Source organism: Rosa rugosa, chromosome 3 (assembly GCF_958449725.1).
Source record: "Rosa rugosa chromosome 3, drRosRugo1.1, whole genome shotgun sequence".
NCBI lineage: Eukaryota > Viridiplantae > Streptophyta > Magnoliopsida > Rosales > Rosaceae > Rosa > Rosa rugosa.
In genome coordinates this window covers 11945610-12017698 of record NC_084822.1, presented here as the reverse complement: position 1 = coordinate 12017698, position 72089 = coordinate 11945610, and the positions used below count along the sequence as shown (strand labels likewise).

Sequence of the window (72089 nt, the reverse complement as noted above, 5' to 3'; positions counted from 1 at the left end):
GTACTTGGCTCAATGCCCTAGACAGGACATCCCATTTGATGTGAACTTGTTAGCTAGATATAGCTCTGCGCCAACACGCCGCCACCGGAATGGCATAAAAGACATTTTTCGCTACCTTAGAGGGAAGGCGGATATGGGTTTACTATCCCTACGCATCAAGGAATGGATCAAACCCCCTTGATCCTCTGAATGATGCTCGCCTTGTTGGATATGCTGATATAGACTATCTATCAGACCCGCACAAGGCACGTTCCCAAACTGGTTATGTGATGGAATTCCTGCAAGTATACAGGGTGGATGTAGTATAGTAATGGAAGAAAATGGGTTGTCGTTCCCACGAGGATATTAAGTCAATTCACAATATGAAAACCTACGTTAATTAAACGAAAAACACACAAAACAATAAGCACAAATCGACTAAGACACACAATGACTCAAACTAAGACTTATGATTTTCACGGTTTTGAAAGAGTTTATGATAATGGGAAAATAACTTGAAAATAAAAACTTAAAAAGTGAATCTAAAGAAATTGAAAAGAGTTTATAATGATTAAAAGTAAGAATATGATGATGATGAGCCTAGGGTGTCGAAATCAACCACAAGCAATCTTATCTACGTTTTGAACCAACCAATGGATTCTTTCGTTTCTCCAGATGATAATTCCCGTATCTAAGTCCTTCTCAGGTACTCTAGACCATAGTTTTCCTTAAGTGCATGATTCTCTCCCTCTCGGGTAAAGGTCGTATATCCTAACTATGCAGTTTATCCTTCTCAGGTATAAATTTAACATGCAGGATTCATTACGTTTTAGAAAACAAGGAAATCAAGCAAATCATTATTCTTTCTCAGGTAATAATGTAATTTACAATTCTTAATCACATGAAGCTAATATGAATTATATTGGAGCTATGCCTCAAATTCATCTTCGGATAACTAAATGCAAAGCCCTAAAGGTCGCGAATCAATAGAACTTTAACATAAGCACAATTCAAGCAGAGATTAAGAATTCATCTAAAAAGAAACTAATAATCCATCAATTGAATATCAAAACATGTAAACAATCATGCTAGGGCCTCATCCTAGCCCTAGGAAAGGAGTTTAGCTACTCATGTTCAAAGAAAACATAATAGAAAATCTTAAAAACATAAAAGAACTTGTTAAACGGAGATGGAAGGTGAACAGGGCGATGGCAGCAGCTTCCTTTGATGAAAATCTGATATTGAATGGTACTTCTCCATCTTGACACATTCTCCTTTTATAAGATGCAACTTTTCCTTCTTGCTTTAGGCCTCTGGAACTCCTTAATAACTTAGCACAAAAGAAAGGTGATGTGGCACCCTAAAATTCCAAGGAAACATATGTTTGGACTCTCAGACGGTCCATAATGCTATGTCAATTTTTCCAGAATTTTGCTAAGTCATTCAGGCCTTGAAAACTCGAGCTCTTAGAAACACATCACAGATTCGCGTATCGACTGGACTGTCTGTACTTAAACTGCCATATCTCCCTCTAGGGATATCGAAATCACAAACCGTAAAATTCTCCAGAAACTAGACATTCGGGGCTTTCCGTGCATATAAGGCTCGTTTTCTGGTTGTCTCTGGATCAGTACAGTTTAATCCTCAAAGTTAGCTGTTCTGCAGAGGCTGCTTCAGTTGTTAGGATTGCAAACCACCGTTCAATCCTTTTCCTCTCGTTTTGCTTCTTTTTCTCATCCTTTCTCTTCATACCTATAAAAATACTAAAATAAGTAAATGAACCATAAACAAGGAGAACTAGACATAAAAATCAAGATTAAGAGGCATAACAAATTAGGAAAATATGAGCACATCATTATGTCTTTACCATTGGGAATACTGCAATTTCTTGGAGGTCTATGAAATAGACACTTGCTGCTACCTCTTCGAATCATGCTGAGATACTAGCTCTTCACGAAGCAGTATGTGAATGTACATGGCTAAGAGCCGTTACAAAGCATGTTCGAAGCACATGTGGACTGCATTCCACCACTGATGAATCAACCATTATCTACGAGGATAATGCTGCTTACATAGAGCAGATAAAGAAGAGTTTCATCAAAGGAGACAACACCAAACATATTGCACCGAAGTTCTTCTTCAATTAGCAATAACAAGAGCATCAGAAGATTGAAGTTAAGCAGATTTGATCTGAAGACAATCATGCAGACCTCTTCACCAAGTCACTATCAAAGTATACATTCCAGAAGCATGTTCAAGATATTGGTCTACGTAAACTATTTGAATTACCTAACTTGTAATTTTCAAGGGGAGTTGAAATCAGGGGGAGTATCCTGAAGCATACCCACTTGACCACGTGTACTCTTTTTGTCCTTCGTCCAGGGTTATTTTGTCCCACTGGGTTTTGTTACCTGGCAAGGTTTTAACGAGGCACATCTTTAGCATGGTCACCCCAATTATAGTACATCCTGAAGATGCTTTGATTTGACATATATGCATTTGCTCATCTTTTCCGTTCGACCACGGGTTTCTCCCACTGGGTTTACCGGGCAAGGTTTTGGTGTAGCAACTCTAATGCATCCCCCTCGTAGACATACTATCTACTTATGATGCTGATAAGAAGACTTCGCCTATCTCTATTGTGATACGACTACTCCACATTCACGCGCATTGTGCTCTTTTTCTCATTCGACCAAGGTTGTTTTTCTCCCACAGGGTTTTTATTACTTGGCAAGGTTTTTGACGAGGCAACTTAGAAGCGCTCAGCCTAGGCAACACTATTGACATGAAATATCCAAGGGGGAGTGTTGTAAATAATTATGGCTAATATCATGTAAATAGATGGAGAGTCATATATGCCTTTCACTATAGATTAGTGATTGATAGGATTGTGAATATGAGTAATTGACGTTGCTATTAAACGTTGTCTATTTGTATACATCATGTACTCCTATATAAACCCCCTCATGGTGAGATGAATACACACAATCTGATTCTCTGTGTCCAAACTCTCTCTCTCTCTCTCAAAAATTTTTCTGTTTTACAACAGTAATCTTTATTTTCAAATACTTTAGAAGGGAGGATTAAAATGAAGTGTTAGACAAAAACAAATATATGGATCCCTGATCTGCCCAATAGCCAAAGAATCCTCGTATAGACAAATGGTAGCTGATTCGACTGAGACTACTTGGTACTTGCACATTTTAGAACTCACCGGAAAAAAAAAAAACACCCTTTTTCTCTTGGTCATAGGAGTTTTATCGGACATTTACTGGGGAAATTCAAACTTTAGTCTTCAAACTTGCATGTTACCGAAGAGTCTAAGCCATCATTAAATTCCTCTAGTGAAAGAGTCCATATCAGTATTTGGAGCCAAGAATATATCCAAGAATCTAACATTTCCATGTCTTTGTTAAGGGATTCAAATTTGCTCACCACCAATACTTTGGTGGTGTTACCACCACTCAATAAAAAAACCACCATGTGTTATAAAACATAATTAAAGCGAATCATGATGATTTATTAAAAAAATATATTTTAAGTATAAAATCAATTATATATGACGTGACAAGTTTTAATAGGGTGGTGATATCACCAAAAAATAAAAGTGGTGAGCAAATTTGAATCCATTTGTTAAGACAAGAAAGGCCAACAAAGGCCATCATCCCCAAAAACGTGAGCTTTAAACCACCATTTTCTTTTTAGCTATATGGATTCATGGATTCTCTTATAACTCAAACAAGATCAAATTCATTAATCAAATAAAGGTCATCATCCCAAACAAACTAACAAAGTGAGATTGTAACTTGCTTGCTACTGTTACGGTAGCAAGTTACAAGCTTTTTTATTTTTTATTTTATTTTTTGTCATGTGGTATTACTTGCTGATAATACAATCTCACTTCTTGTTATAGGCTTATAGCCATGAAGTTGAAACTTAGAAAACCAATAGTTGTAAAGCGGGCTAGCTAATAGTTGATGATGAATAGTTGAAGTGTAATCGCTCTTTATGCACACAGAGATTAGTTATGAATTTGGCTAATACATGCATCTATGTAGTTATGCTAGGCTCATTGTCAGTCCAAAAGGGAAAAACAAAATGGTAGGCTGATTGATATCTTCCAATGGAGAAGTATATTTCATTTTGCAATAATTTTAAATGTCTAAATGTTGAAGGATGTCGACATCATGTGTGTCTCTTCAAACTAGGGTTTAGTCCTAGAGTTGTGGAGAAGGTTCTAGGTTTCCTAGTTATGTTCGGATTCTATTACATTTTATGTACTCTGTAATTCCTTATATAAATGGCTCCTATTATCAATAATAAACACACAATTCTCTCTGCAATTCCATTTTTACTACAACACTAAATTTTTTATTAATATGGTAAATATGTCATATGGACTGCCATGGCTGATGGCTCTGTGGTTTACAAATATAGCTGGTGGTATAAATCTCAAAGTTCAAAGCTCAAATCAAACCAGCTGATGATTGATCCTGACAAGAGCAGCACAGTTTGATTATGACTGCTCAGACTTGAGTCAAGGAGCCTCTGACCATCAGAAAGCACTTGAATTATTTACCAGGAAACGAATAACCAAACAAATTAAGTATCTGAAGCCATTTAATATTTTCCATTCTGTAAAAGAAAAGCCTTATATGGCCTTTTAATGCTTATATAAAATGGAAAATATAAGGCTTTTAAGGGTTTTCTTTTACACAATGAAAAATATTAAATGATCACAACTACTATTGGTTTACAGGGTAGTTAGTTATGAACTTATGATCATTTAAATGTATCATTTAATATTTTCCCGTGCCGTAGTTGATGTATAAAGATTTTTAATGCTGTCCGTCTGTCCTATAATAATAACTCTAAAGAAACAAACAAGTATCCACATTCTCAAAGGGCAGGTGAAACCTTAAGCCTCTGAGAAGCATCACATCTCATTTCTTTGTTGCTCATCCAGTTGTTCAGAGAAGCACCAGTTGGTAAAAATGGCAACAAGAACATTTGAGAATGGTGTTGAGGAGAAGAAGGGGCCAACCTTCTGCACATTTTTATCTCCTGGAATCAGCAACGAGATTTTGGTAACATCAACTGCGTTTTTTGCCTTAATTTCATGAATCTCTCTCTCTCTCTCACACACACACATTTGTTTGTATGTTTTTTTTTGTTTTCTTTTCTTTTGTACATATCTGTTGTATGTTACTCTGCAAAGTGGGAATGTGGAAATAACTGGCTGGAAATGAACCGAGTTAGCTCTGTCTCTGTTTAAGTGTGTTTCTTCAATTTAAAGGCATAATGAAGATTGAGTTGGTAACAACTCACTAAATCTATTTAGTTTTGCCTGAAATGCTTGGAACAATTAATTAAATTTATGGGATAGGAGCTATATCGTTAGAAGGGCTAGGCTATAAAGCACTGTAAATATTACTTTTTGCATAAATTCATTTTGAACCTTCATTTTCGATACTGTTGTTGACTGCTAGCGGGTTTTAGCTTATTAAAAGACTAACTTAACAGTAACTAATGTTGTTGGTCGAAGATTATCATCAATGGAATTATGGAATGGTCTGAAGTTTTAATTTTCCCTTACTTTTTTCTTGAAGAAATTCCCACAAAATTTCCAGAAGCATATATTGAATGACCTCTCAGAGCTGGCTCTTTTGAAGATAAAAGATTCCTCACATTGTTCATGGAACATTAGAGTACATCAAACTGGAAGCTGTATTTATCTGAAGGAAGGATGGAGAGAGTTTTTAGAAGATCACTCAATTGGTGACGGTGAGTTTTTGATAGTCAGATATGATGGACGTATGCAATTCAGTATACAGATATTTGACAAGAACCATGTTGAGAGGGTCGACTTTCCTGATACTGAAACACATGATAAAAATCGGACTTTTGCTAACAATTCAGGTATATAATGTGGTCAGATGTTGCTAATTGATACATACTAGTAGTCTAGTACTACTAATTACTGGAATAACTCATGATTATTTCATTTTTGTACGAATCCAATAACTCATAGAGCTCAATGGAGGGGAAGAAGATTACCAACACTATAGAGCTAGGGAAAATGCTAAGCAGTTCAAATCCAAGTTCCCAGCAGTGGCAATCACTATCGGAAACAGTATTTATTATGCGGTAAGCAGGTCAACCTTTATTATACTTTGTTTTCGTTTTCTGAAGTACAGACTTCTAATTTTGTTCAAACAAAAACAGCTGACATCTAGTCATCTTGTACTTGGACAATGAACTTAATTTGATGCCATCAACGCATATATGTCGCTCGTGCAGGGATTTCCCACAGAATGGTGTAGGAAGTATTTACCAGCAAACAACTACAAATTTTTGCTGAGAAATGCAGAAGATTTAGAGGGAAGAACATGGGAAGTGAATGGTGTTCCTACCAATGATAGGGTCATGTTATCTGCAGGGTGGGCTGCTTTTCTAAGGGGTAACCAAGTCAAGAAAGGAGATGTTTGCTGGCTTGAGCTCGAGAGTAAAAGCAAGATGGTGGCTCACATAATTCGGAAGTGATCATGTTCAAGCTGTTAGCAGTATGAAGTCATTTGAATTGTGAGCGTTAAGTATCTACTTTCATTGGCGAGATTATTATGCATTGTGTTACTTCTTATTATGGTATTATGGATTGCATTTGGGTATTATGGCTGTATGCCTAGCCTGCATTGTATTTATTATGAAGAAGTTGGGGATGCATTATGTAATTCATATTTTGAAGTTTAGAATCTGATTACCATAAGAAGCCTTGTGACTGAATGACCAACAATGTTTTTCTCCAGCCACCTGAAATTGGAGAAATTATCTTGTTTCCTTGGTCAACCAATTCAAAAGCTAATTCTTCGGTCATTAGCAATTAGAAGGACAAAAGCCTTCTTAATAATCACATAATTTTTTCATGTATTTTGTGAACACTGTGTTAATTAACTAAACCAGTGAAAGTATATGCCCAGGTGGCACATTCATCTGGCCTTTTTTCATTCTGTCAATGTAGAAAGGGTTGCCATGCTGATCTAGCTGCTTTATCTACGTACTGAGGCTGGATTTCAATATACATCAGAGGGAAGATGGGTGTAATTGACTTGGAAGTTGACACATAAGATGCTGAGATACTAGACTCAATGGGGGTTACAACGAGCACTTACAAACTTGTCTTGAACAAGCAACCTGTCTGCTCTTTGTGAAACGGTTGTTGAAGTGCCAATGTTACGTGGGATGCTATGGGAGGTCTCAAAGATGTTAAGAGAGACTGTGTTCTGTATCCTGTATGAGCATCCGGAAAAAAATTTAAGAAATTTGGAATGTCACCCTCAAAGGGAGTCCTTTTCTATGGCCCTCCTGGATGCGGTAAAACTCCTGGCCAAGGCCATTGCCAATGAATGTCAGGCTAACTTCATCACTATCAAGTGACTTGACTTGCTCACCAATGTACAGGAAATTTTTGACAAGGCTCGTGTCTCCTTTCCTTCCATGAGCTTGATTCACTTGCTAGTTAAAGAGGTAGCTAGTAGTGTAGGTGATTTGATCAGGAGCTGCTGAGAGCGTTATGAACCAACTCCTTACGGAAATTGATGGAGTGTATACCAAGAAATCTGTTTTCATTATTGGAGCTACCAGTTGCTTTACATCCCTCTCCCTGATGAGGAACCCTTTTATCAACTATTCAAGTCTCGTCACAGAAATCTGCCAGCATGCTTGCAAATAGGCCATTAGAGACAACACAGAAAGATATTGAAATGAAGTGGAGAAGTCAGAATCCTGAGGTTATGGAGGATGATGATACAGAGATCGCTGCAGCTCACATTGAGGAATCAATAAATGCGCTAGTAGGAATGTAAATGATTCTGATTTCTCGAGTACCCGGCATTTGCACATACTTTTCACCAGGCGAGAGGATTTGGAGCAGATAATCGAGTTGAAATTTGCAGAGTGCGCTTCTAGAGCAGCTGTTGGATCAAACCCTTTTGCAACTGCTATTGCTAGTGATGCTGATGAAGACATGAATGTGAGGATATATACTTGCATTTTCATATTTTATAACCTTAATCTAGTGATTCTGAACATAATTATCCTAATCTTATTATGGGCCTCACCACCAAACTGGTAGTTTCAACTCTGTTGTGTCTTTGATTTCTTTAATTGGTCAAGATGTCTTTAATTTCACACTGCTTGAAATTTGAAAAGAAAATTTTGTTTTTCTTGCAGCTGGTAATGTGATAAACTGGCTCAAAATTTTTATGCTCGAGTTTGAATTAAACATGCTTAAATTGTTGGGCAATTACTCCCCTTCTGAACTTACGCTCTAAGAAATTGATGAGAACAAAATATTTACATGTTATTCTATTCAAGTCTGTCATTCGAGTTAGAAACTCAACTGAAATCTGATGTTGAACCATTAGGAAAAACAATTTAATATATACGGCTTCATACATAAGAAGCATAATGTATATAACTTATGTTCCTGATAGCCGTTAAATAGTTACAAAAATTTGGTTGACATTCTTTTGCTTCTTAGGTTAGCTAGTCATGGTGTTTTCTCTTAGAGTGGGGAATAGCCTAATTCCTAAATCTTATCCCTTCATCTAATTTCAAATATCTATCTTGTTAATATGCAGAACAAGTAATTTGGTTCAAATATGGAGGAAGCTGTCTCTTAAGAAATGAAAGGAACCTCGTCTAAAAATCAAACAACTAGCCCACACTATTTCAGGTATCCCTTGTGCCATTGGTTCTTACACGAACTATATACAATTTTGATCAATAGAAAAATCAGATTCAGCCACATTGACGTTACCTACGTACTGATGTGAACTGAAAGGGATCTGAGACTGAGTGCTTAGACATAAAATGCCAACTATCCCAGAATTGGTACCCTAAAGGCCTAAACTAACTGGTTGTTGAATGTGCATCACTCTACTATTACTGGCTTTACTAGGTTCAATTGTGGAGTAATTACACAAACAGATTTCCACATTGTATCCAAAACAAAAAAATGTTCATAGTTATAAAAAATCACATGATTATGAGATTATCTGATTTTTCTTTTATTCTTTTTGGTAACTAGGAACAATATATTAATGTAAGCGGAATAAAATGACTGTCTACATCAATGCCTGTCAACCATGTATTACCAATTAACCATAACCATATGACTGATTTTCATCTGTTACCTGAACTAGGAACAATTTATTGTGGATGCACTCCTCAAATTTTTTAGAAGCCACTACAAGGTTGTGCACAAGGTGTTTGTGAAATGCACCAAAGAGTGGCATTGAGAAGAATGCATGCTGCCGCTATATTTTAAATGCAGCATGAAAGATATTGCCAACTTAGAATGAACGGCCTTCCTCTTCCTTGAGAAAGCCTTGAAGTTGTTCAAGCGCCTCGAAAGCAATAACACTAGGTGTGATATTGGATACATCTCTACACCCCATTTTGGCAGCAACATTTTCCAACGAAATCCTAGCATCGGCATTGGCATATGCATCCCCCCTCTCTTCAAAAAGACTTCTCAGACGCACGATGGTTTCTCTGTGATGCAAAAGGGGCCGCGAATCAGTTCCGGCACCTGCGAGTCTCTGAGCTAAGGCCTCCAAGGGTACATCTAACCACACACTAATCCCCTTCTGCATATATTTCCAGTTCACCGGCCGAACCACCACACCTCCACCAGTAGAGACAACCAGACGTTGACTCAAAGATAACTTATGCAGAACCTCGGTCTCCTTGTCTCTAAAGAATCCCTCCCCATACAGCTTGAAAATTTCAGCTACAGATTTTCCACCAACCTCATCCTCCCCCAATTTATCAATATCAACAAAAGAATAATCATGAAGTGTTTCTGATAAAATCTTGCCAACAGTTGTTTTCCCAGAGCCCATCATACCAACAAGAAATATACAGCGCCCATTTAGGGCTTCATCAAAGTGAGCATCATATTTTTTAGAGGGGAGTGCTAGGCTCACACTCACCTTCAGTGTGGATGAGCCACACTCACTTCTCAGATTACCACGTCAGATTACCACGTGTCTGTGGAGAAAAACTCATAAAAATTTGTTTTTCTAATTTCCTTCTTACCCTCTTTAAATTAAAAATTCACTCCTCAAAAGAGTCTGATATGGCTTCTCCGATCCCTACTACGACCACTCACCCCGCGGCGACCGAGTCTTCATCCAGTCTCCGGCCGACCGGACGAGGAACTGGATCTTTGCTGACGCAACCCACAAAATGCATCAAACCCACCTCCAACATCCTCTTCTCTTCCAACTCTGTCTTTAATTCCTCCGGTGATTGCTTTCACCTTGGTGGTAGTGGTGATTACAAGCTACATTAATGCAACAATTGCATTGGAGTGGCTTCGATCTGGGGAGAAAAACATCTTCATCCAAGTAGAGAGTGAAGAGTGTTTTACTACATGTTGAGAGTGTAGTTGTGGTTAGGTAGAAAAACAAGTGTGAGAGAGAGTTTCCTTCAAGTAGTTGTTCTTGAAGTTGTGTATCTCTTGTACCCACATTATCATAGTGGAAGTTCTTGTTGTTGCTGCCCCGTGGACGTAGGCATTTTGCTGAACCACGTTATTTCTGGTGTTCACTTTCTTTTACTCGTTTTATTTCTTTGCATATTATCCTTTTGTGGTTGGAGTTGTTATTTCCATTCTATTAATTTTCCCAACAGTGGTATCAAAGCTCTTGGTTCATGAGGAGTTAGAATGGAAAGTTCACGGAGTACCATGATCCGACTCAACCACTCTAATTGGATTACATGGAAGCCGAGAATGGAGGATATTCTCTATTGCAAAGATTTGCATGAGCCAATCGTAGGAGAGGAGGCCAAGCCGGAAGGAACTTCAGTTCCAAATTGGACGAAGATGAACCGCAAAGCCATCGGTCATATCCGCGAATGGGTGGATGACAGTGTATTCCACCATGTGTCTAATGAAACCAATGCACATGAATTATGGCTAAAGTTGACGTCCTTGTTCGAGAAGAAGACTGCTGCCAAGAAAGCATTTCTAATCAAGGAGCTCGTAAACATGAAGTACAAAGATGGTGTTAGAGTGACCGAGCACCTCAACAACTTTCAAAGTACAATCAATCAATTGGCCACGATGGACATGAAGATTGATGACGAGTTGCAAGCCTTGTTGCTATTGGGATCATTGCCGGACAATTGGGAGACCTTTAATTGTTGTAACTGTAAGTAATTCTGCTCCAGATGGTGTATTATCTATGGATAATGTTAAAAATAACATGTTGAATGAAGAAACTAGAAGAAAATCTTCAAGCTCGGACAATAGCCAAGTCTTTGTGACGGAGTATAGAGGAAGGAGCAAAAGCAGAGGACCCAAAGGCCATGGAAGGAGTATGAGCAGATCCAGAACAAGATTCAATGGAAAATGCCATCATTGTGGTATTTTTGGCCACATGAAGAAGAATTGCAACAAGTTGAAGAAGGATCCGAAGGAGGGTCGAGATGGCAATACTCATCGACCGAACGATGACACGAGAAACACTACAGCTTCCGTGTCTCATGATGAGTGTGAGTTCCTTTGTCTTGAAGGTGAATGCTTACATGTTGATGATTGTTCCGGTGTTGCATGGATTGTTGATTCCGGAGCCTCTTTCCATGCCACTCCACACTTGGAGTACTTCACTACATACCAAGGCGGTGACTTTGGGACTGTAAAGATGGGCAATGATGGTTACTCCAAGATTTCAGGAATTGGAGATATTTGTTTTGAGACCGATTTGGGCAACAAGCTTATGTTAAAAGATGTTAGACATGTTCCGGGTCTAAGTTTCAATTTGATGTCAACCGGTGTGCTTGACCGACAAGGGTTTCATCATCATGGAGGTGATCAAAAGTGGAGGCTTAACCAAGGGATCATTGGTGGTTGCTAGAGGGAAAATGTGTTGCACCCTCTATAAGACATATGGCAAAATATGCAAAGGAGAGTTGAATGTTGCAGACGATTCTTCTCCAAGTTTATGGCACAAGCGGCTAGGTCATATGAGTGAGAAGGGATTGCAAGTTTTGGCAAAGAAGTCTCTAATTCCCTTTGCCAAAGGTACCTCACTTGACTCTTGTGATTATTGTTTATTTGGTAAACAACATAAAGTTAGTTTCACAAGAACATTTACAAGAAAAGAAAATGTATTAGACCTAGTACACTCAGATGTATGTGGCCCTATGGAAGTTGAATCACTAGGTCATAATAAATATTTTGTCACTTATATTGATGATGCTTCACGAAAGGTTTGGGTTTATTTGTTGAAAACAAAAGACCAGATGTTTCAAACCTTTAAGGAATTTCATGCCATGGTGGAGAGGGAGACAGGAAGAACCCTCAAATGTATCCGTAGTGACAATGGCGGAGAATACACTTCGAACGAGTTCAGAGATTATTGTTCGAAGCATGGCATCAAACACATGAAGACAATTCCTGGCACCCCACAACATAATGGTGTAGCAGAAAGGATGAACCGCACCATTCTAGAAAAAGTGAGAAGCATGCTGAAGACGGCCAACCTAGCAAAGAAGTTTTGGGGCGAAGCAGTGACAACCGCATGTTACCTTATTAACCGAACACCATGTGTACCGTTGGGCTTGGAGACTCTCGAAGGCGTATGGACCGGTAGAAGCGCTTCATATTCCCACTTGAGGGTGTTTGGGTGCAAAGCATTTGCACATGTGCCAAAGGAGCAAAGATCAAAGCTGGATGACAAGGCCATGCCGTGTATCTTTCTTGGATATGACAATGAAGAGATGGGCTACCGGTTGTGGAATCCAAAGACCAAGAAATTGTTCAGAAGCAGAGATGTGGTGTTCCATGAAGGTCAAACCATTGCGGATTTTGACAAAAATGAAGTAGAACATGCAGACCAGCTCACCTACAATTCATCACCGCTTCAAGAAGAACCTAGTGACAAAGCTCAAGATATGGTAAATGAAGATGTTCCTGATATGGCGGAAGCAGAAGCAGCAGAACCTGAAGATAATGATCAGGGGGAGCCTAATCAGGGGGAGCAGCCAGAAAATGCCCAAGTACCAGTTCGAAGATCCAACAGAGAGCCAAAGCCAAATACCAAGTACCATTCTTCACAATATATTTTGGTTACTAGTGATGGAGATGATCCATATTCCAGATACATTCTGTTGACCAATGATGGAGAGCCTGAATGCTTTGAGGAGGCAAAGACTCATGCAGACTGTGATAAGTGGATGTTGGCAATGAAGTCTGAAATGGAGTCCTTATTGAAGAATGACACCTATGAATTGGTGGAGCTTCCTAAAGGCAGAAAAGCACTCAAAAATAAATGGGTGTTCAAGTTGAAGAGAGACGAGAATGAACAGTTGACAAAGTTCAAAGCTCGCTTGGTAGTGAAAGGTTTTGGGCAGAAGGAAGGAATAGATTTTGATGAGATCTTCTCACCAGTTGTCAAGATGACTTCTATCAGAGTCATTTTGGGCATGGCAGCTAGCATGGATCTTGAGGTGGAGCAGTTAGATGTGAAAACGGCATTTCTTCATGGTGACTTGGAAGAAGAAATATACATGGAGCAACCAGAAGGTTTCGAGGTCGAGGGAAAGGAGCACATGGTTTGTAAGTTGAAGAAAAGTTTATATGGGCTTAAGCAAGCGCCAAGGCAATGGTACAAGAAATTTGACTCATTCATGGTGGGTCATGGGTACAAGAGAACTGATGCAGATCCATGCATGTGTGTATCTCCAGTGGTTTACTGGAGGTAACTTCATTATTTTGTTGCTCTATGTTGATGATATGTTGATAGTGGGCAAAGATGTTTCTATGATTCGCAAGTTGAAAGCAGATTTATCAAAGTCATTTGATATGAAAGACTTAGGGCCAGCTAAGCAGATTTTGGGCATGGAGATTGCTCGTGACAGGAAAGCGAATAAATTATGGCTGTCACAGGAGAGGTATGTTGAACGGGTGCTTGAAAGGTTCAACATGAAAGAAGCTAAGTCAGTAAGCTCACCTCTAGGTAATCATTTCAAGTTAAGCAGATTATTATGTCCAACTACACAAGTAGAGAAAGACAAGATGGCAGGTATCCCTTACTCATCAGCTGTTGGTAGTCTTATGTATGCCATGGTATGCACTCGCCCTGATATTGCACATGCAGTTGGTGTTGTTAGTAGATATCTTTCTAATCCTGGCAGAGAGCATTGGGAAGCTGTCAAGTGGATACTCAAATATTTGAGGGGCACCTCAAAGTTGTGTTTATGTTTTGGTGGATCAGAACCAATCTTGGAAGGTTTTACAGATGCAGATTTGGCAGGAGACCTTGATAATCGAAAGTCCACTTCTGCATACCTATTTACATTTTCTGGGGGAGCTGTGTCATGGCAGTCCAAGTTACAGAAGTGTGTTGCATTATCCACCATAGAATCAGAGTACTTAGCAGCAAATGAAGCTGGCAAGGAAATGATATGGCTGCAAAGGTTCGTTCAAGAGTTGGGTGTGAAGCAAGGAAATTATGTGGTACATTGTGATAGTCAGAGTGCTATTCACTTGAGCAAAAATTCAATGTATCACCCTCGCACTAAGCACATTGATCATCGGTATCATTGGATCCGAGATGCAGTGTCAAAGAAGTTTTTCCAGTTGAGGAAAATCCACACCAACAAGAACATTTCAGATATGTTGACCAAAGTTGTTCAACAGCAAAAGTTTGAGTTTTGCAGAAGCGCGTCAGGACTGACGCATCCCTCCATCTAAGTCGGGAGGGGGAGATTGATGGGCCAGTCCCTGGGCCAGTCCTTCCTTAATTGGAGGAGACAAAGAAAGAAAGCAGGAGACAAAGAAAGATGAAAACATGCAATCAGACAGGGAAAAAGAAAAGTAGCAGAAGACAGGGAAAGGAAAAAAACCTGTAGCCGGCATTGGAGAGAGAGCTGGAGAGAGAGTGTGGGATATATAATCCCATATCGGCAGAAGAAGAAGAACAAGGGGGAGAGTGCAGAAACAAAAAGAGGCAGAGAGCCCAAACTACAAACGGTGTGAGAAAAACATCTTCATCCAAGTAGAGAGTGAAGAGTGTTTTACTACATGTTGAGAGTGTAGTTGTAGTTAGGTAGAAAAACAAGTGTGAGAGAGATTTTCCTTCAAGTAGTTGTTCTTGAAGTTGTGTATCTCTTGTACCCACATTATCATAGTGGAAGTTCTTGTTGTTGCTGCCCCGTGGACGTAGGCATTTTGCTGAACCACGTTATTTCTGGTGTTCACTTTCTTTTACTCGTTTTATTTCTTTGCATATTATCCTTTTGTGGTTGGAGTTGTTATTTCCATTCTATTAATTTTCCCAACATTTCCCACGTTGAGGTCCTCAGCTTTTGCCAGCATCGGCGCTGTCCATTTCTTTGATTGCACATTTACTGCTCTATTTCTTCAGAAGTTCAGATACATCCACCCATGCTGGCGGCGGACCAACAGTAAGTGCAGCCAAATTAAAGAATAAAACACACCGTCATACATCTACAACCAAAACACAAAAAATTGCATATTTGCACCATTGATTGCTATTATATATGCGCACAAAATTTAGGGGCACACTCTCAGAACTATCGACATAGCACTCCTTATTCAAAATAAATTATAAGGCTTTTCCATAGACTTCACAGAAAAGCAGGATCTTAAGCCATTTCAACATCTCATATTGCTAACTTGTAGAAACAGAAAGAAATTGACAAGAGAAAGACTTTGAAAAACAGAGAATATAAAGATAATAACTACTCTTGTATAATTGCTTGATGTGTTCATGTACAGTAGGATGCTTATTTATACAACAATTGATGAAGACCAAACTACTATTGGACAGTAGATCACATGTGCTATCTGAAGGAGTTGTCTGATGTACAATTGAAGTGTGTGGTTTGGGTGAAGTCTGGAGCTCACATATAACAACAAAGAACTTACTGGTTTCTTGTACTATAGATACAGTGCACAAGTTGTCTCCTCTTGTAGGGAAGAATTCCATATAGTTCCTTTGAGTAAGGATTGCATATGTGCATCCTCATTGCTGAGGCTACTGTGGTAATCATCTTGCTGTGAGATTATAGTGTTATTAGAAACGAACTCAAATCAATGACAACTTCCAACGTCAAATCCTAAAGTCTCTCGCTCGTTACAAATCACTTCTAACTTCATTTGTACCTTAAAGAAAATTCCTTGAACATTCAAACAACCAATGCCGAAATGTATGTTAACAACTCTGATCTAACAATCCAGCCTTCAATTCCTATCTAAATCTTATAATTCAACGTCACCTAATCTGCATTTAGTTCAGTTTGTTTAATTCAAATACAGAGATAGGGATAGAGACTTTGAATTACCGAGATCTTCAGTACTGAGCGGAGCATAGGATCGATTCTTATTCTTAAGCGAAGACAATTTGATGACGGGACCTCCGGTGCCGGAGCTGGTGGACGCCGAGGCGGAGGAGCTGACGGTCTTCAACGCATCCCGGTACTTTTTGTAAGCACGAAGTCCGAAACTCGATGAAGAGTGACTGAGAGATGATGGATTGCCAGTCATGGTCGAGTTTTTATTTTGACTTATTGGATACAAAGAGATTTTAATTCATTTATTTATTTTAATTCTTTTTTTTTAATGCAAGGAGGTCAGCCCTTTTAGTGATAAAAAAGTGATTACAAAGAAGAGAATTCAGCTGCTACAGCAGCCACAAGAAAACTAGGAGTAGAAAAGTAAAAAGTATCCTGCACTAAATCATTAAAAAGTATCTACATTAATTTTGCAAATACCTATCGGAGGAGCCACCCATGTTGCTACCCTGCCTCTACGAGTACTGTTACCCTGAGATTTGGAATTGTGAAACCTAAACTCCTCAAGTCGAGAAACCAACTTAACGATCACATCACAGGCCATGCTAGCCTTGTCCTCCCAAGCACAAGAGTTCCTCTCTCTCCAAACGCTCCACAATCGACAGAATAACTCACCCAAATCCTTTAGGGACAGTCTACTTGCACAATAGCTCAACCAAGGTAAGAGGCTCAAATTATTCGATTGTGGGTGAAAACAAACCTGTCGCAAAATACCATTTCACTTTCAGAACTTCCTGTGTGTAAGGGCAGTCCCTACAAATATGCTAGGTAAATTCATTCCCCTGACCACACAACAAACACATTTGGGACTCCAACTCAACTCTCTTTGAAGCTAGTCGTTCTAGAGATAGAGGGTAATATATTGTGACACACCCTCCAAATGTAAATCTTGGCTGCATTAGGAATCAAGACTTTCCAAAGTTTCTTCCAAAAACCACCATTTACCATTAGTTCAAAAGGCCTACGACATGGAGACGTAGAGAAAGAAAACCGATAGGCAGTTCTAACTGAAAATTGGCCATCTCGCTCAAGTTTTCATACTAACCTGTCAGAGACCATTCTCGAACTAAGAGGAATATGTAGAATTGCTTCTGCCTCCCCCATAGGAAATAATCTTCTGATCAGATTCTTATCCCAAACTCCCATAGCAGATATAAGATCACTGACCATATTAACTTCCTCCACCACCGGGCTGTTACTGGCAGGCTTCCCACCTAGCAACTCTGAGACCCAAGAAGCAGACCAAATGCTAATTTACTGAAGTACTACTACCCACTTGCCAATAAGAACCTTCTTTCAACAAATCCCGTGTTGAGAATATACTTCTCCAAGAGAAAGAGGGAGAAGAATGAAGAGCAACATTCCAGAAAGAGCCATTCAGGAAGTATTTTGCCTTATACATATGAGCAATAAGAGAAGATGGATTATTAACCACACGCCTAATAAACTCCTGAACCCTAGTCCACCCTCCTCCTTTAGATTACCTAATGCTTTTCAAGTCACCCCACCAAAACCTAGCGCACATTTGTTCTAAATCGTCACAAAAGTTCTTAGTCAATTAATTGGAACACACTCATAGCATAAGAAGGCAAAGCTTGAGCAACAACCTTAATGAGAATGTCATTACCCACACCACTCAACATCTTCCCTTGCCAAGCCTCAAGTTTCTTAGCCAAGTTATCCTTGATATACTGAAACATAGCTGTCTTCTTCCTCCCCACATATATAAGTTAACCAAATTATTTTTTGTTTAAGTAAAATAGATTCTAGAGAGAATTTATGAGAGAATTGTAATCATATTATTGAGAATAGGAGCCCTCTATATAGGGATTACAAAGTACTAGTTCTAATGTTACAAGGAATACCAATCCGTGTAGGATTGGGAATTAAATCTAGAACCTTCTCTCCTATTGCTACTCCTAGTTTGATAAGGCACACTAAATCGATATTCCTTCAACACTCCCCCTTGTGCTGTTCAAACTTGGTGGTGACGCTTCATCCGTTGCCTCGTTAAAAACCTTGCCAGGTAACAAAAACCCTGTGGGACAAAAATAATCCTGGTCGAAGGACAAAAAGAGCACAACACGTCCATCACTCTTCGAGATCGAACATGTAGACATCATAACTCCCCCTGATGTCGATATCTCCCCCTGATTGCTACAATCGTGGGAGTTCGGATAACTTTCTTAATCCGATGCTCTTCACATGTTTCTCGAATGTGGATTTAGGTAACGACTTAGTGAATAAGTCCGCTACATTATCCTCTGATCGGATTTGATTCACTTCAATCTTTAGAAGTGATTGTTGTTGCTGATTATAGAAGAACTTAGGCGATATATGCTTGGTGTTGTCGCCCTTGATGAACCCTAACTTCATTTGTTCAATACAAGCTGCATTATCCTCATAAATGCATGTAGGTTCATCCGTGGTAGACTTCAAACCACAACTTCCTTGAATATGTCTAATTACAGACCTTAGCCATATGCATTCACGCACAGCTTCATGTAGAGCAATAATCTCTGCATGATTTGAGGAAGTAGCAACAAGGGTCTGTTTTGTAGACCTCCAAGATATCGCAGTGCTTCCCATGGTAAAGACATAACCTGTTTGGGAGCGACCTTTATGAGGATCAGAGAGGTACCCTGCATCAGCAAAACCCATCAAAACATCATTGTCGTTTTGATGGAGGGGGATAGGGTGAGGCCGGCCACCCTTGGTGGTGGTGGCGGCGTTGGCGGCAATATGACTGGCCAAATTGTCATGGTGGACGGTGGCTCCATGCCTAATGGCGTCCGATCCCATTCTTCCGTCATTCATTTTCTCTCTGTAGGGATAAAATAGGCCCATATCAATCGTACCTCTTAGGTATCGAAAGATTGTCTTTACACCAATCAAATGGCGGCGTGTTGGCGCAGAGCTATGTCTAGCTAACAAGTTCACTGCGAATGAGATATCCGGTCTTGTGCATTGAGCTAAGTACAATAATGCGCCTATTGCACTTAAATAGGGCACTTCGGCCTCTAATGGTTCTTTGTCCTCATCCTTTGGACGAAACGGATCTTTTCTGGGCTCAAGACTACGACCAATCATGGGAGTACTCACAGGCTTTGCTTTATCTTCATTAAAGCGCCTTAGGATTTTCTGAGTGTATGCAGACTGATGGATCAAAATTCCATCACTACGGTGCTCGAGTTCTAAACCGAGACAAAACCGTGTCTTCCCAAGATCTTTCATCTCAAATTCGGATTTCAAATATTTAGCAGTTTCCTTTAACTCATCTAGAGTTCCAATTAGGTTCATGTCATCGACATAAACTACTACGATTGCAAATCCGGAACTTAATCTTTTAATGAACACGCATGGGCATATTTCATTATTAATGTATCCCTTCCCAATCAAGTAGTCACTTAGACGGTTATACCACATCCGTCCGGATTGTTTTAATCCATATAGTGAGCGTTTTAATCTTATTGAAAACGCGCTCCGTGGTTTAGAGCCACTTGATTTGGGTAATTGAAGTCCATCTGGAACCTTCATATATATCTCTGAATCTAGATCCCCATAGAGATATGCTGTAACCACATCCATAAGCTGCATGTCAAGTTTTTCGGAAACTACCAAACTGACAAGGTAGCGGAACGTTATAACGTCCATTACGGGAGAATATGTCTCCTCGTAGTCGATTCCAGGGCGTTGTGAGAAACCTTGCGCCACAAGGCGGGCTTTATATCTTACCACCTCATTTTTCTCATTACGCTTTCTAACAAAGACCCATTTATGGCCAACAGGCTTTACATTTGGGGGTGTCTGCGTTACAGGCCCAAATACCTGTCTCTTTGTTAGTGAATCCAATTCAACCTGGATCGCATCTTTCCATTTAGGCCAATCTGCTTTTCGTTGACATTCTTCAACAGAGCGAGGTTCAATATCATCATATTCTATGATTCCTTTTGCAATATGATATGCAAATGCATCATCAATCGCCATAGAATTTCTATCCATCATCTCATGTACACTAGTGTAATTTATGGAGATCACTCTATTCTCTGGAGTTGGTTCTGACATTGAAGCGTCCCCCAATCCGGAATATTCTCATGAGATGGATTATTCACATCGATGATTAATGGATTATTCTGTGCCAAACTCGCTTTCTTTCTTGGGCGAGAATCCATCGAACCTATGGGCCTCCCGCGCTTCCTGGCAGGAGCCGTAGGCCTAGCCACAACGTCACCAAAGGTGGGGACGTTGGCGCCATACTCATGTACTCTTAAGGTGGCGTCATGTCCTCTAATTTTATGGACATCAATCCTTGCAGGCACGTTTGCAGCAGGTATATGTGATCTCATCACTTTAGCGATATCCGAAAACGCATCAGGCATCGATTCTGCTACGTTCTGAAGATCGAGAATTCTCCGCACTTCAATTTCGGACTGTGCGGTTCGGGGATCTAGATGACACAGAGTGGGGACAGACCACGACAATTCCTGTCGTTCTTGTTGAACATTAATGTTCTTATCTCCCCCTAACGACGGGAAGACTGTCTCATCGAAGTGACAATCCGCAAATCTAGCGGTAAAGAGATCGCCTGTCAAGGGTTCTAAATAGCGGACAATCGTTGGAGAATCATATCCAACGTAAATGCCTAATCGTCATTGAGGACCCATTTTGGTGCGCTGTGGCGGCGCAATTGGCACATAAACTGCACATCCAAATATGCGTAAGTGTGAGACATTAGGCTCATACCCAGTCACCATCTGGGACGCAGAAAAGGGTTTAGTGGCAGTGGGCCTCAGATGAATAAGCACAGCTGCATGCAATATTGCATAGCCCCAAGCAGAAATAGGGAGATTGGTGCGCATTACCAATGCCCTAGCGACCATTTGTAGTCGTTTAATGGCGGCTTCTGCGAGACCATTTTGGGTGTGAACATGAGGAACTGGATGTTCAACTTCAATCCCAATGGACATGCAATAATCATCAAAAGTCTTTGATGTAAACTCTCCAGCATTGTCTAACCTTATAGACTTAATAGGATGATCAGGGTGGTGAGCCCTTAACTTAATAATCTGGGCTAGGAGTTTAGCAAATGCAACGTTCCTAGTGGACAATAGCATGACATGTGACCAGCGTGTCAATGCATCAACCAACACCATAAAATATCTAAATGGTCCGCAAGATGGTTGAATAGGTCCACAAATATCACCTTGGATTCTTTGTAAGAATGGTATATTTTCTTTAGTGTCCTTTGCATAGGATGGTCTCGATCCTAATTTTGCTAAAGAGCAAGCTTTGCAGAATGAATGATGGGCTTTAGAAATGACCAATGAGGATTCTGGTGTAGCCACGAAGTCACAATTGACTTTAGAAGTAGAAGGAGGAGTCAAACAATGATCCATGGCGTCAATGCCATGTTGTTGCCGTAGGGGGTAGACGGTGCCGGCCCTAAGTGGCCGGTCTTGCACAATCTTGGCGCCGTGAGGCGCAGGTGCATCTCCTCGAACCAATTTTTGGTTTATACTTCTCTTCGTTCTGAAGAATGGATGTCCGTGTGAAGTCTTTAATATACGGATCATCATATCACGACCTGGGTGTCCCAGACGGTCATGCCAAAGCCTATATGTGTCAGAATCCCATAAATCATCTCTCATAACATGATTGGATTCAATTACTCGAATAGTGGTTGCATACAACCCACTAGATCGACACATAAGTTTCTCTAATACTCGTTTATGTCCGTAGTCATTAGAGGTGATGCAAAGGAACTCTTGTCCATTCTCACAATGTGTTTCCAAATGAAAACCATTGGCTCTTATATCTTTGAAGCTCAATAGGGTTCTTCCTGCCCTAGGAGCGTAGAGAGCTTCAGTGACATTAATGATTGTGCCATGTGGCAACAAGAATTGAGCTGGTCCTTGACCATGAATCAATTTAGATGACCCTGTCATCGTAGTCACTGAAGATCGAGTAGGCATCATCTCAAGAAATAACTGCCTATTTCGAAGTATGGTGTGCGTAGTAGCACTATCCACGAGGCATTCTAGCTCTCCGGGAAACATACTTGAATGAATAAAGTTCGAATCAAAAACGACACTTTATTTCAATGAAAGCCAATGATTACGTCAAAGTTTCTAAATTTAATCCAAAAAGGATAATCAAGCTTTAGACAAGTAGTAGTTACTCAATCCGTTTGGTAATTCCAATTTGGTTGTGACCAGGTAAGGTAAGGCGAGATTTTGGTGGAGCGTTGCTCACTTTTAAAACCGTTCTCTCAGTTCAAACATTTCCTAGACATCACAATTACTCTTGAGTACGCCTAGTGAGAAAAATTTATAACCACTGTCTATGTTGATAGTTTCCAAATTTTTTGGATTTGGATTGAAACCAATGACGTTTATATGGTCAAATTTTTATGCTTACGAACGCTCTTAGTCCGTAGCCTACGAACACTCTTAGTTCGTAAAAATCGATGCTTTCAGACGCTCTTAGTCCGAAGATCACGAACGCTCTTAGTTCGTATATAGCGTGAATCCCCACGATTCCGCTTTTAGCAAATCGAACCCGCGTTACAGAAAAGTGGGATGTAGAAGAAGGGATTTTGTAAGTCCCCGGAGAAAAATAAAAATAAATTTAAATTTCAACAATGGGAACAACTTACTAGTGAAAACTTACTCATGAATTTCAGAATTTGAAATTCTCAATACACGCGCGTGTTGATGCAGGCGTGCTATCGATCCTGGTTCGGGGATTGCAAACAATCTTTCAATCTCTGCTGTGTGACCGATATAGGTCTGGCCGAGGTAAGCCGAGGAGCTGGCCGACAGATGAGTGCGCAGGGGCGCGTAGGCGCTGCAGGGGCAGGTACGCAGATGAGGCTAGCGTGGGGTAGGAGCTGCTGCAGTGATGCTTGAAGGTGGCAGCAGCGGTTTTCAAGGATTTTTTTTTGTTGAAATTCGGAGCAGATTTGCCTCTGAACAGCTTTCACTTCGATTGGTCTACAAGTCTCAAAACAAGTTCGATAAGGCTGAAATTCGGAGGTCAGATAGAAGAGACATAGACGAATAACTTTGATGAAGGAAGTATTTTGATCTGAGGTCCCTATCAAGACTTTTCGGGGCTTTCAAGCAGACTGATCTGCACAGGAACGAGCGTCCTGTTGTGCTGCAAGGGCAGCAGGCGTGCGGCGATGCTGCAGGGGCAGTAGGTGGCACACGGGTGCGTAAGGGCTGCAGGGCCAGCGTGCAGCGCAGGGTGGCTAGTCTAGCATGGGCTAGGTGCAACGGTGAAAAGGTGATGTTGAAGAATTTTCTGGTTTTGGATTTTTGATCTCAAGGTTAGGGCTCGTGCTGATAACGTGTTTAAGTAAAATAGATTCTAGAGAGAATTGATGAAAGAATTGTAATCATATTATTGAGAATAGGAGCCCTATATATAGGGATTACAAAGTACTAGTTCTAATGTTACAAGGAATACCAATCCGTGTAGGATTGGGAAATCTAGAACCTTCTCTCCTATTGCTACTCCTAGTTTGATAAGGCACACTAAATCGATAATATTCCTTCAACATTTTTTAATTTAAAGAGGGTCAGAAGGGAAATAGAAAAGCAAATTTCTATGAGTTTTTCTCCACAAACACGTGGCAAGCTGAGAAGTGAATGTAGCTCATCCACACTTAAGGTGAATGTGAGCCTAGCACTCCTCTTTTTTAGATGGAAAGTTGTTTTGAGAGCACCAAACCTCGAAACTAACATGTCGACGATGCCGGTTAGATTTTGGTGCTGCAAAAATTGTCTTGCTTTGCTCCAACTTTAGTCTACGAGAGAACCACGCTGAGCCGCTCGGTGGTCTCCTTTTAACCTTTTTGTGTGGATCAATCCATGTAGGGAACTGAAGTCTCTGAGACGCAACGCTGGCCTCCATAGGTTTTAACTAAAAACTCTTAGTACCAAACTCATCTCCTAGCTAAGAAGTCCTGATGTATATAAAGCACTGACAGATCGAGCCTTGGTTTCACTAAAATGGAAGCTGAGTATTTGTTCATTTTCCCTAGTCAACCCTAAGGCATTTAAGGAATAAAATTCATGGAAAAATTATTCATTTCCTCTTCACCGTGATGATGGAAAATGAACGTTCTCGTTTTTGTTAACATTGGGAAAGAAATCAGAATTTAAGAGAAGATTGGTATTTAGATTTTTCAGTGTATGTAATTAATGATGGGAAATGGCAAAGGAAACTACATATGAAAGAGAACGGAATAAATCATTTTCCACCATATTTTTATTTGCAACAGAAATTATTTTTCCTACCTTGCACCTATCTAACATGGGAAATGTAATGTTCCCATTAAAGTCCAATTCTGCGACAAACTTGCCTGAGTACTTAAGTAGTGGATAGGAGAATCACAAAATGGTGCTTCTGGGACTGGGTCTACTTTAGCATGTTTGGCTACCTAGGCCTATCTGGAACATAAAATTTAATTGGTGAACTTTCAAATGATTAAAATTATTTCAAGACTCTAGTACAACGTTAAAATTTATCCAAGTAATTACACTTTACATAAAATTCTAACAACTATGTGAAAATGTGGATAAATATTTATGATTGAACAAATCAAAGAGATACCAAAACTACTTTCTCTATACTATAAAATATTTATTTTAAGGGAAAAAAATGCAAACAGTACCCGACCTTTGGCCCATTAGTAACTTTAGTACCTGACAAAAAAAAAATATCACTTTGGTACCTGAAGTTTGGACCCTGACCCAATATTAGTACCTAAAACACTGTTGGCCGTTACAGCGTTAACCATGTGACAAACTTTGAGGGGTATTCTCGTCCCTTCACTCAATCTCTTCTTCTTCCTCTCGCTTTCTTCGTCTTCTTCTTCCTCCCAACTCTCCTTGTTTCTCTCAATCTCTTCTTCTCTTCCTCAAGCTCAGATTTCCAATCCAACCACCCACACCATGCCAATCAAATCTTGCCGCACAATCCACCATTCTCCGTCGCCGTCGCCGTCGCCATAACCCTCGCTCAAACTTCACCCAAAACAAGGCTGAGAGAGAAAGAAAGAGGTTCGTACTTGGCGGCCATAGAAGGAGTTCGGGTCTGAAATCGGACGAGCTTGGGTCTGTGGTAGAGCCAGGTACTACCCATTGCTTCACCTTCATTCCCCAATTTCATCGTCCCTTTTTCAACTCTTAATGCTCAATCTCCCATTGCAATTCGCAGTCCTTTGCCAGAAACATATGAGGAATTTGTGGTGGAAGAGAAGGAAGAAGAAGACTTTTCTTGCTATTTTGAACAAATAGCTTCCTCTCCTCATCGCCGACGTCTTTCTGGGGTCAGATCGTCCAGCTGGCAACTCAGGAAAAGGAATTGAAGTCGGAAAGCTTTGTGTTTTCGACGAATTCCGGTTGTTCTTTGACGAATTCCGGTGACTGATTGGGATGCACGAGGTATAGAAATCACTCTCCTCTTCCCACTTCACGCTCTACATGATGGGTATCACTGGTTTTTGAATTCGATCAAGTTTTGATTAACTGGGTTTTGGTTGGTTTCGGGGTCTGACACAAGTACCATCGCCGGTAGCTTTTCTGGCTTCGTCGCTTCACCGTTGACTGTGTGTGAGGTATAAAACTCGATCTTCTTTTGATACTCTATGTGTTGGTGTCCTTGGTTTTGATTTGTCATCGAGTTTTGATAAAGTTGTTGTTTGGGGTATTGTCGGCCGAGTTTCTAGTTTGTTTCTGACGTTGATTGGCATTCTGGAGGAAGAACTGCTTGGTGATGTTCATTTTAAGAATCTGTGTAGTGGAGTGCAAATCCGAGCGTGATTGGATGGTAGCAAGGTGTTGGCTTCGAAGTTAGAAAGCTTCCTGTTCAGTGATCGTGTTCGAAACTAGACATAGTAGCAATACCCATGATTAACACAGTGAAGGTAAATTTTGATTCTCACACTCCATGTGTATTGCGACTGTTCTTCTCAGTGCAGAAGTGGAATGGGTTTGTAGATATATGATTATTGTTGGCTCTATTGTATTTTGATTGATTATGCTGGAAAATGAGATTGACATGTTGATTAGCTGCTATACTGAGAACCGAAAAATATGGAAATTGGGTTGTTGTTATAATCTTGGATTAAGTGCGTTACTAGAAATGTGATATTAGTTGAGTTTGGTCATGAATTAGAAAAAGATAATGAAGGAAAAACATGAGTGGGTGCCCTTGTATTCTGCGTTTTGATATTCAACAGTTGGGAGGAAGAAGAAGACGAAGAAAGCGAGAGGAAGAAGAAGAGATTGAGTGAAGGGATGAGAATACCCCTCAAAGTTTGCCACATGGCTAACGCCGTAACGGCCAATAGTGTTTTAGGTACTAATATTGGGTCGGGGTCTGAACTTCAGGCACCAAAGTGATATTTTTTTTTGTCAGGTACTAAAGTTACTAATGGGCCAAAGGTCGGGTACTATTTGCATTTTTTTTCCCTTATTTTAACTAATTGAAGACGGTAATCTCGAATATCAAGACTTCAAATACCTTTAATTTTTTTATCATTTCGTAAGCGTAGTAGAAAGTAAATGAAAAAACAATGATAAGCTGATAACAAGGATGGAACATTACTTTCAACAACAAACTCATCCGCAAAACTGTTCCATTATTGTTTTCTTTGGTTATTTTTATCAAATAAGTAAGAGCATTAGTAGTGGAAACTCTTTTTTTTTTTTTTTTACTCAAATTGAGTCTAAATAAATTAAAATAGTGATTTGAATTCATCTAAATAGTCTACTAAAATACTTACTTTTATTGGGTGGTGCAATAGTGCATGACTTATTTATAGACCCATATTTTGGACTCATATTTGGGTCTAAAACACAAATTTTTCCTCTATTGGACAATTGGGTTCCCAGTGCTGATGCTCTAATAAAAAGTGCAACTACATGCTGAAGTTTAGCCATACTTTTCTCTTGCTTAACAAATATTTGTAATCACTAAATCATGACCATGTGAGGAGAAAAGGCATACTCCTCTACAAGAATTAGGAGAATGCTCTATCATGATTCAACATGTCCCAAATTAAGGATAATTTCCTTGAAAATTTATCCACATCGATCACTAGCATTAATAAGAAGTTATGCATCAGAAAACACACAGAACTAAGAATAATATAAACAAAATGTTGACAATAAAAACATCCACTACTAATGAGACATCAAAACTACTTTTTTTAGACATGTATATCTTTACAGATCCTATCCAGAGCGGAGCTCCGCTTTGAAAATTAACGTGTGAAGTTCGAGTTTTCGGTCACTTTTCGGTCGCATATCCACATCTCGACCGTTCAGTTTTTAGGTACTAGTGTATAGATCGTCTCTGCAAATTTTCAGCCAAAATGATGATCGTTAAGACATTGATAAGTGCCTTAAAGCTAGTACGGTTCAGGTTGACAGATTCAGTCTGTTCATTGGTTTAAACAAGTTAGATGCCTTAATGATCATCAATTTGGCTGAAAATTTGCAGAGATGATCTATACAGTAGTACCTAAAAACTGAACAGTCGAGATGTGGATATGCGACCGAAAAGTGACCGAAAACTCGAACTTCACGCGTTAATTTTAAAGCGGAGCTCCGCTCTGGATTGGATCTGTATATCTTTATTTATTTGAACGTTTTCTATCTCGAACAACAATTCATGACCATTTTGTGTCTAAATTAACTGGGTTAAAATAATCAGTATGCCCACTTCTTGGAGGTGGTCACTTTGGGGTTGGTAGGTATGAAAGTTCCTCGAACGCAATCAACTTGGCTCCTTTGCTTTTTGGGGTTCTTGAAGATGCCCAATTTTTTACATCTGCAGCTCCACTCACTTATGAATTATTTAAAGAACTCATCTTAACTAATTTGATAAAGAACAAATAAATTGAAGAGTGTTGAGAATAATTTGATGAGAATAACATGAGAAAGGACCTCTATATATAAGCCTTGCTTTTCCTTTCCAAAATACAAAGAGGAATTTTTAAGAGCCTAGGAGTAATTAACATAGTAGGAAATAATACTTTTTTTAATCCAAAAAAGGAAAGGGAATAGCTTCAATCCACATCATAATAGGAAAGTTAATTAAAACTACAAAAATTTAATAGTTATCACCTCGTCTTATTTGACCCTTTCCTTTCCACATCACAATGGAACTCATTTTGGATCACTAGATTTCCTATAATCCACATCAATATAAAAATTAATATGTTCAAGAGGAATGCTAGCAAACTTCCCCTCCAACCTTTCTCTTTCTACCTTCCCCATTCATTACATGTCATGTGTATTCCACTATCTAAAAAATTCAAATAATTAATACAATTAAAAGACAAGTTTTCGCTTCCCCTCTTTACCCTTATTTAATTTCACACGCATTTAATTAAGTAATTAATTTCAGTTTCTCAACTTTTTTTTTCTTTTGTGAATCCTTTTTATTTACAATTTATATTACTCTTGTGGACTTACATACGTAGTTACATTAGAAATACACATACATATATATTTAAGAACAAATTTCAAACTTTTTTTCAAAAAAAAAAAAAAAAAAAACAGAATTGAAACTAAAAAAATAGCCAAACTTTGCTTTTCTTATATACATATATCAAAGAGAATATAAAAAGAGAGAGAGAGAGAGAGAAAATTTATATAATCATCTAACCTAACATGTATTCTAACGAAAAGGAAAAAAAAAAAAAAAACGTTTGCAGCTGCCATGTCAGTAAGATTTACTATTTTTTTTTTGTGGGTTTTATATAAAAAAAGATGTCAAAAAAAAAAAACTTAGTATTATGGAACATGACCAAATAAATGAAAGAAAAATTTTGGTTGAAAAACTTAGGAAATATAAGAAATGAAAAAAAACGTTAGAAAAACAAAAGAGTCAAGAGTTTTTTTTTTTTTCATATTAATAGAGAGCATTTAATAAGGTCAAACAGAAAGTGAAACGGAGTCCTTGTGAAACCAAGGGTTCAAGGAGGCCTCCGACTTTCTTGGAGCGACCTTGGTTTACGAAATCTAGGTTTCGTGTTGCTGGCGGCAGTGAAGCTTTGCTCCCCAGACCAGGCAAGGCTACAGCACGCTCTCAGGTGCGACGACGGTGTGGCAGCAGTGTGGTGTTTGGCCTGGATCGTAGCTGGTTCGGCGGCGGTGGTTTGGTTCCGGGTTTGTTCCAATCGGGTTCTCTGGGTTGGTGTAGATCAGAATCTGAGCAGTTGATCGTGGTCGTATTTCCGGTGTAGGGCTTGACGGTGTCTGGGCTTAGCACGGCGGCGAAGCATTCCTAAGGTAGAGAGTCTTTGCTGCCTCTGTTGGATCTAGGCTTGGACGGGTCGGATCTTCAGAGAGGTGGGGATTTTTTTATTAAGGACAGATTCTCTGTTGAACGCGTAGAAGAGAGGCAACAGGTCCTGATGGTATTGCACTGTTGGAATGGTCGACCACCAAAGCTGTGGTCGGAGTGCTTGCCGCTGAAGGATAGGATAGCGGCGGGGGCAAAGGAGCAACATAAGGCTTTTCTTCTGTTGGCTTGGGTTTTGAGTCTGGGTCTCTAGGCCTGGGCTAAATCTTGGGCTGATGGGGCAGGGGCCTGGGCTAAATTTTGGGCTGATGGGCCTGTTTGATTTTGTTTCTGCTAGACAAGACTGGACTTGGGCTTGGGCTCGGGTCAAGGCAATCGGGGCCCTAATGTATTAGGGTATGAGCCTGTGCAAGGTTGGATAAACTTCTATGAGTCTTCTATGACGTTTCTAGTCTCTTGCTTGTACCACAATTGCGTGATTGGCAAGTGAGGGATAGTTGAATGATTTCATTTCCGTAGGTAGGGGTCATCATGGGCCGGGCTAGGGCCAGCCCTACCCTAAATTTTAGGGCTTAGGGTCGGGCCGGGCCAGGCCTAGTCAAAGTCAACAAAATTTAGGGCCGGGTAAGGTCGAGCCGGGGCTTAAATATGCTAACCCTTACCCGCCCGAAAAGCCCGATTAGCTAGGGCCGGCCTTCCCAATAGGGCCGAAAATGGCCTTATTTTGTATAACCAAAAAAAAAAATACATTATTTTTTTTTCCTCAAAATGTGGCTCAATGATTATATAGATAATACAAGACTCATTGTTTTTTGTTGATCATATTTAATACATATATACGCGCGCGCGCGCACACACACACATGTATATAGAAATTAACTTATAACATTCATTAATTTAGTTAAGGTGGTTATATTCAATTAACTATCTCTCTAAATCTATCAATATTAATTGTTGTGTAACAAGGAAAATAATAGTTAAAGAAAACAAAGCCTATGTAATAAAAAATAATAAAAATAATATATAAATTTTAGGGTTGGGCCGGGTAGGGCTTTTAGGGCTGGGCCGGGCCGTAGGGTAGGGCCGGGCTTCATTTGCATGACCCTTACCCTACCCTATTTGAGAAAGGGTAGGGCCGGCCCGCCCTAATGTAAGGGCTGGGTAGGGCTTCGGCCCTACGGGCCGGGCGGGTTTAGGGTGGGCTTAGGGTCGAAGGGCTAAATTATGAGGCCTATCCGTAGGAGGCGAAGTTTTTTCATTCTTGTATAGGCTCGCTCAAATGTGAGCGATCCAGTGATCTTTAAAGGTTTGCTTTAGCTTAGGTAGGTTACTCCGGATTTTCTTGCCGGATTTCTTATGTAAGTTTTGGTAGACTTCAGCCTTTTTGCTGTTGATCTAATGAATTCAACTTCTATTTCAAAAATTTAATAAGGTTAAACATAAATAAAGGGTAAAACATGGAATGAAATTAGTTGGTTTTTCAAGATAGTAAATATATAAATTGTAATCATAAATGAATCTACATGGCACAAGATAAGTGGGGAAGATAGAAAGTGAAAGGTTGGAGGAGAAGATTGCTAGCATTCCTCAATAAGACATCGAACATCTAGTGAAATCCGGTTATGACACAGTTTGTGTGATTCCGCAATAAAAGTTTTGAGAAATTTTGTAAAAATGACCTAATTTTAAGGGGGTGTATTGTATTTAGATTTGTGCAGACTTTTTTTAATTGATAGACTTTTTGAAAAGTCCACAGACTCTTTAAAAAATTGATAGACTGCTATTGATTTCGTAAAACCATTGATTTTAACAACAGACTTTTTATTGATTCTTGAAAATCTATATACTTTATTATGAATGACTTCTATAGATTTTCTAGTAAATAAAAAACAAAGAACATAACCAATGCAATCCAAATGCAAAGCATGATAATAACTCGTTGCCTCTTCAATAGTCAAATATCTTCTAATAGAACTTGACTAAAATGAATGATTATTACTCTGTCTAGCTAGTTTGTTCTCATATCTAATCTTCCAATCAACTTAAAGATACAATACAGATCACTTGTTGCTTATGGTTAATTATTCTCATCAATTTTGTTTTCACCTATTAACATATATCATAAAAATATTAATCAATGTCTTAATCTATAATCAATCAATCGAAATTCAATTGTTCAAGATTTCCTTGAACCATGATATAAATTCAAATCGATGAGAATAATTAATTAATAAGACAAAACCTAGTATTTCATAGCAACACTATTCAAGGTTTTACGGGTAGACCACAATATTTAGGTCTTAGGGTTTCATAAATCATTTTATTGCTATTAGGGTTCCAAGTATCACAATTGAACCAAAAAAAAAAAAAATCACATTCCACAACTACAATGAACATGTTGGGTATCAAAAAATATTGATATCATGAAAGATTAGAGAAAAGATAAGAAGAAACAAGAAAGAGAGATGATAGATAACCAACCTCTAGCACAGAGAGAAAACTTCGATAGATAAAAAAAAAAAAATCGTTGATAGACTTTTTCAAATCTTTTGTCTGGTGGCTAGAAAATTATTGAAATTTGGTATGTATAGTTAACACTACAAAGTCCATGATTATCCTTGATTTTCTAATTGCATAAGTATGAATGAAATTTTGAATACCTCTTAACTTTTATTCATTTTTAAAAGTCCTAATTGAATACCCCTAGATTTTGGTGGAATTCATAAAATCTTTAAAAATCCTAATAGAATACCCCAAGACTTTCATGGACTGCTGAAAGTCTATATTAACTACTGTTTGGACCCAAAATGAGCATTTTGGCCTGACAAGGCACGTCTTGGAGAAATTGAGCCAATGTCAGTGGCTCAAGCTATATATTGTCGACAAGTTCGAAATATATATTTAGAGGCTAAATAAAGCCTACTATGGAAGCATGGAAACATGAAAAGTCAACTTTAGCACATTTTCCTACTTCGGCTAGGAGAAACCGAGCTAAACAAGGAAGGAGGGGCGGCAGACTAACCAAATGAAATCGAAATGAGCTAAAACTGTCCAGATTAAATCTAGACATCCCAAGGATCATTTGTTATGAAGAGTGCCAGAGATATTTTTGAGTGGAAGGCCATCAAACAATCAGTCCAATCTTTTGCAGAAGCAAAACTGGAAAACTGGACCTGTAAGAGGTCCAACAGCGTTTCCGGCCCAACCACTATATCAAAAGCTCTGAAATTTTACCAGGGTGATCTACACTCATAGTGGAACATTTCTTATGAAGAGTTCCAGAGATATTTTTGAGTGGAAGGCCTTCAAACAATCAGTCCAATCTTTTGCAGAAGCAAAACTGGAAAACTGGACCTGTAAGAGGTCCAGCAGCGTTTCCGGCCCAACCACTATATGAAAAGCTCTGAAATTTGACCAGGGTTATCTACACTCATAGTGGAACATTTGTTATGAAGAGGTCACGGTCAAAATCGGAATGCTTGATGGAGATAAAATTGAAGGAATAAAGGAGCCGAAAGTGCTTCCTTATCTCCAAAATTCATCATTCCTTATCTCCAATTATGCCTCCTTATCTCCTTATCTCCGAAATTCATCATTCTTTATCTCCAATTATGCTTCCTTATCTCCAAAATTCATCATTTCTGATCTCCAATTAATGCTCCACTATCATTTGTTTAATGCTAAACACTTTGGCATGGTAGCCTATAAATAGAGGTTACAATGAAACACAATTCACTCATCAATACATCTCTAAGATGATCTAAATTTCTCTAGAGCAAACCTCTCTAAGAGCAACTCCTCTCCTTCTCTTTCTCTTATCGGTGATCACACTCCTAGTCCTAGTCTTCTCAGAAGCCGACTTTCAGTGCCACCAAACCCTCTGTCAACGTACTTCGGTCCTAGTCTCCTCGGGAGCCGATTGTAGTACCACGACCACAACGGTTACGGAACCAGCCAAGCAAGGGTAACGCCCTAGCAACCCAGCCAAGCTAAAGTCACGCTTTAGCAAGATCTCAACATTTCCCGGTGATGTCGCTCTGCTCGATCTACAATATTGAGTATCGATTGTGTTAACAAGAAGAAACTTCAGCAAAGTCCTCACCACGAGGCAGAAAGAATCCCCATGACGAGGTTGGTGCTCTCCTCGTCTACAATCGCTTGAAAAGAAGTCAGGTCAAGGGACACCCTCGACGACCGCACCCGAACGGTGCTGGTACGCCCGCGCAGAAAAGAGACTGTTGACCAGCTGCAGCAAAATTGGAGCCAAACAACTACACCCAGACTTTTAAATTCCATAGATTTCTTAAAAAGTTCCACTAATTCTATATATACACCCCCCTAAGACTTGAATTGACTTTTACTCCTAACTTTAGTTAAAATTAAGAATCTCTAGAGAACAAGAAGCTTTAGAGGATGAATTTTCTCACACTTTCATTCAATATGCAGAGGCATATTTATACAACCATATACAACCCTAATTCTAGACTAACAAGGAAAGTAATCAAATCACAATTACAATCCTGATTCTATACAATTAGTATAATTCTATTCCTAATAGTAATCCTAAAATATCTATGACTCACAACACTCCCCCTCAAGTTGGAGCATACACATCTCGAATGCCCAACTTGTCAAGTGAGTCATAAAATGCTTTGACTGATACACCCTTAGTCAGAACATTTGCTAACTGCTCCTCAGTTGGTACAAATGGGAAGGCAATCAGGTTTGCATCCAACTTCTCTTTGATAAAGTGTCTGTCAACTTCCACATGCTTCGTACGATCATGCTGTACTGGGTTATGTGAAATTTCAATAGCCGCTTTGTTATCACAAAACAACTCCATAGCCCTTTTTGGCTTGAACCCCAAATCACGCAATAAATTACGTAACCATAACAACTCACATACTCCATGTGCCATACCTCTATACTCGGCTTCTGCACTTGACCTTGCCACCACCTTTTGTTTTTTACTCTTCCAAGTGACAAGGTTCCCTCCAACAAATGTAAAGTAACCCGAGGTCGATCTCCTATCAGTAATACAACCAGCCCAATCAGCATCAGTATAACCACTCACCTCTAGGCAATGATGTTTTGAGAACATAAGACCCTTCCTAGGAGCTTTCTTTAGATACCGCAGGATCCGCACGACTGCATCCATATGATCTTCACTAGGATTATGCATGAACTGGCTCACCACACTCACTGCATATGTCAAATCAGGTCTAGTGTGACCCAAATAGATTAATCTGCCAACTAACCTTTGATATCTTGCCCTATCAGTCGGGACTTGATCAGGGTACTCTGCTAACCGGTGATTCTGTTCAATTGGTGTATTAGCTGGCCTGCAATCTAACATGCCCGTTTCTGAAAGCAAGTCTAGAACATATTTTCTTTGGCACAAGAAGATGCTGCTACTCCCCCTGGCTACCTCTATCCCAAGGAAATATCTCAAGTCACCAAGGTCTTTCATCTCAAACTCCGAAGCTAACTGCTGCTGCAACCTCCTAATTTCCTCCCGATCATCACCCGTGATCACCATATCATCAACGTAGATGATTAATGCTGTTACTTTACCCTTCTGATGCTTAAGGAAGAGGGTATGATCCGAATTGCTTTGTTTGTAACCAATTCGCTTCATTGCCTGAGTAAAACGCCCAAACCATGCACGGGGGGATTGTTTCAAACCATAGAGTGACTTCTTCAACCTACACACAACATCCGTCTTATCAGCGGTCTCATACCCGGGAGGTAGACTCATATATACTTCTTCAGCCAAATCTCCATGTAGAAAAGCATTTTTCACATCAAGTTGCTTGAGAGGCCAATCCAGATTAGCCGCCAAAGAGAGAAGCACTCTGATAGTATTAATCTTGGCTACAGGCGCAAACGTCTCATCATAGTCTACACCATACGTCTGTGTAAACCCTTTTGCTACCAATCTCGCCTTATACCTACTGACTGAGCCATCTGAATCATGTTTAATTGTGTAGACCCATTTACATCCAACTGGCCTTTTCCCTTTAGGTAACACCATCAATTCCCAAGTGTTATTCCTTTGTAGAGCTTCCATCTCTTCTTCCATCGCTTTTGACCACTTTGGATCTCTTAGAGCATCCTGCACTTTGTTAGGAATAGATACAGAGGAAATCTGATGCACAAACGACTCATATGACTTGGACAACCTATGTGTAGATACATAATTGGAAACCGGGTACCTAGACTTAGCTTTGAGACTAGGTTCATATTTCTTTGGTGGCTTACCACGAGTAGAGCGAGAAGGTAAAATAGACAAATTGGGTTCAGGTATTACCTCACATTGACCTTCAGGACTTTGGAGAGTTTGGCTCGAGGGAAGAGATGAGGAAGAGGGAGAAGGAGAAGTTTCTGGCAATTTTTCTGCTCTTTCTTTTTCGTCTGTTTCTTTTCCTTCTATTTCTTCTTTGTCTGTTTCTTCTCTTTCTTTTCCTCCAGTCACGTGCCTTTCTCTTTCTTCTTTTCCTTCTATTTCTTCTTTGTCTTTTTCTTCTCTTTCTTTTCCTTCAGTCACGTTTCTTTCTTCTCTTTCTTCTCTTTCTTCTTTGTCCTTTTCTACTTTTTCTTCTCTTTCTTTTTCTTCAATTACGTCCCTTTCTCCTTCTTCTCTTTCTTTTTCTTCTTTGTCTTCTCTTCTGTTCTCTTCTTTTTCGTCCGTTGCGTCACCTTCTTTGTTTTTTCTGTCTTTTGCTTCTTTTTCTTCAGCTGCGTCAACTTCTTTTTCTTCTGCCTCTTTTCCATCTTTGTTCCTTGTACCGCTGTCACTGCCACTTACCGTCTCTTCAAAATAACCATATTGCTCCCCCTGAAGAGAAGGGTGTGTGATAGAAAAATAGCAGGCGTCCTCGAAAAATGTGACATCCATCGTCACATAAAATTTTTGGTAGGAGGATGAAAACACTTATACCCTTTCTGATGGGTCCCAAACCCAACAAAAACACACTTCAAGGCATGAGGTTCTAACTTCGAGCGTTGGTTTTTAGGAATATGAATAAAGGCAACGCACCCAAAGACTCAAGCAGGAAGATTATGAAAAGAAGGAAGAGATACATGGGATGAGAGGACCTCAAGTGGAATCTGATTTTGGAGAACACTAGACGACATCCTATTGATAAGATGAGAGGCAGTGAGAACTGCTTCTCCCCATAAGTACTTGGGCATATTTGCGTTAAAGAGAATCGAACGAGCAACTTCAAGAAGGTGACGATTCTTACGCTCAGAAACACCATTCTGTTCTGGGGTTTGAGGACATGTGGTCTGATGTATGATACCCTGTGTACAAAGATACTCCTGGAACTCATTGCTCATATATTCCCCCCCCCATTGTCAGACCGAAAGAGTTTGATCTGACCATTGTACTGTGTATGAATCATATTTTGAAAATTTTTAAAAGCTGGAAACACAGCATCCTTGGACTTTAGCAAAGCAATCCAAGAAACACGAGTACAATCATCAATAAAAGACACAAAATAGCGCATACCAGAAGGAGTAGGATCCCGTGAGGGTCCCCATAAATCAGAATGAATCAATTCAAAAGGTACAAGACTTTTATTTGAAATACTCAAAGGGTAGCTAACTCGATGGCTTTTGGCCAGAATGCAAGTTTCACACTTAAAAGATGACTCTGAAATTCCCAAAAACAAAGAGGGCATAGACTTTCTCATATTACTAAAGGAAGGATGACCAAGACGACGATGCCACAACCAAACTTCATTCAATCGCTACTCAGAACTCGAAATCAAAGCTACTGGGGCCTTCTTCCCTGGTGTTATCCCCGCATACATCCGATCCAGATGAAATAACCTCCCCCTCAAATCTCCTCGGCCAATTATCTCCTTTGTCTGAAGATCCTGAAAAACCACATACATGGGAAAAAAGGTTACAGAGCACTGAGATTCAGTATTTAATTGAGGAACAGAGATTAAGTGATGTGACAAATCAGGAACATATAACACATTCCTAAGCTCTAAGTTTGGTGTGACTCTAACAGTTCCTATTCCTAAGACGGGAAAGGCTTCACCATTAGCATTAGTTACTTTGGACACTGGTGGGATTGAGAGAGAGGTAAAGAATAATTTATTGTAAGTCATATAAGTCATATGATCAGATGCACCAGAATCAATAATCCAAGTATCTTCCCCAACAAAGTCAGAGACAAATAAAGCCTTACCAAACTTACCTCTTCCAACAAAAGAGACTGAAGCATTACCAGTCTTCTGATCCGTTTCCTCCATACCCTGGTAGTCCGGGTTCTGAATTAAATTTGCAGCAGTGGTACGGCCCTGTTGGTTAGGTCCCGATTTATTCCAAATATTTTGTTGATTCGGATACCCATTCAATCGATGACACTTAGTCCTCCAATGCCCATAATTCTTGCAAAAAGTACAGTACGGCCGTGTTCCTCCTTGAGAACTTGGTTGGGGTCGAAGTTGTTGAGGCAGTGGTACATATTTTGACGGTGAAGGCTTGGTTTGGACAGTGAGACTTGATAACTCCGAATGGATTGCTTTGGTGCTATCAAGTTGAGTCTCATCTTTGCGTATATATGCAAAGGCATCCTCAAGGGTAGGTGGAGTTCCACGTCTGAGCAACTCACCCTTTGCACTAGCATGCTTGTCGTCGAGACCATGAAGGAAGATATGCAGCCTCATTAGATCCTTCTCTTCATTGTGTAGCTTGATGTCATCAGCATTCTTCATCTTGTTGGGACACCTTTGATCAATTTCCAGCCATAGACCTTTAAGGGCAGCATAGTATACTGCCACAGGCCGCCCATCCTGCCTCATCATGAACGCCTTGGTATGAAGCTCATGTATTTGAGCAAAATCTGAGTCATTCAGATACAATTGCTTCAGAGTACTCCAAATTTCTGCTGCAGTTTCACACCCAATAATTAATTGTACTACCTCATCCATCATGGCTTTGTAGAGCACAGACATCACGGCACCATTATGAGTTTCCCACTTTGCATAACCCACATCTTTTTCATCCGGTGTCTGAATCAATCCATTCACATATCCCATCTTGTCCAGACCACAAAGATGAGCAGTCATCATCTTCCTCCAAGTACGATAATTCGTGCCATTCAGCTTGGCACCCCCAAATCCCCCTCCTGAGGATTCTTGATTCACAGATACCTCTACCTTCTGCACATCAGAAGTCACAATCTGCTTGGAACTTTCTTCTCCACCCATGATACTTGAACTGCAACAATCTTCTCACTTTACACTGCGGAAGCAACGAACAATAAACCAAGACCAAAAATCCAAGATCGGATTCTTGGCTCTGATACCAAGTTAAAATTAAGAATCTCTAGAGAACAAGAAGCTTTAGAGGATGAATTTTCTCACACTTTCATTCAATATGCAGAGGCATATTTATACAACCATATACAACCCTAATTCTAGACTAACAAGGAAAGTAATCAAATCACAATTACAATCCTGATTCTATACAATTAGTATAATTCTATTCCTAATAGTAATCCTAAAATATCTATGACTCACAACAACTTTCACATGGATTGAAATCTAACCCAAATGATGCTTGAAAAGGCTAAAATATCCTCCAAAACAGTAAAATCTCTAAATTCCCAGAACACTATCTCTCACAGTGCTCTTCTTCAATTTTTGCATTGTCTTTTTCGTGGTTTTAAACTCTTCTGGTTTAGTGCCATTGTTAGTCATAAACTCATAATTGTTAGTCATCTTGTTCACGTTCACGTTGAGGGAAATATGAGAAGGAATATGCAATGAACGAAGGTTTCCTACGTAGATCGTTCTTCACTTAAGAATACTCGAGCCTTTTTAACATACTAAATGATTATATTTCTTATTTAACTACTTTCTACATATAAGTTAAAAATCAACTTGAAGGCTCAAAAATGGTCATTTAACAAAATTTCTCAAAATTTTTATAACAAAAATTATTTATGAATTTTGAGACATTGAACACCGATATGACCCATCACCTCAATACTTTTTCTAACCTTTCATAAGTTTAAATGTTTAATGTAGATAGAAGATGAACAAAATAATAATAGCAGAAATGAAGTATTACTTCTTCCACGGTCCAATCGTCCGCGATAGTATTCCATCACTTTTTTTTTTTTGGTAATTTAATTAGGTCCATGAATTTATAGAAGGTATAAGTACAAACCAGAGTTGAGTCATACCTTTAATGAAGTCTCGCTAGCTGAACTCATATATATTTGTAATGGAAATGAAGGATGATCGCTAAAGCATTACTGTATGTACATGTACGTATATATAGCTAGCTCTAAATTGGAACTATCATGCTTTTGGACAATGATGTAACAATAAAGATGATTGATCAAATTGCCTTTTCTTCCTTGTTTGAGTTTGCTCTTTTTAGACGCTATGCTCACTGGGGCATTAGGATACATAGTTAACTAAATATCTCCATTTCTTGTTGCTTTTGCCAATCAATCATTCAATTAATCAACCATTCCCCGATTTGTATCTCCCATCATGCAAATTTGTTTCTTTTGAATGTTTTATATCAAATTATTGTCACCATTTCTTGTTGCTTTTGCCAATCAACCTATCATTCTCCGATTTGTTCATTGCATGAACAAATTTGTTACTTTTCGATAGTTATATATATCAAACTATCGATCCTGATCACCTGGTCAGCAACTGACCAGGGATCATTTGCACACTTACCGTCCGATTGAAATCGGACGGTAAGTGAGCAAATGATCCCTAGTCAGTTGCTGACCAGGTGATTGGGACTGATTAAATTATTGGCGAGGTCACCAGTGTGATACTATCAGTACGTATGATGCTTTTTTCCTTCTTGTTTTTCCCTCTTAGACAAGAATATGATTGTGAAGTGAATCATGTGGATACAGGGAAATGCTGAAACCCCGCGTTTTTCACGCCAAAGATTTCCCCAACATCTTAAGTTGAAATGTTGAACCAAAGGTTTTAAATATCTTTTTTAATTATCGAAATTTTGTGATTCACAAAATTATAATATTATATCTTAATATATCTCCGAAACTAATTTATATATATCAATCTTCTTGCAAATATCTATATAAATTCCCGTTAGCTACCACATGGTTTACTCATAAGCAAAACAAACAATTTTCGAAGCAGTGATTAGTCATTGTGAGTCCCATCATGGCCTTAGTAGATGTGGGGATGTTTGTTATGCAAGTCTCATTGGCAATAGTAGCAATAGTAGCAGCTTCAATAACAACCACCACCACCCAAGTAGCAGCTGATCAAGCCAGCCTCTTACCACCTCAAGCCAAGCCTAACTGCCCCGACCGCTGTGGTGACCTCACAATCCCATACCCATTTGGCATCGGTGACGGCTGTTACCGACAGTTGCCGGAACAAAATCATCAATTCAGCATCACTTGTGACCAGTCCATCAAACCTCCATCAGCGTACTGGACAAGTGCTAAACGCTGGACAAGTACTAAAGTCCGGGTTACAAACTTCAACATTTCAGAGGGTGAGTTGCAAATCATGAGTTACATAGCGAAAGATTGTTATGACGCCCAGGGTAGTCGAACATACCGAACCACCCCTTAGGGGGCAATAATGATATGTCGACTCAGGTTCAATATAATAAAAACTGTGGTATGAGTTCCTCTTAGACGACATATTCCATTAGCGCACAGTTATACCTTATGCAAATCCTACAACACAAACAAATTACTAACAGAGTTGTTAAATATATAACAGGGACTACAGATTCCTAAATATTCTGATGTTGGAGATTTATTTCAGACAACAGAGCCATTCTAACAATGTGGTGTGACATTCATCACACACAACACAGTTTTCCTAAAACTGTTGGCATAATATAATTTTTCTCAATAGTCAATAAATGAACGTACTGTTGTGTGAATTTGTAATAGACAATAGTTTAACCTATTTATTTTAATTTAGAAATATTCAGACGACACATACTTACCTATATATGTTGTGTGAATTTTGAACAGACAATGATTTTTAACTGTCGTCTGAATGAAGTCAATCAGACAACAACATCATTTTCATTCAGACGACAGTTAATGAACTGTCGTCTGTTTAACTTTGTGGCATAGTGATTGACCTTGTTTAAGAGGGCTTCAATCTATTGGATAGGAAAATCTACGGAGGTAATGTGGGCATTAAAGTTGATATTGCCAAAGCATTTGATACTCTTAACTGGCAGTTTCTTTTTCAGGTCTTAGAGAGGTTTGGGTTCTCCTCAAGGTTCAGAAATTTAATTCAGACTATTTTAAATTCTGCTAAGCTGTCAGTATTGATTAATGGGACGCCACAAGGTTTTTTTTCTTGTGCTCGAGGGGTAAGACAAGGGGATCCTCTATCTCCTTTACTGTTCTGCATTGCGGAAGAAGCACTAAGTCGAGGACTATCCTCTCTTTTTGGTGCTCGATAGATCAAACCTATTTCTATGCCGAGGAGTAGTCTAATTACTCATGTGCTCTATGCTGATGATCTTTTTATTTTCTGTCGAGAGGATATATCTTCTCTTAACCGTTTGCAGCTCTTTTTGGATGACTATGGTGCTGCTTCAGGTCAGCTAGTAAACAAAGAGAAGAGTACCTTTTATACTGGTGACAACTATTCTCATCGGTGTAGGGTTATCAAACGTTTATTGGGCTTCAAGTTAGGTACTACTCCACTTACTTATCTGGGTGTTCCTATATTCAAGGGGAAGCCTCGACGTATACACCTTCAAGCAATTGCTGATAAGGCTAAAGCTCGTCTTGTTGGTTGGCAGGGCAAGTTATTGTCCATGGCGGGGCGTGTTCAGTTGGTTCATGATGTATTTCAGTGTTTGCTTATTCATAGTTTCTCTGTGTACTTGTGGCCTTCTTCACTATTGAAACACTTGTCTACATGTGCTCGAAACTTTATTTGGTTTGGAGATTTATCAAAAAGAAAACTTGTCATCGTTTCTTGGCGGCAGGTTTGTGTGCCAAAGAAGGAAGGGGGCCTTGGGCTACGTGATCTCAAGTCTCTTAACTTGGCAGCTCTGATATCTCTTAGTTGGTCTACTATCACATCAGGTTCAATATGGAGCAGCTATGCATCTCAACGATTTTCTATTTGCTGCAATATGAAATATCGATATTTTAGGTCCTCGGTTTGGCATGGTTTAAAGGCAGCTCTTCCTTTCATTTTCCATAACTCCAAGTGGCTTATTGGTGATGGAAAGTTGGTGAATTTATGGATTGACAAGTGGTTGAATGCCCCCTTAATTGTAAAATTACAGGCTCCGAATTTTCCCAAACGTTTGATGAGTAAGGTAGAAACTTTTATTACTAATCTACAATGGACCTTGCCCAGGGAATTTTCAATTTCATTTCCGGTTTTGGCGGCTGAAATACTTCAAATTCCACTACCAATTGAACTTGAAACTGATGTATTAATTTGGGAGCCTTCAAGCTCAGGTTCTTTCTCTTTTTCTGATGGATACCATCTAGTTCGACAATCTTTTTCCGAAGATGAGTGGGTTTCTAAGGTTTGGCTTTCTTTCATTCCACCACGGTTATCTTTACTGGCATGGCGCCTTTCCTATGATAAACTACCCACTGATGTGCAGCTTCAAAAACAGGGTATCCCAACAGTGTCTGTTTGCCAGCTTTGTACTTTTGGCTATGTTGAGGATTCTACTCACTTATTTGTCACTTGCTCGTTTGCACAACATGTTTGGCAATGGCTAGCATGCTGTTTTGGGACTATCTTACCAACTAGTGGCACTATTGTTGGGTTATTTACCACCAGTATTGGCAAATCTTTCTCTCCCCAACTAAAAAATATTTGGCTTGCTAGTTGTCTCTATGCTCTTATGGCTATATGGAAAGCTCGCAATAAGCTTAGATTTGAGGACAAGCGTCCTTCCCTCATGCGAATTTTCAGCTCTCTCAAGGCTTGGCTTCGCTTTGTTGCTCCTTACATGCCAGGTTATTCGAATGGTTTGGTTGACACTCAATTGTTGGTTGGGTTGGGTATTCAGCCTGTTACTAAAAATCGAGTAGCACCTCGGTTAGTTCTCTGGCACCCTCCAATTTTTCCTTGGATTAAGTTGAATACTGATGGGCTTGCAAAGGGTAATCCAGGACCTTGCAGCTTGTGGTGGTGTGTTTCGTGACACCCATGGTCATTACATTGGCGGTTACTGTCAAGGTTTGGGACACAAATTTGCCTTCTACTCAAAGCTTATGGGTGTGATCATTGGGATTGAATATGCCTTCCAGTATGGTTTGCGATGCCTCTGGCTTGAATGTGATTCGACTACTGTAATTGCATGTATCAAATCATCATCTTTTGTTCCACCTTGGCCGCTTCGCATTGCATGGCTTACTTGCTTAGCACGTATTAGAGCAATGACCTTTCATTGTTCCCATATTCTTCGGGAAGGAAATACGGTGGCTGATAGAATGGCAAATATGGGCTTACTTTCTCCATCCTTGGTATGGCATGCTACTTCTCCGCCTAATATATCTCCTTATCTTCGTATGGATGATCTGAGATTCCCTTACCTTCGTCATGTTTAACTCCCTTTCTTGCATGGGTTGGTGTTGGGCTTGTTTTATTACAGGGGTTATTTGGTTTAATTACGAAGCTGGGTGCTGATGGGTTCTTTTGGTAGATAAGGCAACTTTTGTTTTTTCTTCCATTGTTTTGCTTTGCAAGCTGTTTAATTATCTGGAAGTTGGAAAAATTTGAGGTTCTGCTTCATTTTTTTCACTTCCTTTTGTCTTTCTTTCTAGCCTTTAGGGTAAGGTTTATGTCCCCCCCCCTTTAGGTTGTATTTTCTTTTTATGTTATTAATAAGATACAAATTGGGGGACGGGCGGTGGGTTCCCAGAGTGTGGCAAGCCTCTCTCCTTCGGGATTGAGGGTGGGACTTGTTCCCTACATCGTTTGCCTCCGAGGAGCTAATATTGCCTAATCCCTTATTTAATTAAAAAAAAAAAGTATTACTTCTTCCACGGTCCAATCGTCCGAGAAAGCATTCCATCATTTTTTTTTTTTGGGGGTAATTTAGGTCCATGAATTTATAGAAGGTATAAGAACAAACCAGAGTTGGGTCATACCTTTAATGAAGTCTCTCTAGCTGAACTCTTATTTGTAATGGAAATGAAGGATGATCGCTAAAGCATTACTGTATGTACATGTACGTATATAACTATATATAGCTAGCTCTAAATTGGAATTAGGAGAATACACTATCATCACACTACCATGCTTTTGGACAATGATGTAGCAATAAAGAAGGACGTACAATGATGTAACAATAAAGATGATTGATCACTACCATGCTTTTGGACAATGATGTAGTAATAAAGAAGGACGTACAATGATGTAACAATAAAGATGATTGATCACTACCATGCTTTTGGACAATGATGTAGTAATAAAGAAGGACGTACAATGATGTAACAATAAAGATGATTGATCAAATTGCCTTTTCTTCCTTGTTTGTGTTTGCGTTTGCCAATTAATCATTCAATTAATCAACCATTCCCCGATTAATATCTCCCATCATGCAAATTTATTTCTTTTCAATGTTTTACATCAAATTATTGTCACCATTTCTTGTTGCTTTTGCCAATCAACCTATCATTCTCCGATTTGTTCATTGCATAAACAAATGTTTCTTTTCGATATTTATATATATATATATATATATATATATATATGGGAAAATGGTCTGTACGGTACTCCGTCTTTGGCTCCTTATAACTTTTGGTACCTGACAAAAAAAAAATATCAATACGGTACCTGAAGTTCTATGCCCGACCGAGGATTGGTACATATGGCCGTTAGCTCTGTTACATCGTCTGCCAGCTGGCAATTTTTGAAGGGTATTTTCGTCCTTTCATGCGTTAATTTTTTTTTTTTTCTAAGCATCTCACTCTCTGTCTCTCTCTCTCTCTCTCTCTCTCTCTGTTTCTGCATATCTATGTGCTGAGGAGGAGTAATAACTTCCTCGTCTCCTCTGGTGTGGGAGGACGGCGTCGGCTCTGGCACATTTTCCGACGAGGCCATTATAAATATTCCCGAAACTCATATCCCCGAGCACAAGCACAGGGCCCTATCAGAATATTATGCACAGCCGAATCAAACCCCCAGAACCCAAAATCCAATTCCGACTCGTCTTCGAAATCATTCACCAAATGAACCCCAAATTGGGGAGTTTGGCTGCTTCAAATACAACGTTTCACAATCAAATTCCCAATTAGTAAACACAAACACGAAAACAACAAAGCTCCTCATCCACCACCTAAAGAAACGGCGATGGTGGACGGAAAGCCACCTAAAGAAACGACGCTCTGCACCTTCCTTTCACTTTTCTCAGTCCTCACACTTCACTAGCTTCAATGGCGAGCCGTTGGTCCGTCGCCGGTTTGAAACGGTGGCTCCCACATCTGGACGCGTGGAGGCAAATTTCATCACTCAACTCTTCCTCCTCGCCGGTAGCCGAGCTCAAGAGCAAGATTTTCAAGCTCAAAAATATGGGGCACCCAATCACTCCCCCCTCCCAAAACATAGCCGGGTCAGTTCTGGGTTGTTTTTGTTTCTCAAAATTGCATCTTGGATCTTTGATCTGGAAAGAGGAAGAACGAAGAACACAGAGAGAGAGAGAACCAAGGTGAACTGTTTGATCTGCATCTTGGATCTGCATCTACATCTTGGATCTTTGATCTGCTTCTTGGATTTCAGCCTCTGGTGAACTGTTTCTTTTCCTCTTGGGGGTTGATTCTGTCAATGAGCTAGTTCTCCGATTTGGCTTTGGAATTTATGTTCTTTACCACCTTGACGCCATTTTCGTCTTGCTCGATTTTCTCCGGCGTCGGAATCGCCGGCGCCATTGAGAACAGGGAGGCGTCGAAAGTGGTGACCCGAATAGGCCTGGACTTCTCAGTTTCCGACCTGCCCAGCTGGCCGTTCAGGTGAACCGTCTGTTTGGCTCCAATTTTGCTGCAGCTGGTCAACAGTCTCTTTTCTTGCGCGGGCGTGCCAGCACCGTTCGGGTGCGGTCGTCGGGGATGTCCCTTGACCTGACTTCTTTTCAAGCGATTGTAGACGAGGAGAGCACCAACCTCGTCATGGGGATTCTTTCTGCCTCGTGGTGAGGACTTTGCTGAAGTTTCTTCTTGTTAACACAATCGATACTCAATATTGCAGATTGAGCAGAGCGAAATCACCGGGAAATGTTGAGATCTTGCTAAAGCGTGACTTTAGCTTGGCTGGGTTGCTAGGGCGTTACCCTTGCTTGGCTGGTTCTGTAACCGTTGTGGTCGCGGCACTACCGTCGGCTCCCGAGGAGACTAGGACCGAAGCACGTTGACAGAGGGTTTGGTGGCACTGAAAGTCGGCTTCTGAGAAGACTAGGACTAAGAGTGAGATCACCGGTAAGAGAAAGAGAAGGAGAGGAGTTGCTCTTAGAGAGGTTTGCTCTAGAGAGAACTTAGATCATCTTAGAGATGTTGTTGTTGAATGTGAATGTGTGTGTGTTTGGTCGTGGTACTACAATCGGCTCCCGAGGAGACTAGGACCGAAGCACGTTGACAGAGGGTTTGGTGGCACTGAAAGTCGGCTTCTGAGAAGACTAGGACTAGGAGTGTGATCACCGGTAAGAGAAAGAGAAAGAGAGGGAGAGGAGTTGCTCTTAGAGAGGTTTGCTCTAGAGAGAACTTAGATCATCTTAGAGATGTTGTTGTTGAATGTGAATGTGTGTCTTAGAATGAGAAGAGAAGGTGTTTATATAGGGAAGAAAAAGAAGAGTGAAATGATGAGTGGAAGAAAAATAATGAAAGTAGATCTAAGTTCACTTGTAAAATATGGAAAAGATAGAGAAAAGATGAAATGAAAGCAAAGCATGAAGGTGCAGCAACATGGAAGTGGTGATGATCTATTAAAGAGATTGTAGAAGAAAAATATATCCAAGGAAAAAGAGAAAAGCATCTAGCTTTCTTCATGTGGGTAGGAAACATGAACATGTGAATATTGAGCTGGTTTTAGGTCAGTTTCTGCCCCTTTATTCCTTCAATTATTTCTCCAACAAGCCTTCAGAATGAGCCTTCGACTTCTTCATAAAAAATGTTCCACTATGAGTGTAGATCATCCTGACAAATTTTCAGAGCTTTATTCCATGCGGTTGGGCTAGAAATGCTGCTGGACCTCTTACAGGTCCAGTTTTCCAGTTTTGCTTCTGTAGAAAATTGGACTGATTGTTTGAAGGCCTTCCACTCAAATCTAGCTCTGGCACTCTTCATAAGAAATGATCCTTGGGCTTTCTAGAATTAATCTGGAAAGTTTTAGCTCATTTAGATTTCATTTGGTTAGTCTGCCGCCCCTCCTTCCTTGTCTAGCTCGGTTTTTCCTAGCCGAAGTAGGAAAATATGCTAAAGTTGACTTGTCATACTTCCATAGTAGGCTTTATTTAGCCTCTAAATATATATTTCGAGCTTGTCGACAATATATAGCTTGAGCCACTGATATTGGCTCAATTTATCCAAGACGTGCCTTGTCAGGCCAAAATGTTCATTTTGGGTTCAAACACCGTCGCCGACGAAGACTTGTTGGAAGTGGGTTCGTGCTCGAATTAGGACTTGGAGTTCGTTTTCCAGAACCGTTTGATGACGACTTTGTTCCTGGACCGGCGGCGAGACGGCCACCGAAGACGGGAGCAGAGGCGGCGGAGGTTTCTGAGCATTGCAGGTGAAATGGGTTGGGGTCAAAAATGGGTCTTGGGTTGTGGGTTAGTTGGGGGAGGAGAAAAGATGGAGTCTTTTGCAGAGATGAAGAAGAAGAAGAAGACACAAAAGTCTCTGGGGGTGAGGAGTTGGGTTTGGCATGAATTTGATGGAGGATTAGTTAAAAAAAAAAAAAAAAAACCAGAGGAACTAAGGAAGAAGAAGAAATGAGGAAAAAACGTTCACAAAAAAAAAATCTAAGGAAAAAAAAAAGGTAAAAAAAGAATAAAGGGTAAACTTGTCATTTTATGATCAAAATTGCCAGCTGGAAAGTTCTATAACGGAGATAACGGCCATATGTACCAATCCTCGGTCGGACATAGAACTTCAGGTACCGTATTGGATTTTTTTTTTGTCAGGTACCAAAAGTTATAAGGAGCCAAAGACGGGGTACCGTACGGACCATTTTCCCTATATATATATATATATATATATATATATATAAGATTTTTCTCAGGTAAGGATGTCCTTAGTTTTTCTTATGGAACTGATTTACTGTTTTCACCCACTTTCCGATCACATTTTCACATCTTAACCGTTCAGTTTTTAGGTCCTAATGTATGGATCACCTTTGCAAAATTTCAGCCAATTTGGTGATCTTTAAGGCGTCCAAAACTGCAATTTACACGAACGAACCGAATCTGTCGAACCGGAACCGTTCGTTTACATTGTTGTAATTTGCAGTTTTGGATGCCTTAATGATCACCAATTTGGCTGAAATTTAGCAGAGGTGATCTATACATTAGGACCTAAAAACTGAACGGTTAAGATGTGAAAATTTGATCGGAAAGTGGGTGAAAACCGGAAATCCGTATCTAAGAAAAATTAAGGACGTCCTTAGTGTAGCCGGACTGTATATATATATATATATATATATATATATATATATATATATATATATATCAAATTATTAGTGAGGTCACCAGTGTGTCACTATCAGTATGTACGATGCTCTTTTCCTTCTTGTTTTTTCCTCTTGGACAAGAATATGATTGTGAAGTAAATCATGTGGATACAAGGATTCAGGGAAATGCTGAAACCCCACGTTTTTCACGCCAAATATTTCATCTTTTAAGTTGAAGTGTTTTTTTTTTTATAAAGTAAATAACATTTCGTGAGTTGAACTCATAACCTCCCACTTATGAAAAGGAGACTATGTCACTTACTAAAAGTTTTTAAATATCTTTTTTAATTATCGAAATTTTGTGATTCATAAATCATAATATATATCTTATTAAAATGTGTATATATTTAATATATCTCGGAAACTAGTTTATATTCATCGATCTTCTTCTCAAATATCTATATAAATCCCCCGTTAGCTACCGCATAGTTTACTCATAAGCAAAACAAACAATTGTCGAAGCAGTGATTAGTCATTGTGCGTCTCATCATGGCCTTAGTAGATGTGGGGATGTTTGTTATGCAAGTCTCATTGGTAATAGTGGCAGCTTCAATAACCACCACCACCACCACCCAAGTAACAGCTGATCAAGCCAGCCTCTTACCGCCTCAAGCCAAGCGTAACTGCCCCGACCGCTGTGGTGACCTCACAATCCCATACCCATTTGGCATCGGTGACGGCTGTTACCGACAGTTGCCGGAACAAAATCATCAATTCAGCATCACTTGTGACCAGTCCACTAAACCCCCATCAGCGTACTGGACAAGTGCTAAACGCTGGACAAGTACTAAAGTCCGGGTTACAAACTTCAACATTTCACAGGGCGAGTTACAAATCATGAGTGACATAGCGAAAGATTGTTACGACGCCCAGGGTGATCGAACATTCAAAATCACCCCTTCGCTCCGAGTTAATCCTCCTTTCACCATCTCCAGTCACAAAAACAAGTTCTTTGCCGTTGGCTGTGACACTAACGCAATTTTTCGAGGTTTTCGAGGGGAAAAAGAGTTGGCAACCGGGTGTATGTCTGTGTGCACCACCCTTGCCGTTGTCGATTGGGAGTCTTGCACTGGCGTCGGCTGTTGCCAAACTCAAGTCCCGCATGGACTGAAAAACCGTACCGTGAGATTGAGTAGCTATAACGGCCACAAGGAGATATGGAGCTTTAACCCTTGCAGTTACGCTTTTATTGTGCAAGATGGCCTCTTCACATTTAATAATACGAGTTTTAAACTACTGAACAACATCCAGGAGCTTCCCATGGTTCTTAATTGGGACATGGGAAACGTGCCATGCGAGGTAGCTGGAAAGAGAAGTGTGGATTATGCATGCAAGGCTAATAGCAAGTGTGCCAATCGGGGAAATTACATCGGCGGCAATGGTTACTATTGCCAGTGCTTGCCTGGCTACGAAGGAAACCCATATCTCGGTTGCCAAGGTTATATATCTTTATACCAATTTATACATATCTAATATATACGTATATTAATTTGTGATTCACTATGACACACACACACGTTTTTTTTTTTTTTTTTTCCTGAACTTCTTATTCTTTCAGATATTGACGAGTGCTCGGGGGAAGCTAACCCCTGCGAGAATGGAACGTGCCTAAATTCACCTGCTGGCAATTACTCTTGTGAATGTCATAAAGGGTTCAGGAGTGATGGTCCATGGAAGTGCGTTCCCTCTCCCAAAGCTAACAACACTTCCCTGAAAATTTCATTGGGTATGTTTCTGGATCACGTAGCTATATATAGCTATATTTATACATGGAATTACTACGTGACAGAAGACTCGATTTTTAAATGAAATCTATTTTATTAGTGTTGATGACCTAATTTATTTGAACAAATTATCTAAAAAACTTGTAGGCCTGGAATATATGCATGTACATACTCTTGACCATCCATGTGGTTCTATATATTAAATCATGGGTTCACCAAATTTGTTCACTAAAATACTATCAAAATTATTTTACGAAATAATCAAAGTTAATTTCAATATATATAAATACATAATAAATGTGTAATAATAAATTCTCTGTTTAAGGAAAATATGATTTGCAGAGAGAATTGATGGGAGAATTGTAGTATGATTATTGATAATAGGAACCCTTTATATAGGGATTTACAGAGTACACAAAACGTAATAGAATCCGAACATAACTAGGAAATCTAGAACCTTCTCCTATTGCAACGCTATGACTAAACCCTAGTTTGAAGAGGCACACATAATGTCGACTTCCTTCAACACTCCCCCTTGTGCCGCTCAAACTTTGTGATGACGTTTTGATTGTTGCCTCACTAAAAACCTTGCCAAGTAACAAAAACCATGTGGGACAAAAATAACCCTGGTCGAAAGACAAAAAGAGCACAACACGTCCTTCACTCTTCGAGATCGAACATGTAGACATCATACCTCCCTCCGATGTCAATATCTCCCCCTGATTGCTACAATCATGGGAGTTCGGATAACTTTCTCAATCCGATGCTCTTCACATGTTTCTCGAAGGTGAATTTAGATAACGACTTAGTAAGTAAGTCCGCTACATTATCCTCAGATCGGATTTGATTCACTTCGATATTTAGAAGTGCTTGTTGTTGCTGATTGTAAAAGAACTTAGGCGATATATGTTTTGTGTTGTCGCCCTTGATGAAACCTAATTTCATTTGCTCAATACAAGCTGCATTATCTTCATAAATACATGTAGGTTCATCTGTGGTAGACTTCAAACCACAAGTTCCTCGAATATGTCTAATTACAGACCTTAGCCATATGCATTCTCACACGGCTTCATGTAAAGCAATAATCTCTGCATGATTTGAGGAAGTAGCAACAAGGGTCTTCTTTGTAGACCTCCAAGATATCGCGGTGCTTCCCATGGTAAAGACATAAACCGTTTGGGAGCGACCTTTGTGAGGGTCAGAGAGATACTCTACATCAGCAAAATCCATCAAAACATCATCATCGTTTTGATGTAAGGGAGGAGGATGGGTGACCGGCGGCTTTGCCGATCACGGCGTCTTGGACGGTGCCACTTGGGCTAATGAGATCCATTCTCATTCTTCCGTCATTCTTTTCTCTCTATAGAGATAGAACAAGCCCATATCTATTGTACATTTTAAGTAACGAAAGATTGTCTTTATACCAGTCCAATGGCGTTGCGTTGGCGCAGGGCTACATCTAGCCAACAAGTTCATAACAAATGAGGTGTCTAGTCTTATATTGTGTTAAGTACAATAATGCGCCTATTGCACTTAGGTAAGAGATTTTTGCCAATTAACACGTCTTCGTCATCATCCCTGGGACGAAACGTATCCCTCTTAGGGTCAAGACTAAGGACGAACACGGGAGTGCATCTTTGACTTTATCAAAATGCAAAGCATTTATTGACACGGTATACAAGTTCGAAATCTAGAAAAAACCGTGTTCTCCCAAGGTCCTTCATCTCAAACTCGGATTTCAGGTGTTCAGCGGTTTCCCTTAACTCTCAAGGGTTCCAATTATGTTTATCAACATAAATCGTGACAATTGCAAATCCAGAACTATTCATGAAAACGCAGGGGCATAGTTCATCATATCCCTTCCCAATCAAGTAGTCACTTTAGTGAGCGTTTCACCCTCATTGCAAACGCGCTCTGTGGTCAAGAGCCATTTGATTTGGGTAAATGAAGTCCACAAGAACCTTTATTATATTTTGTATCTAGATCCCCATAGAGATACGTAGTGACCACATTCTTAAGCTGCATGTTCAGTTATTTGGAAACTACCAAACTAACAAGGTAGTGGAGTGCAATGACATCCATTACGAGAGAATATGTCTTCTCGTAGTCGATTCCAGGGCGTTTTGTGAGAAGCCTTGCCCCATAAGGTGAGATTATCATCTCTTTTTCTCATCACGCTATCTAACAAAAACCTATTAATGTCAACAGGTTTTATGTTAGGAGGTGTTGGCATCTCAAGCCCGAAATCCTTCCTCTTCGTTAGTGAATCCAATTCAACCTGGATCACATCTTTCCATTTAGGCCAATTTTCTCTACGTTGGCATTCTTCAATGGAGTAAGATTTGATGTCATTGGTCTCAATAATTCCACGTCTTCATGTACACTAGTGTAATTCGTAGAGATCTCTATATTCTCAGGAATTGGTTCTAACATTGAGGCGTCTCCCAACGATGTCTCTTGGACATAACCACAATCCAGAATATTCTCATTAGACGGATTTTGAGTATCAATGATCAATGAATCAAGTTGTGCCAAACTCGCTCTCTTCCTAGGGCGAGAATCCATCGAACCTATGGATCTCCTAAGCTCTCTAGCGGAACCCATGGCCTATGACGCCATTATGCCACCTTGTGGCGTCACCATACCACCATCCACGGTAGTGGTGCCGTACCCATCTCCTCTAGGTGGCACCATGTCCTCCTGTGGGGACATTAATCCTTGCAGACATGTTTGCAGCAGGTATATGTGATCTCATCACTTTTAGGGGATCAAGATGAGACATAGTGGGAACAGACCATGACAATTCCTGTCGTTCCTGTTGAACGTTGACGTTCTAATCTCCCCCTAACGACGGGAAGATTGTCTCATCAAAGTGACAATCCGCAAATCTAGGGAAAAAAGAGATCGCCTATCAAGGGTTCTACATAGCTGACTTATAGTTGGAGACTCATGTCCAACACAATATATATATATATATATATATATATATATATATATATATATATATATATATATATATATATATATATATGCAGTCGTTGCAATGACTCATGTTGATGCGCTGTGGCGGCTCAATTGGCACATAAACCGCACACTCAAATATGCATAAATACGAGATATTAGACTCGAACCCAGTCACTAGCTATAACGCAAATAAAAGTTGAGTGGCTGCTATGAGTCGTAGATGAATTAGCATAGCTGCATGCGATATTGCATAACCTAAGTGGAAATATTGGTGCGCAGTACCAATGTCCGAGCTACCATCGTAGTCGTTTAATGGTGGTTTTTCCGCGAGACCAATTGGGTGTGTACATGGGAATATGCTACCATCGTAGTCGTTTAATGGTGGTTTTTCCGCGAGACCAATTGGGTGTGTACATGGGAATATGATACTTGATATCAATACCCAATGATATGTAATAGTCATCGAAAATTTTCGATGTAAACTCTCTGGCATTTTCAAGTCGAATTGACTGAACAGGATGATTCGGGTAGTGAGCTCATAGCCATATGATTTGGGTTAGGAGTTCATCTTAAGCAGCATTACGAGTGGACGATAGTGCGACACGTGACCAGCGTGTTTGCATATCAACCAACAGCATAAAACATCTAAGCAGTTCACAAGTTGGTTAAGTCGATCCACAGAATTCCCTTGGATTCTTTGTAAGAATGAAATTATTTCTTTAGTGTCCTTTGCATAGGATGGTCGTGATCCTTAAAAAAACAGGCTTTACAGAATGAAAGATTGGCCTTATAATCAACCAATGAAGGTTTTGGTTGAGCCACAATGTCACAATTTACTTTGAGAAGTAGAGAGAGGAGCCAAGTCTCCATACATGGCGTCAAAGCCATGATTTTGCCATAGAGGGATCATGGCTCTGGCGTTGGCCGGCCGGTGGTGCATGGCAGCGGCGCCCCAAGGCACAGCGGCGGTGCAATGCTCTCTTTGAATCGACTTTTGATTCTTACTTCTCTTCGTTCTGAAGAAGAGATGTCCGTGTGAAGTCTTTAGTATCACGGATCATCATATCATGAACTGGGTGTCCCAAATGGTCGTGCCAAAGCCTATATGTGTCAAAATCCCATAAGTCGTCTCTCATGACATGGTTGGATTCAATAACTCGAATAGTGGTTGCATACAACCCACTAGAGCGACACATAAGTTTCTTTAATACTCGTTTATGTATGTAGTCATTAGAGGTGATGCAAAGGAACTCTTGTCCATTCTCACAATGTGTTTCCACATGAAAACCATTGGCTCTTATATCTTTCAAATAATAAAGTTCGAATTAAGGTATGTCCAGGACATTAAGTAAAAGAATTGACACTTTATTAATAGCCAATGATTACATCAAAGTTTCTTTAACCAAAGTCTAATCCAAAATGAAATCAAACTGAGACAGATTGTAGTCACTCAATCCATTCGGTTACTCCAATCAAATATGACCAGGAAAGTAGGAAGAGATGTCGGTGGAGCGAGGCTCTCTTAAGTACCACTAATCTCAATTACTTTCCTAGACATCATACTTAATTAGGTGAGCCTAGAGAGAAAGAGTTAATACAAAATGTCATTACTACCTTACATAATTCTTGGAAATAAAAGACTATTCTAAAAAATCTGCGGCATTTTTTTCCTTCATCGCCAGATTTAAAGTCTTCTTGAACTCGATGTCATGATCGCCATGAGGTGGCTACCTTCTTAGGTATATTGCAAACTCAGGTCCATTGATCAGACGTTCCATATCAGAAGTAGACACCATGAAGAGGATTCTCCCTTGATTAAGGCGCATTGGCGCAATGTGCATGGTCCCTAGGACTGGAGGTGTTGGAAAATTATGACCATGGCCAACGTTGGCTCTATGGTTTCCAACCCTTCGTCCCTCAAAGTCATGGCTCCTACGGTGGCGTGATTGTCTCCTTTGGCGATTACCTTCATGAGCATTTCGATCATATGAATCATGACGTCTATGGCGACTTTCTCTAGCCATAGGACGATGCTCTGGATAGCTATCTCAAAGCCTATCAATTTCTCTTCTCACAAGCTCGTTGCCTTGCCTTTCAGCAATTTTCATAGCTTCAATAAGCTGTTGAAAGCTTGTGATCCGTCTTGCATTTATATGAGTCCGAAATAAATCACAGAACCTCATAGCATAGATAGGGAAGGTATTGAGGGTTTTCTCAATCAAATGTTCTTCTGTGATCGTCTTGCCACAGAAGCGCATCATTCCTATGATGCGGAGAGATTCCGAATAAAATAGTATGACTGTATCAAAGTCAGAGAAGCGAAGATCATTCCATTCTGCTTCTAAATTCGGAGGGATGGAGTCACGAACGTTGCCATAACGTTCACGAAGTGCTTGCCATAGCTTTATAGCGCTATCCTCATTCATGAACTCAAACCTGAGGTCCCTATCCATGTGACGCATCATTAGGCCAAGTACCCTAGAATTGTCGATCTCAGTTTGAAGGTCTGGAGCAGTTCCTTTATGACAAAGCTCTTGGATTATATGCAATAAGTCACGGGCAATAAGGTGGAGCTCAACATCCTGAGCCCACAATAGGTATCTTTTGGCTGCATAATCCAATGGAACAAAATCGAGTATGTTCGAGTTTGACATCCTGAAAAAGGGTGAAATAGGAACGAATTAGTTTCGGAGCTAAACTTCCACGAAAACTAATAATAATAAGATTTCCGAGCTATGCTACTAAGAAATCGATTTCTAAGAATATTTGGATTAGACTGAAACATTGATGTTTAATATGGTCACAATTAATGATGTTTGCGGACGCTCTTAGTCCGAATATTATGAACACTTTTAGTTCATTGATTACGAACGCTCTTAGTTCGTTTAGCGTGAATCCCCACAATTCCGCTTATTAAATAATCGAACCCATGTTCGTATATTGCAAATCCTGCAGCAAATAAAGAAATTTAAAAGACAAGAAAGCAGGAACTTTAATCACAAAAACTTACATGTTGAAATTCGGAGCAGATACGCTTCTGAACAGCTCCTACTTTGAATGGTGTACATGTTTCAAAACGACTCCAATAGGGCTGAAATTTGGAATTCAGATAGAAGAGACAGAGACGAACAACTTTAATGAAGAAATGATTTTGATCAGAGATCCCGAACTAGACGTTTTGGGGCATGCAAGCAGACTGATATGCACAGGAACGAGAGGAGGAGGATGCAATGGGCGTGCAGCGGTGCTGCAGGGGCAGCAGGCGGCACACGGGTGTGCAGGGACTGCAGGGGCAGCACATGGTATGGCTAGCTAGGGCTAGGAGCTTGCGGTAGTTGGTATTGGCCAAAACAGGAAAATCTGAGCAAAAAGTCATTTCTGCCGGTTTTTCTGCAGGAGGATCAGCTGGTGTGACGACCGGTTCAGGGACTTCTGGACAGTTTCTTGGCGTTCCACTTCCGGTTCCTGAATCCTAGGACAGAGACGGTGCTGCTGACAAAATGTGGTGGCAATTGGGTGTCCGGAAGGTGGTGAACCGGTGGAGAGATCGCAGCGGATGGTTTGGGGTTTCAGGCGGCCGGTTCGGTAAGTTTCAGGCCGGTTTTGATAGTGTTGCTGCCGGTTCCGGACTCCTTGGGTCGGGGGCTACTAGTTGGGAGGCGGAGGCAATTAGGGTTTGAGGGTTTTTGTTATTTGTTTCAGGGTTAGGGCTCGTGCTGATAACGTGTTTAAGGAAAATATGATTTGCAGAGAGAATTGATGTGAGAATTGTAGTATTATTATTGATAATAGGAGCCCTTTATATAGGGATTTATAGAGTACACAAAAGGTAATAGAATCTGAACATAACTAGGAAATCTAGAACCTTCTCCTATAACAACACTAGTCATAAACCCTAGTTTGAAGAGGCACACATGATGTCGACTTCCTTCAACATTCTCAATGAATTTAGAGTTGAATAAATAAATTACTGTCATATCATTTTGTAAACTAAATTTAAGCATGTATATGTATAATTATATACCTTCGCCTTTATAGTAACACACCTTAACCTTATTGCCTAGCTACCAAGAAATAACAATTGGATAAAAGATAAATTATAAAGGTTAAATTTGGTTATGATTTCTCAGTTATGTACATGCAGGTATCAGCATAAGCTTCTTTGTATTGATGACTGGAATTTTTGGGATATATTGCCGATTCAAGAGACGACAATTCGAAAGACTTAAAGCAAAGTACTTCAATGCAAATGGCGGCCCAAAGTTGCTAGAAAAATTGTCCACTCAAAACGAATCTCTTGAGACAAAAGCCCAAATCTTTACTGCAGAAGCACTTAAGAAGGCAACAAACAATTACCATGAAAGTGAAAAGCTTGGTGAAGGAGGCTATGGAATAGTCTACAAAGGTATACTCAACAAAGGTAAACTCAAGGATGAAAGAGTGGTTGCAATAAAGAAGTCCAAAAATATTGCCCAGATCGAGAGTGACCAGTTTGTTAATGAGGTGGTTGTTCTCTCTCAAATAAATCATAAAAATGTGGTGAGGCTTATAGGTTGTTGTTTGGAGACACAAATGCCTTTGTTAGTCTATGAGTTTGTTGGCAACGGCACTCTTTATGAGCACATTCATAGAATAAATGGGAGACAACCACTTTCGTTGGAGTTTCGATTGAAGATAGCTGCAGAAACTGCAAGTGCACTCTCATACTTGCACCACTCGACATCGATCCCAATCATTCACCGAGATGTAAAAGCAACCAATATACTACTAGATGAGAAGTTCACCGCAAAAGTGTCGGACTTTGGAGCATCCCGTTTGGTTCCCGAAGATCCAAATCAACTTCTAACTTTCGTGCAAGGGACAATAGGGTACTTAGACCCTGAATATCTTCAATCAAACATACTCACAGATAAAAGTGACGTTTATAGCTTTGGAGTTGTCCTTGTAGTGCTACTCACAAGTAAAAAGGTGGTTTCATTTGATAGATCCGAGGACGAGAGAAACCTCGCCAATGTCTTTGTTTCCGCGGCCGAAAAGGGTATGTTGAATCCAATTCTTGATGATGAAATAGTGAAGGATGGAAATTTGGAGATCATTGAAAAAGTGGCCAATCTCGCCAAAAATTGTTTAAGCTTAAAAGGAGACGACAGGCCTTCCATGAAAGATGTAGAGAGGGAACTGGATGGAATATTATTGCAAACTTTGGCCATAGAACCAGGGGTAAAGTCTCATTCCTCTTCCAAAGAGATAGACCACTCTCTTGAGTCGTCTTCAAGCGCTTTCGTTGTCAAGGTTAGTGGTGAAGATGAAGGTGATAACACCACCAATATTACCAGTTACGACGTCAGCATGGAAAATCAAGCCCAAATGTTGAAGCCTTTTGATGATGGTCGGTAAAGATTCATTGGCATGTTCACGATATATTGGATTAGGAAATCTAAACCAACGTCTGTCTAGTAAAATAAAAGTACGCTGTATTACAAGGTTATGACGAAATCATGTAAGGGTGATTAATTAAAATTTACCCGCCAAATCACAAGGGACTTTTTCATTTTATACATAACTCTCGACTTTTTTCTTGATAATCATGTGATTTTGTAACAGTGCTAATTTTCATGGCCTGAGTCCAAGTGGTTCACCCGGCCTTTTGGTCGTTAGATCTGATGATAATCAGTGTTATATTTCTGAACCAAAAAAAATTAAAATAAAAAGAACCAAGAAGTTTGTTTCCTCACAGGAAAAGGAAAACAAATAGATTTTGGAACTGTTTTCAAAACCAATCGGGAAAAGAAATCGGAAAAAAAAGTTGCCCTGGACCTTATAAATAAGCCTTGTTCCAACCCCAAAGCCTCATAACTCTCTAAATTGTTTTTGCACCATAAGACACTCAAAAACTGTTCACGATGTCGAACCAAGATGAGGGAACGAAGAAGGACTTCAGCACCGCCATTCTCAACCGCAAGAAGGCTCCAAATCGCCTCATTGTCGATGAAGCTGTAGTGGATGACAACTCCATCATCCAACTCCACCCAGCGACCATGGAGAAGCTCCAGCTCTTTCGTGGTGACACAGTCTTGATCAAAGGAAAGAAGAGAAGAGACACAATCTGTATTGCTCTTGCTGATGATACATGTGAGGAACCAAAGGTAAGCATGAACAAGGTTGTGAGGAACAACCTTAGGGTTAGGCTTGGTGATGTTGTTTCCATTCACCAGTGCGCTGATGTCAAGTATGGAAAGCGTGTCCACATTCTCCCTATAGATGACACAATTGAAGGGATCACTGGAAATCTGTTTGATGCCTACTTGAAGCCTTATTTCCAAGAGACCTACCGCCCGGTTAGGAAAGGTGATCTTTTCCTGGTGAGAGGAGGAATGAGGAGTGTAGAGTTTAAGGTTATTGAGACTGACCCTCCTGAGTACTGTGTGGTTGCTCCAGACACCGAAATCTTCTGTGAGGGAGAACCTGTTAGAAGGGAGGATGAGGAAAGATTAGATGAGGTAGGGTATGATGATGTTGGTGGTGTTAGGAAACAGATGGCTCAGATTCGCGAATTGGTTGAGCTGCCTCTGAGGCATCCTCAGCTGTTTAAATCAATCGGTGTCAAACCACCAAAGGGTATTCTTCTCTATGGTCCTCCTGGAACCGGCAAGACTTTAATTGCAAGAGCTGTTGCTAATGAAACCGGGGCATTCTTTTTCTGCATCAATGGACCAGAAATCATGTCCAAGATGGCTGGAGAGAGTGAGAGCAACCTCAGGAAAGCTTTTGAGGAAGCAGAGAAGAATGCGCCATCAATCATATTTATTGATGAGATTGATTCCATTGCTCCCAAGAGAGAGAAGACTCATGGAGAAGTTGAGAGGAGGATTGTTTCCCAGCTCTTGACTCTTATGGATGGACTAAAGTCCCGAGCACATGTCATTGTTATGGGGGCTACTAATCGTCCAAACAGTATTGACCCGGCTCTTAGGAGGTTTGGAAGATTTGATAGGGAAATCGATATTGGTGTTCCAGATGAAGTTGGGCGTCTTGAGGTCCTCCGCATTCATAGCAAGAACATGAAGCTTGCCGAAGATGTCGATTTAGAAAGGGTTGCCAAGGATACTCATGGGTATGTTGGTGCTGATCTAGCTGCTTTATCTACTGAGGCTGCACTTCAATGCATCCGAGAAAAGATGGATGTGATTGACTTGGAAGATGAGACAATAGATGCTGAGATACTCAACTCAATGGCAGTAACAAACGAACATTTCCAGACTGCTCTTGGAACAAGCAACCCTTCTGCTCTTCGTGAAACGGTTGTTGAAGTTCCCAATGTTACTTGGGATGCTATTGGAGGTCTTGAAAATGTTAAGAGAGAACTTCAAGAGACTGTTCAATATCCTGTTGAGCATCCGGAGAAATTTGAGAAATTCGGTATGTCACCCTCAAAGGGAGTTCTTTTCTATGGGCCTCCTGGATGCGGTAAAACTCTTCTGGCCAAGGCTATAGCTAATGAGTGTCAGGCTAACTTCATCAGTATCAAGGGACCTGAGTTGCTCACCATGTGGTTTGGAGAGAGTGAGGCCAATGTAAGAGAAATTTTCGACAAGGCTCGTGCATCTGCTCCATGTGTCCTCTTTTTTGATGAGCTCGATTCCATTGCTACTAAAAGAGGTAGTAATGTAGGTGATTCTGGAGGTGCTGATAGGGTTTTGAACCAACTCCTTACTGAAATGGATGGAGTGTCTGCCAAGAAAACAGTTTTCATTATTGGGGCCACCAACAGACCTGACATTATAGACCCTGCACTTCTTCGTCCAGGACGTCTGGATCAATTGCTTTACATTCCTCTCCCTGATGAAGAATCCCGCTATCAAATATTCAAGTCTTGCTTGAGGAAGTCTCCTGTTTCCAAGTATGTGGACCTCAAAGCTCTTGCCAAGCACACAGTAGGTTTCAGTGGTGCTGATATCACTGAAATATGCCAGCGTGCTTGCAAATATGCCATCAGAGACAACATTGAGAAAGATATTGAGAGGGAGAGGAGGAGAAGTGAGAATCCTGATGTTTTGGAGGAGGATGAAGATGAAGTATCAGAGATCACCGCAGCTCACTTTGAGGAATCAATGAAGTATGCTCGTAGGAGCGTTAGTGATGCTGATATCCGCAAGTACCAGGCATTTGCAACTACATTGCACCAGGCGAGAGGGTTTGGAGCAGATGAGTTCAGGTTCCCCAGTGGCTCGGGCGCTGCTGTTGGATCTGATCCTTTTGCAACTACTAATGCTGGTGAAGCTGATGAAGACCTTTATGATTAGTATTTTATTTTCTTCTGTTGTTTGTCTTTTAATTTTCATTATTTTTCCAAGTATCAATAAATTCCAGACAAATAAATCTGTAATCACATGTTAGAATTTAGTGTATTTTAGTAAAAGAAAACCATGGTAATGTCAACTCCGTTATGACTTCGATTTCTTACATACATTTTTGTTCTTAATATTCAGTTATTCTGCAACACCTCCAATGGAAATGTGAAAAACTGGTTCAAGATTTTGCAAAAGCATGCTTAATTCTCCTGGAAGTGCTCATCATTCGATTATTCACTTTACCATGACAAATGGATCTTTAGTTTTTAGTTATTAATCGATAAAACCTCCCTTGGTTGAGTGCTTTCTAAATTAGCTGTACGTTTCTTTGGTGACCCATGCTGTATGGCCCATAGTCAATACTCTTTTAGTATATGAAGTACATGCATCACATGGACTAAAGCTTTCACAATTTCAGGTAACTCGAGCAGAGTGTGACCATCAAGTGCTGGTTTGTCACTTTTCCCACACAGGAAACTCTCACGCATGCAAATTATCAAGGGAGTCTATTGTTATCTCTCTGCCAACACCAATCTACTCCAATATGTTTTCAAAAAGTCCTTTTGCATTATAGACCATTCAATATACAAGCTTTTCTTGTTTGACACTTTCATTTTTTACTTAATCTGCCTACCAATGGCTATATGTATACCTTTAATTCATATTGACTTGGTTTCTCTGTTAATAGCAAGATTTGAAAACTTTTTATGAATGCTTTGGTTAATTAGCTGCACCTACCCTTTGAAATTCTGCAATTTAGTACCATATCTCATTAATTAGCTGCAAATGTGATGTAACCTCAGTGTCTATTACGGTGATGGTAGCTGTGGTTAAGTTTGATCAGATGCATATGCATTCTGTCATATAATTACAAAGCTGGTGTATGCATAACCATAAACAATAATATTAATTCTTGAGTTTCTGAAATAAATTAATGAATTTGACATGTAAACTTTCCATAATAGTGTATACTTTCCATTTACTGCATTAGCTCTCCCTGAAAACGTTTCTGTAAATGTCTTTTCCCTTTTCTTTTTTTGTTTTCTCTATTAAACAGAACCCAATGAATTTGACATTTCTGTGAAAACGTGAAAAGAGGGGGACCATTTTGAACATCAATCACAGGAGTGAAATTTCAAATATTAAGTCCAAGGCTTGGAGCTCCAACTCTTGCTTGATTGGAACCTCCCATCTCAGCTCTCAGGTGCTTGTGAGGTCTGTTTTCTCCATGACATTTTTATCATTTTTTTTATAAAGGACATTATTATGTTTTTGGTCTCCTGGTTTGTTCTGCTAGACCTTTTTTTTTTTTTTTTTGTTCTTTTATTTCAAGTAATCTGACTTAGCTAGCTGTAGCTCTTTTTGGGATTTCAGTCTAAACTGTTCTAATGATCACAACTGTCATAAAACCCTAAATTAGCTAGGTACTACTCCAGTACTCCATAATTGTAAGGAAATTTTCATCAGTTGTACGTTTGCAATTTTGAAATGTTAGCAGCTTCAGTGATTTACTTTTGCTAAATCAAACAGGAAAACCTATCACCACATGATAGCTGCCAACTTGATTTTTCACATCTTTCTTTCTTGTATGTCTGCTTGCATTGCTGTTGAGTTATCTTGCCACCATCGTGTTTTTCTTCTATTAATTTTATTTTCTTCTTCTTCGGGTGATTATAAACATTGAATTAAACATGAGGAAGAAATTTTGCTTATCTATTGGATCATAAATAGTATCTCTTTATTTTTTTATGGTGTTTCCCCTTTATATCTCATTATTTCTGCTTGGCAAATTTCCATTCACTTGCTAATAGTAATTTTCTGTAGAGAGATTGACTCTGGAGTAGGAGAAAAATGGCGAGGAGAATAGCCGAGAATGGTGGTATCAAGGAAGAGAGACCTTCTTTCTTCAAGGTCATTCTTCCCGGTTACAACACTGAACAGTTGGTAATTTTCCAACTACGTACAGATGTGTCTTAGTTTCCTACGTTGTCTTGGATGCTGTTGTTACTCTGTGATTGTTTAGAGTAGGCTCTTTTTGTGTGCGGCTAATGTTATGTGCACTTATAAATTATCTATGAACTACATAATTCTGAAACTTCAGTTTCTGTTTTTGTATGTGTTCTTGAAGAGGATTCCACCGCATTTCCTAGAGCATGGTAGAAATGACCAACCTGAAAGGGCAACCTTGACATGGAACATGTCTTTAGAGCGTTCGTGGACTGTCAAAGTGTGTAGAACAAAAGAAGGTGTGTATTTCAAGGATGGGTGGCGGGATTTTTTAAATGATAACTCAGTGAAGGAAGGTGACTTCCTAGTGTTCACCTATGAAGGAGATATGCATTTCAGCATACGTGATTACGAAAATAATTGTTGCAAGAGAGGCGATTTTCCTACTAATAATGAACCACACGAAGAATCCGCCCCTGCTAAGAGTACTAAAAGGAATCCTGGTTGTCCAAAGAAAGATTATTCAGGTATCCAGTTAGATGTAGCTAACTATATCCATATTACTACTGGAACTCATTATCATATCATTTCTGATGTTTACTTTGGATGTGAACATAGCTGAATCTTTCCGGTCCAAGTTTCCTCATTACACAAGATCTATCAAGAAAAAATATTGTGTGGTAAGTAAGCCAACCTTTTACTTCACTTTCATTTTAGTTTACTATAGCTATCTTTAGCCAACTAATAGATATACTTTGATTGATTCTACATTGCAGCCTTCAATAGGGTCTATTTAAGGTGATCAAATTGTACTTGAAGTTAGGAACGCTTATATGAACTTTCTGCTCTGACTCGATGCTCACACCTACATTTTATTGATTGGTTGTCACTCTTGCAGTACTCAATTCCCACAGCCTTCTATAGGAAGCATCTTTCTGCAGGAAACTATGAAGTTGCTTTCCTGAAGATTTCAGGGGGAACCAAATGGTTCAAAGTGAAGCTTGTCCCTTCCCTTCAAACAGCCTTCATGTCTAAAGGGTGGTCTGTGTTTGCGCATGATAACCAAATCGTGGTTGGAGATGTTTGCGCTTTCGAGCTTGTGAAAGAGAACAAAATGGTGGTTCACATTCTCCGGAAGTGATCACTGTCAAGCAATTGGGATGTGAGCGTTAAGGGTTTCTAACTGATCAGACATATGCAAGCATTGTAGCGACTTGCCGACTTCTATTACTAGTTAAGTAGTTATATTGAATTGTATTCACTATTATATCAGACATCTAAGGAGTTGGAATTGCTGCAAGTTTATGCTAAAATTGCACTGAATTTTCTAAGTAATTGGCTGCAGACATATGCAAGTATTGTAGTGACTTCTGTTACTTGTTAAGTTGTTATATTTGATAGGATTGCTTTGCATTGAATTCAGTATTATATTGGACATCTAAAGAGTTGGAATTGCTGCAAGTTTTGTAAAACAACAAAGACTGATTTGTAGGAGATATATTGCTCTATTGATCAGCATAACATATATACAAGAAATCAGCTTGATTCTAGGATACAAAAAGGAAAACTATTCTAGCCCTATTAATGCAAAATAACATAGAATCAATGTGATGATTTAGAGTGAATGTGTTAAATGTTAACTGCTATACTCAAGCTAATTTTGCTCTACTTTCCAACACTCCCCCTCAAGTTGGAGAGTGGATATCCTGCACACCCAACTTGCGAATCATAAACTCGAAGTCCTCCTTGCCAAGAGCTTTAGTCAGAACATCAGCCAGTTGATTTCCAGAACTCACAAACCGTGTCTCCACTGAACCATCTTGGATTTTATCCCTAATATAGTGACAATCCATTTCTATATGCCTTGTACGTTCATGAAACACTGGATTTGCTGCTATATGTAAAGCAGCCTTGTTGTCACAATAGAGCAATGCCGTTTCCTGGTGTAAAATCCCCAAGTCTTGAAGTAAATAACGTAACCAAGTCAACTCACAGCACGCTCCTGTCATAGCACGATACTCTACTTCAGCTGAAGAAAGAGAGACTGTTTTCTGACGTTTCGACCTCCATGAAATTAAAGAAGGCCCTAGGAACACACAATACCCTGTAGTAGACCTTCTTGTAAGTGGACATCCTGCCCAATCTGAGTCACAAAAAGCTCGTAGCCGAAGATCACTATTTGAGGAAAAGAACAAGCCTTGACCAGGAGCTGACTTGAGGTAGCGTACTACTCGCAAAGCTGTCTCCCAATGAGCTTTTCGAGGCTGATGCATAAACCTGCTTAATATATGAACAGGATATGTAATATCTGGCCTTGACACTGTGAGATAAATCAATCTTCCAACCAAACGCCTATACTTCTCTGGATCTTTGAGTAACTCAGTCTTATCTGACAGCTTTAATGCACGTTCCATGGGTGTGTCAACAGGGGCAGTACCCAATAATCCTGCATCTTTTATAATTTCTAACGCATACTTGCGCTGACAAATAAATATTCCTTTCTTAGATGCTGAAACCTCAATGCCAAGAAAATACTTTAAACCGCCAAGATCTTTCAAACGGAATGTTTTATGCAAATATTTCTTGACATTAGCTATACTCACAGGATCATTGCCAGTAATTAATATGTCATCAACATATATCAACAAAACTGTAAAAGACTTGCCTTGCCTCCTGGTAAAAAGAGAGTAGTCTGCTCTAGATTGCACAAAACCAGCAGACCGAATAACTTCGGAAAATCTAGAAAACCACGGCCTTGAAGCCTGTTTCAGACCATACAAGGATTTATGCAACCGACAAACCAAATGCTCCTCCCCCTGTCTCCGGAGCCCAGGCGGTGGAGACAGATAAATTTCTTCATCCAGGTTGCCATGGAGAAAGGCATTGTTGACATCGAGTTGAGAAAGAGACCAACCACGAGACACTGCTAAGGCAAGGAGACAACGGACTGTAACAATTTTAGCAGTAGGAGAGAAGGTCTCCTGATAGTCAATACCTGCCAATTGGGTGAAGCCTTTGGCCACCAACCTGGCCTTGTATCGTTCAACCGAACCATCAGACTTGAGTTTGACCTTGTAAACCCATCTACAACCAATTGGGATCTTCCCAGGAGGCAGCGTGGTAAGAGTCCACGTACCGTTGGCCTGCAAGGCCTCCAACTCGGAGCTCATGGCATCCCTCCATTCGGGAACAGTAGCCGCCTCAGAATAGGAGGTCGGTTCAGTGACTGCACTAAGCTGAGCAACAAAAAAGGAGTAGGCAGGAGTGTAGCGATGATAAGAGACATAATTTGCCAACGGATACCGCGTATCTTTGGGAGGACCTGGCGGGAAGGAGGGCGATTGGTAAGTGCAAGCATTGGATTGAGGCTTGGAGAAGTCGATATCGGCAAACCGAGTCGGCGGCGCAGTGGAGCGACGGAGCGGTGGTGGGCCGGGAGGCGAGGGAGGAGGAAATGGAGAAGAAGGCGGAGAGGGGGACCATCCCGGCACCGGGGACAGAGGGGTAGGAACAGGAGAGGAGAAGGACGATGGAGGAGGGACTAGGGGAAGTGGGACAGGCGGCCTGGGTCGGCGGGAATACTAACGAAGGGTCGCTGTGGGCCGGACGGGAAGAGGCGGAGGTGGAGGCGGAGGTGGTATAGAGGAAGTACCAAGATCGGCATCTATGGAAGGACAGGCAGGTTGAGAAGAAGAAGGAGGCGTGGGGAGGTTGACCTGGGAGTCAGAACTAGAGTCAAAAAAGGAATCAGGGAGAAGAGGAAGTGGGCCTGGGTCATGGGCCAACGGGGCAGAAGGAAGAGTGGGCTGATTGGAGGCATAAGGAAACACATCTTCATGAAATATAACATCTCGACTAGTAAAAAATTTCTTAGTGGATAAGTTAAAGAGTTTGAAGGCTTTTTGTCCCACCGGGTAACCAACGAAAATGGAAGGAATTGCTCGGGTGTCAAATTTATGAGTGGGGTGCACATTAGTGGCATAAGCTAAGCAACCAAAAACCCGAAGGTGAGAAAAAGAAGGTGGTTTTGAGTAAAGAAGCTCAAAAGGAGTTTTGGAAGAAAGGATGGGTGAGGGCAACCGATTGATTATATGGACGGCTGTGAGAACACACTCCCCCCAAAATTGTGGAGGAAGATGAGCCTGAAATTTGAAGGCACGAGCCACCTGGATAATATGGCGATGCTTGTGCTCCACAACCCCATTTTGTTGAGGCGTGTAAACACAAGAATGTTGGAAGACAACGCCATTATCATGAAAGAAAGAGCGAAGTGAAATAAATTCACTACCATTGTCACTTCGGAAAGTTTTAATGCGAGAGTCAAATTGAGTGAAAATGTGAGCAAAAAAACGCTTCAAAAGTGGTTGTGTTTCATCTTTGTGCCTTATTAAGAAAACCCAAGTAAATCGGGTGAAATCATCCACAATAGTAAGAAAATAAAAGACACCAGAAAGAGAAGGATGTCGATAACGACCCCAAATATCACAATGAATCATTTCAAAAGGTCTTGTAGAAGAAATAGAACTAGAACTGAATGGTAAACTACTCTGTTTAGCCAAGGGACATACATGGCAATTATTAATTGGCTGAATGGAAAAATGCAGAAAATGCTTTGTTATGTGACTTAAACATGGAGAAGAAACATGACCCAAGCGATTATGCCAAAGATTGGTAGAGGAAATGGCAAGGTTGCAAGATGATCTGGAAGGTCTGGTAATGGAAGGTTTGGTTTGCTCCGTCGCCAGTGCCACCAAATAGTATAGCCCATCACGTTCTTTACCCAAACCAATCGTCCTCTTCGTAGCCAGATCCTGCAAAACACACCAATAAGGATAGAATGTCACTGAACAATTCAGACCTCTTGTCAAACGGCTAACCGACATTAAATCAACTTTAAACTTTGGCACAAACAGTACATCATGTAGATAATATGCAGTACTCAGAGGCAAAGAACCTGTGGCTTCAATATGCACTTTTTCTCCACTAGGTAGCAAAACAGGCGGTAATGCATATTTTTTATTTTTATTCAACAATTTAGAGCACGAAGTAATATGATCTGTCGCCCCACTATCAATAATCCAATTGCGGGAAGCAACTCTAGACAAACCTGGCTGCGTTACTGCATTTGCTTTGGAACTCGAGTCAGTATTTGGATTGGGCTTTTGGGCTTGTTGGAGAGCAGCTAAAAACTGCTTGAATTGGGCCTCAGATAAAGTAATTGCTGATCCATTCTCCTCTTCTACGATGCCTGTCTGATAGGAGCATTTTAATGTGGTATTTTAATAGTTAATTCCTCACATTTTGCTTAGTTAATTCCTTAACGAATCGATTTTTAACTCAATTTCTATTTTCTTAGGTACATTGGAGTAAATGATGGTGAAATAAGCATTAGGTCCACACTTACCTATAAATGGTGGAGAAAAATGGAAATGTACTAAAATGTCAATTTTACACATTTTCCTACTCCGGCTAGGAGAAACCAAGCCAAGCAAGGAAGAAGGAGCGGCCGCCGGACCAAATGAACTTCAAATGAGCTGAAACTTTCCAGATCCATTCTAGACAGCCCAAGGATCATTTCTTATGAAGAGTGCAAGAACTTTTGTTGAGTGGAAGGCCTTCAAACAATCAACCCAATTTTCTACAGAAGCAAAACTGGAAAACTGGACCTGTAAGAGGTCCAGCAGCATTTTCGGCCCAACCACATGGAATAAAAATCTGAAATTTTACCAGGGTGATCTACACTCATAATGGAACATTTTTTATGAAGAGGTCATAGTGAAATTGGGAATGCTTGTTGGAGAAATAATTGAAGGAATAAAGGGGCAGAAACTGATCTAAAAAACAGCTCAACATCACATGTTCATGTTTCCTACCCACATGAAGAAAGCTAGATGCTTTTCTCTTTTTTCCTTGGATATATTTTTCTGCTCCAATAGATCATCATCACTTCCATACTTCTACACCTTCATGCCTTGCTTTCATTTCATCATTACTCCATCTTTTCCATATTTTACAAACCACTTTCATTATTTTTCTTCCATTTATCATTTCACTCTTCTTTTTTTTCCCTATATAAACACCTTCTCCTCTCACTCTAAACACATTCCTTCATCCATTCCATCTTCTTTGTCTCTCCATTTCCTTTCCATTTTTCTCTCCATTCTCTAGTTGCAAAATTCTGCGTTTTCAAGTAAGATGAAGAAGAAGAAGAAGAAGGAGCCGGGAATATCATATCCTCCATCGTCCACCTTGAAGGCTTGCTTCCAAGATTCAAGATTTCAACGTTTCAAGCACTCCATCTCCATCTCCAACTCACGGTGTAATTCATTCTTTTTCCTTATTTAATTTCGTAGGAATTTGTTTCTAGTTAACAATAACATTAAGGGCAAAGTTTAAGCCCAATTTCTATGTTTGAATAAAAATTGTGATTTCTTTATGTTGATTTTTATGTTGCTTATGTGAGATTGCTTAATTGATTTTGGATTATGGAAAACTTTTATATGTATGTGTTCTTTGATGGCCAACTTAGGATATATGCATGTAATTGGTGCTAGATTTAAGTAGTAAAGGCTTTGGACAAAAGTCGAAATCAATTAAGGAGGATTGCAAATAGATGGACTTTTTCATACTAGGTTGTGCACTTTGGTTGACATCCTTTCTTTGTTCTTCATGCATTGAATGTGTTCTTGATTAGCTAGTTTTCTAGACTATGATTGCATGTTCAATAGGTTTAATTTAGGTGCTTTCACTTAGATTAAATATTCAAGGAAAGTAAAATATGGGAAATCATTTGCTTCGAATGTTTCACATGGTCAACTTATTTCTCATGACATAGATAATCAACTATAGGAATTGTAATTGGATTTCATTCATATGATTGTAGTTTTGATCTTTGTTTCTTGTGTTCCACCCTTGTATATGTGTTTTTACACTTTCTTTATTTCATTTAATTTTAATTCCAATTCTATAATCTCAAAACCCCCCTTTTTATATTAACTTGTATATATTTTTATTCTTTATTTTATTTTTGTACATAATACTTTTTACTTTATTATTTTAATTCTTTATTTGTTTTTGACAATGACAGGTGTACCCTCAATCCCCGGAATAGAACGATCCCTATTTGCTTATACTACTAACGATGTTTTCAGGGTTAAATTATGCGCTTGCTTTGAGCGTATCACTGTCGCACTAACCTGGTGAGCAGAAGGAGAGGGCGCGACTGGTGAAGCAGTGTGCTTCTTGGGGAAATTTCCCGATCCTTGCTTTGCTTTGGGATGACCTGGAGGAAAACCAATCAAGTGAAAGCATGTTTGGACCCAATGTCCAGGATCACCACAATAGGTACAATGCAGCCTTCCCCTTCCTCGACCTGAACCAAAACGCGGGGTGAAGCCGCGTTCTGCATCCCGACTGGTCTGAAAATTCAGTCGGTCACCACGACCGCCTCTGCTGCCGATCTGGTTCGGCCGGCCGCCACTTCGAACTGCCATGGCAGCGGCGCTTGAATCGGACTCCGCTGCTGCAATGAAACGTTGCTTTTCTTCTTGGGCAACGGCAGCATATGCTTGTCTGACACTTGGAAGGGGATTCATCAAGAGGATTTGACCACGGGTTGCACTGTAAGTCTCATTTAATCCCATCAAGAACTGCATAAGCTTTTGTTGATCTGCCTGGGCTCCTTGTGATGCTTCTGAATAGGTTGCCAATTCATCCCATAA

The 72089-nt window shown here is 39.9% G+C and overlaps 5 protein-coding genes and 1 pseudogene across 5 annotated transcripts; 5 read left to right on the top strand and 1 right to left on the bottom strand.

The window, feature by feature from the left end:
• The first annotated feature begins 4872 nt into the window (after positions 1 to 4872).
• LOC133735243 (B3 domain-containing protein Os01g0723500-like) lies at positions 4873 to 6745 on the top strand. The gene is made up of 4 exons (XM_062162656.1): positions 4873 to 5066; positions 5589 to 5898; positions 6011 to 6126; positions 6280 to 6745. Exons 1-4 carry the CDS (start codon positions 4974 to 4976, stop codon positions 6520 to 6522), a joined length of 762 nt encoding a protein of 253 aa, XP_062018640.1. The 5' UTR covers positions 4873 to 4973; the 3' UTR covers positions 6523 to 6745.
• LOC133737233 (cell division control protein 48 homolog D-like) lies at positions 6630 to 7944 on the top strand (annotated as a pseudogene).
• Positions 7945 to 9092: 1148 nt separating this feature from the next.
• Positions 9093 to 10016, bottom strand: LOC133737232 (shikimate kinase, chloroplastic-like; the record flags this gene model as incomplete). The annotated part of the gene is made up of 1 exon (XM_062164836.1): positions 9093 to 10016. A coding segment is annotated over one exon (684 nt), but the record flags the coding sequence as incomplete, so codon positions are not given.
• Positions 10017 to 49770: 39754 nt separating this feature from the next.
• On the top strand, positions 49771 to 59680 carry LOC133738717 (wall-associated receptor kinase 2-like). The gene is made up of 3 exons (XM_062166299.1): positions 49771 to 50820; positions 50941 to 51108; positions 58215 to 59680. The coding sequence occupies exons 1-3, from the start codon at positions 49872 to 49874 to the stop codon at positions 59465 to 59467; spliced, it is 2370 nt and encodes a 789-aa protein (XP_062022283.1). The 5' UTR covers positions 49771 to 49871; the 3' UTR covers positions 59468 to 59680.
• Positions 59681 to 59784: 104 nt separating this feature from the next.
• Positions 59785 to 62398, top strand: LOC133738716 (cell division cycle protein 48 homolog). The gene has a single exon (XM_062166298.1). It carries the CDS (start codon positions 59974 to 59976, stop codon positions 62371 to 62373), a length of 2400 nt encoding a protein of 799 aa, XP_062022282.1. The 5' UTR covers positions 59785 to 59973; the 3' UTR covers positions 62374 to 62398.
• A 1129-nt stretch (positions 62399 to 63527) lies between these two features.
• Positions 63528 to 65621, top strand: LOC133735655 (B3 domain-containing protein Os01g0723500-like). The gene is made up of 5 exons (XM_062163054.1): positions 63528 to 63636; positions 64246 to 64365; positions 64550 to 64895; positions 64987 to 65048; positions 65267 to 65621. The coding sequence occupies exons 2-5, from the start codon at positions 64273 to 64275 to the stop codon at positions 65507 to 65509; spliced, it is 744 nt and encodes a 247-aa protein (XP_062019038.1). The 5' UTR covers positions 63528 to 63636; positions 64246 to 64272; the 3' UTR covers positions 65510 to 65621.
• The last annotated feature ends 6468 nt before the right edge of the window (positions 65622 to 72089 follow it).

Coding starts and splice junctions, on each gene's coding strand:
- LOC133735655 (XM_062163054.1), top strand. CDS start 64,273: ATGGCGAGGAGAATAGCCGAGAATGGTGGTATCAAGGAAGAGAGACCT. Junction 64,366..64,549: donor GTTACAACACTGAACAGTTG/GTAATTTTCCAA, acceptor GTGTTCTTGAAG/AGGATTCCACCGCATTTCCT. Junction 65,049..65,266: donor TCAAGAAAAAATATTGTGTG/GTAAGTAAGCCA, acceptor TCACTCTTGCAG/TACTCAATTCCCACAGCCTT.
- LOC133738717 (XM_062166299.1), top strand. CDS start 49,872: ATGGCCTTAGTAGATGTGGGGATGTTTGTTATGCAAGTCTCATTGGTA. Junction 50,821..50,940: donor CCCATATCTCGGTTGCCAAG/GTTATATATCTT, acceptor TTATTCTTTCAG/ATATTGACGAGTGCTCGGGG. Junction 51,109..58,214: donor TTCCCTGAAAATTTCATTGG/GTATGTTTCTGG, acceptor ATGTACATGCAG/GTATCAGCATAAGCTTCTTT.
- LOC133735243 (XM_062162656.1), top strand. CDS start 4,974: ATGGCAACAAGAACATTTGAGAATGGTGTTGAGGAGAAGAAGGGGCCA. Junction 5,067..5,588: donor GAATCAGCAACGAGATTTTG/GTAACATCAACT, acceptor TTTTTCTTGAAG/AAATTCCCACAAAATTTCCA. Junction 5,899..6,010: donor GACTTTTGCTAACAATTCAG/GTATATAATGTG, acceptor AATAACTCATAG/AGCTCAATGGAGGGGAAGAA.
- LOC133738716 (XM_062166298.1), top strand. CDS start 59,974: ATGTCGAACCAAGATGAGGGAACGAAGAAGGACTTCAGCACCGCCATT.